General features: G+C 48.3%; 2 protein-coding genes and 1 pseudogene across 2 annotated transcripts; 2 read left to right on the top strand and 1 right to left on the bottom strand.

Annotated features, from left to right (window-relative positions):
* Positions 1-710: 710 nt before the first annotated feature.
* On the top strand, positions 711-2,313 carry LOC149334457 (uncharacterized; annotated as a pseudogene).
* A 42,325-nt stretch (positions 2,314-44,638) lies between these two features.
* LOC149334456 (xaa-Arg dipeptidase-like) lies at positions 44,639-55,571 on the bottom strand. Its single transcript, XM_089557933.1, has 4 exons — positions 55,499-55,571; positions 45,251-45,461; positions 45,037-45,068; positions 44,639-44,982 (listed from the first exon to the last, which is right to left on the bottom strand). Exons 1-4 carry the CDS (start codon positions 55,569-55,571, stop codon positions 44,639-44,641), a joined length of 660 nt encoding a protein of 219 aa, XP_089414059.1.
* On the top strand, positions 49,435-71,046 carry LOC149334455 (BTB/POZ domain-containing protein 6-like). Its single transcript, XM_089556248.1, has 5 exons — positions 49,435-49,547; positions 59,105-59,181; positions 60,787-60,851; positions 64,104-64,327; positions 70,111-71,046. The coding sequence occupies exons 3-5, from the start codon at positions 60,822-60,824 to the stop codon at positions 70,703-70,705; spliced, it is 849 nt and encodes a 282-aa protein (XP_089412374.1). The 5' UTR covers positions 49,435-49,547; positions 59,105-59,181; positions 60,787-60,821; the 3' UTR covers positions 70,706-71,046.
* Positions 71,047-71,533: the final 487 nt, after the last annotated feature.

The following is a 71,533-nucleotide window of genomic DNA, read 5'->3' as shown; positions in this document are numbered from 1 at the left end:
GCAAAGCTGGTTTGTTCGCGCTACCACGGATTCAAAATCCAGTTGCGGCAATATTTATTTAATTTCTCAAGGTTGGTCAATGTCACCCTCATTCGACGCCTCTTTTATTTATCGCCATTTTTCTTATCAAGTGACTAATTTCCGAGGCTTTACCACACACCGGTATTTGCCAGGTTATGCACCATTAGTTCTGTCGCACTATAAAATGAATAAACATGCAAACTATACTATTCGAAGTGACAACATTTGCATCCGGAACCGAGCTCGCATCCCACCAGCCCGCCAAACCTTGCTTTTTTCCTTATTGCCAAATAAGAAAAAGAGGAAATAGCAACATTCTGAAGACACATTTCAACACAAAACGTTACGCATCCTTCGGAGGGGAATTTAAATTTCGTTAAAGGCTTTAAAGCTTACATGCTTGAAAGCCATTCTGTTCGAGGTTGCTGCACCTTCAACATGTCAGTGACGTTGCTGATGGATTCCTCGTAATATGACTTTAAAGGCCCAGCACCCCCCTTTTCGTTTCCAGCTGCGTTGTTATTAACGCTATGAAGGGAAAGCAGCATTATTATATCTAGTGGTACGCCAACCACATCTTTCACTGGCAGAATCCTGAATCTATGGGCGTCTGTTAAGAAGTATTTTTTCAGTGTCCGATCAACACAGCACATGTCATGGTCCTTTCACCCCTACTATTCAATTTAGCAATGATGAAACTTGCAGCTCAGCTGGAAAGTGTCCAAGGCATACAGCACGCGCTCTATGCCGACGACATCACCATCTGGGCTAAGCACGGATCGGTAGGAGACATTGAAGCCAACCTGCAGCAAGCGGCGGAGATTGTGGACGCTTACGCCCGCCGCTGCGGCCTTGGATGTGCTTGGTGAACATTCGACCCTCGCCGAAGTCCACTACCAAACTCGAACTGTCCCTAGCGAGCGAACCAATCCCAGAACACACTGAGATCAGAGTACTGGGTCTCTTTATCAATAAACACCGCAGTGTCGACACAACACTGGCCAAACTGCGCAAGGTGGGGGACCAGGTGGGCCGCATGATCTGCCGGGTTTCCAATAATCGCGGGGGGTTACGGTGCAAAGATGCCTTGCGGCTGGCGCACGCATTGGTAACCAGTCGAGTCTTGTACTCGACTCCTTACCTCCACCTTCGCAAATGCGACGAGAAAGCCCTTAAGGTGTTTCACCGTAAGATTTACAACTGTGCTGTCTACCTCCCGGTCACCACGTCCGACCAGCGCCTCCTGGGTCTGGGGCTGGTCAACACCTTCGAGGAGCTCTGAGAAGCGCACATGACAAACCAGTACACAACACTCTCAAAGACGCCGTCAGGTCGCCGCCTGCTTGCCCGACTTCACATCCAACATCCAACACTGGCTGAAGAGCGCGTGCGCATTCCCCAAATCTGGAGATACGCCCTTCACGCACGCCCTCTTCCGGCCAACATGACACGAGATGACCACAATGGCCGCCTCCTCGCGCGGGCGGGAGTCTTGGCACGCTACTATAGAAACAAACGCGGAGTATTTTACGCGGACGCCACCGGCCCACACCATGGGGGTTGGTGCACGGCCGCAGTCGTCCACAAAAACACCGCAGTGAACAGCCTTACGTTCAAAGCACAAGACATTACTGATGCGGAAGAGGTGGCAACCGCGCTCGCCGCCGCCGATCAGGACTCGCTGGTCATCATTACCGACTCGCGAGGGGCCTGCAGGAACATCGAAAGGGAATTCATTCCTTATTTGGCATAACGAATACCTCAGAAAGCAATTATCTCGGGGCTTCCGAGTCCCGCACAATAGTATGAACTCCCGCGCACACGGGTCTCACGGGCAACGAAGCGGTCGACGCCGCTGCCCGCGCGCTCACTCTCCGGGCATCGCCCTCGCCTCCCCCCGATGCGGACTCCGATCCCAATCCGGCTTTTACCTTCAAGGAAATCGTCCAATATTACCAATCCGGCCATACAATCTTTTCTAAGCCCTGCAAGGGCCCTATGAAGGCGGAGGAACACTTACTCCTTCGCCTTTATACTAAAACACTGATGTGCCCGGCAGTCATCAAACATTTCGACCCTGCGTGCACAGGGGAGTGCCCGCACTTTAGAGAAAAGTCTTCGGACATTTACCACATGGTGTGGGTATGCTAATCAACTCCGCACCTTCCCTCTATCCCCAACCCTACCAGGGAGGACTGGGAGGCGGCCCTCCTCGGCTGCTCTGACCTTGCGAACCAAAAGGATCTGGATGGGTGCGCCCGAGCAGCAGCTACGGCCAATGGGCTCCTGTAATGAGCCGCCCGCCTAGCGTTTGTAAGGAACGGCCCCTTAAGGGCCGCTCCACTCGCTCCCTGTACATGTTATCACAGAAGCAGGTAGGCAGGTTTGTATTTGCCACAACGTCCAAGCGCCAGTGGAAACGGCCCGGCCGGCTAACCGACTAGCGAGCGAGCTCACGGGCGAAGAAGAGCGCGCGCCAGCCTCCTGAGCGCGACTACTAGGCGGCGCCAGTAATGCGTTGCGGCATTGCCTCTCCCGGTGGAAAAAAGAATCGTCCCGATGCTGCGTGGCGAGGTCAAGCAGAACCGTAGGCTTGACCTAGCGGGCGTGGAAGGGCTTCATCCGGACAACTTGTACGACTTCCGACTGTGTTTGCCGTCGGGACGTACGAACAGTTCCTTGCGGAGTCACTTCGTAGGTGACGTCGCTGAGTTTGCGGAGCACTTCGTACGGGCCGAAGTAGCGGCGCAGAAGCTTCTCGGAGCGACCCCGCTGGCGAACAGGAACCCACACCCAGACTTTATCCCCAGGGTTGTAAATTACCTCGCTGTGACGAAGGTTATAGCGTTGAGCGTCTTTAACCTGCTGCGTCCGGAGTATCGTTCGAGCAAGCTGACGGGCGGCCTCAGCGTGCTGGACGAATTGGGCAGCGCCGGCAACTGATGGCAGGGCGACATCGGGCAGTAACATTGCATCCAGCATGGTAACGGCTTCGCGACCGTACACCAAACGAAACGGGGTGAAGCGAATCGTTTCCTGGACTGCGGTATTATACGCAAATGTTGCATACGGTAGTACCTGTTCCCAGTTCTTATGGTCTTCGTCGACGTACATTGAAAGCATATCGGCGATGGTCTTATTGAGTCGCTCAGTAAAGCCATTCGTCTGAGGATGGTAAGCTGTTGTTCTGCGATGACAAGTGCCACTGAGCCGCATAACTTCCTGGGTGAGAGCTGAAGTAAATGCAGTGCCTCTGTCAGTTAAAACGACCGCAGGGGCACCATGACGGAGGACTAGGTTAAAGATGAAAAAGTTCGCAATATCAGTAGAAGTGCCGCTGGGAAGAGCTTTGGTTTCACAATAACCGGTGAGGTAATCAGTGGTGACTATAATGTAGCGGTTGCCCAAAGATGACGTAGGAAACGGCCCGAGCAAGTCCACACTGCAAAAAAAATTCCGTGAATGTTACGTACAAACTCTCCATAACAGAACAAATGCTTGCTCTGTTGCATATAAAATGGAGGGTCCATCCGTAACACATTCGTGAAAGTGGCTGGCCGTATTATGCATTTTCTGAAACGTATTACTCGCCGTAACTGTTGGCCCCCGGACTAGGCACCACATGACGTCCCATTTCTGATCTGTGTGGCTTACTCTTGTTCAACAATGTCCACAAACTAGCATGGCAAAAATGAGATTAACCCCATGTGCAAAGGTGAAGATCCGAGGGGGGGGGGTGATAATCAAATTAGACCCAAGTGACGCATAATGTTGCTTCAACGTTGAGGGATTGCTACAAATTGTGAGCAACATTAAATAACAAAGGACTTACTTTGCTATAACTTTAAAAGAAGAACGTTGACTTCATAAAAAAATATTTTCACCATGTTGCTAACCACATGACAGGGTAACAATTAATAAATGCATTTAATAAATAAATTTAGAAATGCAGCGTAATGAGGTCAAGAGTTAAAAAAACATTTGACACAGACAATGGTTAGACAACTTCGCTAAATTGAAACTGAACACCAGCTGAAAATACATTACAAACATGATGAAAGCGCACAAGGTGAAAGCCGAATTTCCGTCTGCCGTTTGATAAGGAAATGAACCACTGAGAAAGCCAAAAGCATGGGCAAACAAATTTGTGAATGCAGTGCAATGTAGCAGCCACATCTTTGCTACACAACCATCAATCATAAATGCTAACTCCTTCAGGGATAACAAAAGCACAGGCACAACAAAATATTGCTCATTGCAATGTTCAATTTATTAGGTACCTATAGCCGGCCATTCATGACTGGTCTTCCTGCGGATAAATGAAACGCTGCAAAAAAGCAGTGAGCAGCCATAATTGCTGTAGTGACAAGGAGGATGTGCACCGTCGGTGCTGCTCCCTCATCCTGAGTAGGAAATAATTGCTGTTTTTTCTGGAATGTACTCTGGAAGCATGAATTTCCTATCCACCTTTATTTAGCTTGCACTGACACGACCCATTATGAACTCTGCAGCTTTGAAAAACATGCGGGCCACTAGACAGCCACAGAAGACTGTAGAACCCTGCTAACTTGCAAAAAACCAGTGCTCAGAAAGAAAAATTATAAAAAAAATGAGGAGTTCCTTATACGCACTGTTTTATATGGTACTAAGAATGCGGCTAAGACATGGAATGAATATTGTTTTTTTCTGCTCAGTTACAAACTTTCTCGCCTGTGCTAACATATTACTGCAATGTAAATAATGAAACATGCCAGCATTGCACAACATGCTGTAAGTCTTACAAAATACACCCCCTGCAAGGCTACCATATGCCTCTTACATGTGGTAATGTTTATATCTACCAAACTATCTAGAATGAGACACCAAGCCTCTGACATCTGGAGATGTGTACCTCCCATGTAATTAGAGTGATTGGAGATGCTCCTCCTTGATTGCATTTCAGTTGCTAAGTGTGGAAGGACCGGATATGAAGGTGAACAACTAGACACCCACATTTTAAGCAACGTCACAATGAGCAATGTGCCTTGGCTTTTCTTCCATCCAAAAAGTTTTATGTTCCATGTTTACGTAACTGCTTGCATGTGCTCAATTCGGCTTGCTGAGAGGTTCTTTGCTTTGTTAAACTAGAGTCTTCTGCACCTTCTTAATTTTTTGCTAGTGTTCACCTTAAGTCATGTGCAAGCTCACGCAGATCTCTACTTTTCTACCTTTCCAACTGTCACATCTTCTCTGCCTTCGTCATGTCCATCACTGCATCCGACGCCTTCAAGTATGCTGTGTATAATCACCTTAACTAATCTGCCTATTACACATGTATTTTTGTTAGCCACCCACTCCTCTATCTGGCGCCGATAGGCCCTGAGAGTAAATAAATGAATTGTAGTCTAAGCTAAGTCTCAGCAAGCATGCATTATGTTCAGTTTATTTTACCATGTTGACCAGTAAAGAGTGGACAGAAAAAAGCTGCTAAGTGGAGCTTGACATGCCTCTCGCCCCTACACTGGAAAGCAGCAGGCAAGGCATACGTAACCACTAACGACAACGGAACATGACAAGTGTGAAGTAAATCAGTAATGTTCCTCGCATTTATCACAAGGCATCCTCTGCTCAGTAATTTATTACCCCCTTAGACATTCTGCAAGGAGTGCATACAATGATGTGTCACCACAATACAATGAGAATCATTAAACCTGTGCCAATACAACAGCAAAGAAATTTATGCCCAATAAATGCATTGCTTACATGCAACCAAGAGGCAAGAATGGGCCAACCTGGCACATATATGCAAAAAAAGCTCACAATAATAAAGAATTACATTGGAACAGCCGCTCATTCCCCCAACCCCTACCACAAAAAATATGAAAAAGGGTCCTCTTCACACGGCACGTTTCAAAGATGCGGCTGTAATATTTGCGAAAGTTCAACTACGTGTGAAATTCAGATATAAATAACGCCAACGCATGCGGTTGGAAGCGAGGCGCCAGGGCGCGGGCAAACAGTAATCGTCTTCAGGTATCGACTGGTTCCGCCTCCTGAGGGCCGCTGCTCGACGAATACCACTCATGGCCACGTTCACATCCAACAAGCTTGTAATGAACTTTAGACAGGTGTTTATCATGACGCAGCTCATCAGTGCTATTCGCCAGTGCTGAATTTTTTAGCTCGATAAACGCAATCATCCACCGAAACGCGTGTCGACTGTTCCTCGCCAGATTCTTGCAGTCCCACGAGGGTGAGCAGCTATTTCGCCGGCTTCAAGTCTCCTCTTTCGTGCAGGGCCACTGGCATTGTAACGCACATACGGCACGGTCGTTTTACTATGCATCGATGCCGCATGGGACAGCAAGCGGTTGCACACTCCAATGCAGCGTACGGGCCGCACACATACACACACCGTAACGACAATACAGCGCGCAGGACGCACGCAGCGAACACCGAAGAACAAAAACCGTTCTAAAGCACCTGTTCACTCAACACCACACATACTCCGCGCATGGTTCCGACTGCGGGCTTGGCTAGCGCTTCGACTCGTCACGGCCAAGCTGCATGCACTGCGCTCTTGTGGTAACAACGCTCATGAAACGAAAAGAAAATTTAAATATGTAAAACCATTCAAGTTGTCAGCTAAAAAAGCTACGGTAAAATTAAATACATCTGATATGTTTTCAAGGTGGTGCGCTTTTGCGGCGTCAGCGACATAAGCATGGACGCGAATACGAGAATGACGCTATGAATTTCCCGTGCAGCTCTGCTAGCTCTGCAAATGGCATCGTGCTCGGCGTTTTGCGCGGCTGACTTGCCCGCATAAATTTTACTTCCTCCGTGCACACATGCTTGGTGAGGTGAACGGTGGTCGGTGCGAACAGTTTGAAGTTTAATCGACTGAAAATTGCTCAAGGAAAGTCAGCGGCATTGCATTTTTATTGTTTCTGTGCATCGCGAGTGACTGGCGGCAGCCACACGGCATCGTCCCCGGTTTGGTGAACTTGTGAGAAGGTGAGCAATTTGTTCTCAGATTTTGAAAGCGATTTTTTGTTTCTATTGTAACCCTGTGTCTCGTCGCATGTTATGTTCACGGTAACATCAGCACAACGTTCATGCGCTTTCTATCTCTATTTGAAGTAACATTGGTCGATCTGCGTAAACTTTTGGATTCAAATAAGCACAGGCTGTCCATGTTGGTAGTGCGTGTCGAATGTGCTTTGAGATCATTCTGCGCTCGAGATGGTCTTCTGATAATTTATTTATTACCAGGTATAGACTAGAGATTTAGAACCGTTCATCCCACTGCAACAGAGCTGAAAAGCTGTTTTGTGTTCATGCATCTGCTGTTCTTAAACTTTTCGGTAATCATTCGCGTGGTTCCTTTGGATCTGGACAACCGGCTACTGTTGCTAGGGGCGCCTCGCAGCAGAGCCCTTGAGGACGCCCAGTGGGTCAGCTGTTTGTCCAGGTGCCAAGTTACCTAAGATACCATTCCAGACTTTTTTTTTTTCAGTCCATCAACCTCATATTCCTTGCAAAAATTACAGTATGTAATTAGGCACTAAAAAATTGGTAACTTATACACATTTCAGGATAGTTGAGAGAAATGAAATTAAAATTGGTTTTTGAGGAAAGGAAATGGGGCAGTAACTGTCTCTCGGTGGACTCCTGAAACTAAGGGATGGAATAAACGAGGGAGTCTAGAGAGAAATGCACATGCAGCATCAGTATTCTCTCTGTAGACTTTTCGAGACCTGGATTCATTCCTTCTAGAACAGTGCAAAGCAGTAGCTGAACTGCACACAAATTTATTTTCCTCTTGTGCAAAGTAAAGAGTGAAAATGTTCTAAGACAAGTCTCTAGTCTGTTTCATTCTCACTGCATTTGCTCAAAGCATAGTATGAAATGTTGTATTTCTTATACCCTGGTTTCCTTTACTTTGAGCAGTAGGTATTGACAATGAACATCAAGGCAACTCCACTCTCATTGCTTATTGCTGCTTTTAGGTTTCCTCCATGATTTTCTTTTTGCTCAGTTCTGCCCTTAACATATTTTCTTCTGCTGCTTAGCTTCTGCTGCTTAGCTTGGCTAGGTTACATGGTTCTGCTACTTCTATGTTCACTGTGAGGTTTGAGAGCTTGTTGCTTTGTTATTTTTTTATAAGCATCTTTGTCTTCTCGAGGCTGGTCGACAGTCCGGAACAGAGATCACATGCATTGTTTAAGTTAAGATGATGACATGATAGCATAACACATCGTATCGTTGCCATTCGAGCCCCCTGTGTACTTGCTTTGTTCCACTGCGAGCAAAAAAGTTTAGTGGAAGTCGCAATGAGGCGCACTTTTGTTTAGACTAGTGGCAAAGGTTTACTGTTGCTTCGCAGTAAAGTGCTCCCACCTGTTGCGCACGAGCATTGAGATGGCTGTTAAATACTACTACCAAGGATTTAGCCATTGTAATGTCGCAGGTCTGTTGTGTAGGATTTCAGATCATTGTCTTGCACTGTCCCCGAAGCCTGTTGTGTGTCAGTTATGCCACTATGCTGTTGTATTTCTCTCCAGTGTAAAAAATATTTTCTGTGATTATGCTACACGCACAGGTTCATGGGGAAGTAAATATTTTGTGTCGCTTCAACCGGCTAATGCTTCAGAATGAACACATGCAAACACACATGCTGTTAAAAGCGTTGGCTTGTGTGACCCAAATGTGAGGAGAATACTATTAGGGCAGGGATTCTTGAATTGCAACCTATTAAATTCCTTTTTTTGGGAACATTGTTCTTTGCGGACGCCCATTTAAGGATGCCACTCCACGCTGCCGCCACAAAACGAACATGCCAACACACAAGAGCATATTTTGAAGCACTTCGGGAGAACTAGTGCGCGCTTCAAGGCGGGTTAAAAACATGCGTGACACAATGTCCAAAAGGTGCGCGCAACTACAGACTCAAACATTGCGTGCTGCAAAGTTTCTAAAAGACCGCATTGCGGGCATCGGGCGGAGGTAGCCACGCCCTACGCCGCAAGGCGGTCTCTTGTGGGCAGGACCCGCCAGCCTCGCAGCCAGCCGAAGACCCTGACATCTGCAGGAAGCGCAGCTGAGGTCATTTGGCGCCAGCGTGCCCGTCTCGTTTTCTGGAGTTGTTCGCGGGTCAGCGCAGTGACCGTTAGTGCTTCACACATCCTGGAGGGCGGGGTTTCATCAACATCCAGATCGGGCACGCTGGCGGTCAACGACGCCAGTGCGCGACGCACATTAACGAAAAACGCCGGCGGCTGCTCGGCTCTAGGGCCAACCACGTGTTGTGTAAAAAACACGTTACGTGCTGTACCCAGAAAGTATGTGAGGAGTGTTCTCCCGGGATAGTCTGGGTTGCGTACAAGATCTCGTACTCCTCGCAAGGCGAGCACATTGCACATGGTGCGGATACAAGGTATACCAAACCCACCCATGTACGATGGAAGGCGCATGAACATTCGTGACTCAAGTTCGGTTCTGCCCGCCCAAACGAAAGAGCCACAGGCCGAGGGTAGCCTGGGAGCAAACGTGCGCGGTAGGTTTGCGACGCGGGCAACAAAAAAACATGCGGCTAGGATTGTGGACTTAACTATATAGCAGCGCTCTGCCATTGAAAGGCGGAAAGTTGACGCCACCGAGAGGCGTTTCTCAGCGTTCGTGCGGAGGTTAGTCCAGGTTTCGCGGGCTACTTCTCCGCTGGCGAGGAATACTACTCCCAGGACTTTCAGTCCCTGCACCCACTCCACCTCGCCCGCAAGGTTCGGTGTGAAGGAGCCAAACCTTAGTGTCTTGCTCTTTGACCTGTTCAATAGGGCCCCCGATCTCGCTGTACTCGAGAAACAGCCGCGAAAAAGCGGCGTAGCTATCCTCGTCCTTGAGGAAAAGCGACACATCATCGGCGTAGGCCGATACCTTGATTTGTCCCTGGCCAGGCAGAGAGAAGCCGCGTATGGATGGGCTGTCGTTAATGCGCCGGATGAGTGGATCCAGACATAACACGAAGAATGTTGGGGAGAGAGGGCATCCTTGCCTTATGCCCCTGGTGACTGAGAAGGGAGCGCTCTGGTGGCCGTTTACGGAGAGACGAGCATTCAGGTCTGCGTAAAGTAAGCGCAGCCTGCTGACAATTTGCGGAGGGAATCCGAAGGCTTCAAGGACTCCGATCAGATACGAGTGTTCCACCCGATCGAATGCTTTCGCCTGGTCAAGCGAAACAAAGCACCCGCTGAAGCCCGTCCTGCTGGCAAATGTGAACAGTCTCTAGTGAGTGCAAATGCATCAAACACAGAGCGGTCAGGCACGCTGCTGGTTTGAGCCCGGTGGATTAGGTGAGGTAGGATCGTCCGCATTCTTCTGTTCAGTAAAGATGTGACTATTTTGTAGTCTGCGTTTAAGAGGCTTATGGGCCGCCATGCTTGCGGGTCGGAGGGGTCACCGCCCGCTTTTGGAATGAGTATGATGCGACATTCGCGGAAAGAGTTTGGACGTAACCCATCCGCGAGGAAGCCGTTGACCATCTTCAGGAGCGCTCCTTGGATCTCGTGAAAAAACTTTGAATAAAAACTTGTTGGAATGCTGTCTGGACCGGGGGCACAGGCTGCATTCATACTCTGCAGGATGGCGTGCAGCTCTTGGCTTGTGGCTGGTGCGCAAAGGTTTTCATGCAACTCTCTAGCTACTCGTGGCAAGTTTCCAAAAAAACTTTGTAGAAGCCCGTCATAACCATCTTGAAGATGTAGCCAACTGTCCGTAGAAAACAGGTTCGAAAAGTGGCTTGCGAAGATCGTGCAGATATCGGCCGTGGTTTTGCTTTGGGTGCCGTCTGGGAGTGTCACGAAAGGCACAGTAGCGGGAGCGAATTCCTCTGCCGTGCCTGCGCGTACGTGTCGTAGCACAGCCGGGTCTGATATCGGCCGCCCGAGCAGGTGTGCACGACTAGCTGCCCGTGATGACTGGCAGAGCAACACGTGGTAACGTGCTTTAAGTAGACTCAGGTAATCGCTCATGGCAAAGGTTAAGGGTGCTCCCCTTTGCACTATACGGATGCGCTTGAGGGTGTCATTCAGTGCATGAGTTACCCGGCGTCTGCGGTCTTGACCGGCCGCCACCAGAGTTGCCTGCCAACGAGCCTTGAGTGTGTCCCATGAATCAGTCGCAACGAAGCTCTTGCACGATGCGGCCAACGCCGTACGCAGCGACGCCATGCTTTCCGGGTCCGCCAGTAGGCTCGTGTCCATGCGCCACGTAACAGTACGTGGGGTGTCCTCACCAAAGTCGAGCCTCACTGACAAGGGGTGGTGATCGGAAATCACCGGCGTGCCTGCAGGGAACGCGAGAACTTCGCAGCTAACGACAAAAGAAGCGAGGTCTGGTGGAAAATAGAATTTGTCTATCCGACTCGCTGACTGTGCTCTCTCGCACGTCGCTCCAAAGGCATCCCCGTGAAGCTGCACTCACGCGTCAGACAAGCGGAACTGAGTCACGAGATCGCGGAGCGCGGGGGCACCGCAATAACGGCGACCGTGACCCTGTCCGCGGACGTCACGGTCGATGTTAAGTACACAATTGAAGTCACCGACGATGAAAGTGGGGTAGGGATCAAGAAGGAATGAGTCGAGGCGCTAAAAAAAATCAGAACTACTAGTCAGCCGTGCTGGCGCATATACAACCAACGCACGTACCCGCCGCTGGTTAAGTTTGAAGTCGACCGCAAGAGTGCGGCCGTCCAGCCCGAAAGTTCAATGAGCACCCGCGCGCAGGCAGCGGTTTACAAAAATGACACCAACACCGCACATATGAGAATCAGTCAACGAAAAGTAAGCAAAAACAGAAAAACGCAGGGTGTCGAACCGGAACCGAACCCGAACCCTAAACCGGAACCGAACCCAAATTTTCGCCCGGAACCGGAACCGAACCGAACCCATATTTTTTCGCCATCTTGGAACTGAACCCGAACCGGAACGATTGAAAGGAACCGTTCCGAACCGGTTCGGTACCCCGTTCAGCCCCATTTTTTTTTGCATCTCGGCATACTTCTTGTTTCCGGACAAAATGAGATGATCTAACGCATATATTTAACCACCCGTAGCTGTCTGCGCTGGGAAGTGCGATAATGGTACCCATTATATGCGACAGCAAACTTACAGGTAGTCTGTGGCCTGGGAAGATGCCTAATTGACGCATTTGTAATGTACTACCGCCAATTCTTTGTACTTCATGTTTATGTGAAATCTTGAGCTATTATTCCTCCCCTTTTACATATTTGCGTAAATCTTTAATCAAATTGTTAGCACTGCTCTAACTCAATGAAGGACTATAGACACCAAATTTTTCCTTGCGTGCTTTCTTCTTTCAAACGATGCGTTAGAGATTGGTGTATACGGAGTAACCCGTGGTATTTCACCAACACATAATAAATAATTTATATTTGAATTTCTTCATGACCTTGTTTCGGTTTCACCAACATAACGATGGCTGTGACGTGTAGAGGAAATTAGGTCGCGTGAGGTGCAGTAAAATGGCAATGCAACTTCTGATACGTCGTTCGTTGTGATTATAGGTCTTGAAGCCAGCTGATTTAAGCGCTAGAGTGAGTCAAAACAACGCATCAGCGTTTGTATTAGTTCTCCCGTGCCTCACGTGACCTAATGTTGATTTATTTATTTATTTATTTATTTCAGAATACTGCAGGCCACTGCTTGGCCCAAGCAGGAGTGAACTTACATTGTTACATAACCAAAAGAATAAAATTATTCAATATTAGCAGCACACGGATACCAAAATAATAAAACCGAAAGAATAAACTTATACAATGTTAGCAGCGCACGGATACCAAAAGAATAAACTTATACAATATTAGCAGCACACGGATACAAAACATGCATATAAGCAATATTAGCAGGTAAGCAGACGATTTAACGCATCAGAAAATTTTTCCGAGGAAAAAACAGATTCCGGTACCGAATTCCAATCTTGCACTGTTCTAGGGAAAAAATTCTATTTAAAACTGTTCGTTTTGGTGAAAAGGGGAGTAAGTGAATGTTCATGAATGTTCCGAGTCCTTCTCACTAGAGGACGCTTAATGCACTCTGGAAGCTTCAGTTTATTTTTACCTGTTAAACTATTAAACAAGAATACCAATCACTAATCTTTTGGCGGATTTCTAGTGGAGGAATATTATTTGACATCATTAACTGCGAGGGAGAGTCTCCCCTTTTGTATTTTCCGTATATAAACCTAACCGCTTTCCTATTGACTTTTTCAAGGAACATTATGTCCTTTTTCGTGTACGGGTCCCACACAACTGAAGCATATTCAAGTAAAGACCGCACAGAAGTTTCGTAAGCCAATTTTTTCATGTGGGCTGGGGCAGTTTTTAGCTTTCTTCACATCACAGCCATCATTCCGTTGATGAAACGGGGACAGCATAGAAGAAAAAATTAGTTTCTAAATTATTTAGTGGCAGTAGGCGAATACCACACGGTGATCCATGTGTTCTCATATCTATGGCGTCATTTGAGAGGAGAAAACACATAATAAAACTGGGTGTCTGTAGTCATTTAAGCACCGATTGAGAATGCCTTAGTTTTATTTGCGTCATTTCTCACAAATAGATGAAATATTAGCGCGAGGATCCAACAACGTTGTGATGGTGGTTTTTGAGGAAAGGAAATGGCGCAGTACCTGTCTCATTTCTTGATGGACACCTCAACCGTGCCGTAAGAGAGGGAGGAAGGTGGGAATGAAAGAATAAAGAGAAACAGGTGCAGTAAGGGAGGCCTCCGGAATAATTTCTACCAGCTGGGTATCCTTAATAAAGAGCAACTGCATAGGTTTTAGAAATCGACGAGCTAAAAAGGGTCGAATGTGTGAAATTTCCAGGTAAAGTATGCGAAGTCCTTTTGGCCTAGCATTTCAAACGCTGACGTAATCACCAATTAAAATTGGAACGGCCTTCAAGCTTCTCCGCAGCGTACAACGCTAAGTGGGGGACACATGATGACGTCATCGAAGGTATCGGTACATTTCCAACGCATAAACGCCTGCTTTGAAGGAAAAAAACCAACGCCACCGAAGGCAAAGCCCGCCGAACGTTGTTTGGCCGCGTCCAACGAGGCACGGCAGGGCGTGGCTGACGGCAGCGATAATTCGAAATCATACCTTCCGTGACGTCACACTGAACTTCCCTGCGCTCCTCCATTGCTTTGAGAAGTGCAAAATTTAATCGTCGATTACGTCACTATTTTAAATGGTAGTGCAAAAAAACTTAGCATGTTTTACCTACAGCCTACATAGATTTGAATCCTTGAGTATCTCGATATTCTCTAAAAGTGGCGCAGTTGCCCTTTAACGTGCACTGACATCACGCAGCATACGGTGCCTTTTGCGCTTCGCCTCCGTCGAAACGTGTCCTCCGGGGCCGGGTTCGAACCCGGATGCACAGAATAAGTTCAAAAATAATGTTCAAAAATAAATAAAATAAATAAATAAATAACCAAGTGCCGTAACCACTGAGCCACCGAAGTGGGTAGTGCAACATATACTTCTGTGGGCGCTCATTGTCTAAGACAGCAGGTTCTAAATAAAACCCCTCACGATGTAGGGCAACAAAGAAAAAAAATGGCTCAATGGCTGTGGAGCTCGGCTGCTGATTCCAAAAATACAAAAACCAGCGTGGTCTGTCGCACGCCGAAAATCCCCAGCTGATCTCCGTTAATTTGGAGCCCTCCACTACACCGTCTATCCTATAGCCTCAATGTATACTCGACACGTTAAACCTGCGATATTACTACTAGTATTACCAAAAGAAGGATGTATAAATTGGTGCAGCTTCTTTTTTTTTTGGAATCCGCATATTCTTCTTTGCAGCGACGGAAATAAGCAACGAAAGGCGGGTTCTTGGAAACGGTGGATATGCACTAATAAGGAAAAAAATTAAATACCCGATAATCAAAAGGGCAATGCGGAAATATATGCGCTCGCTGGCATGCGTTAGTGATCACGCCCAGAAAGCATAGCTGCCAGAAAGGGGTTGTTTGTAGTTTTGAAGATATATGCCTGAAACAAGTTGGTGGACAAATGGTGCACGCCAGATTAACCACTCTTTATCACTCTATCAAGGGCGCAAAATATTCTGTTGACGCAAAGGTTCCCTTTGATAGCGCCCCAGGAAAAGTCTCAAACATTCAATGTAGTGCAAGTATATCTCCTTCCTCGAGCAATGCTGCACTTGCAAGAATGCTGCAGCTCAACGTCGCAACAAACATGTTGCCAATTTCTTTGGTTTGGTTTGGTTTGGTTTATTGGATTTTAACGTCCAAAAGCGACTCAGGCTATGAGAGACGCCGCAGTGAAGGGCTGCGGGAATTTCGACCACCTGGGGTTGTTTAACGTGCACTGACATCGCACAGTAGACAAGCCTCTAGAATTTCGCCTTCATCGAAATTCGTCCGCCGCGGCCGGGATTGAACCCACGTCTTTCGGGTCAGGAGCCGAGTGCCGTAACCACTGAGGCACCGCGGCGGGGCTGTTGACATTTTGTGTCCGTGCAAACACGAAGCGTTCTCAACCCATCCAAGCGTGCGTTTTTTATGATACTATTTTTATCAGAAGAGAGGAGGCTGACGTCATCATAATAAGTCAATGTCGTAATTTCTTACAGTACTATAGTGAGAAGCCACGATTAGCTGTGTTTTTGAAGATATTGAGCTATAGGGGTTCGGGATATATAACGTGAGTCATAGGTGATTTCAATAAAATATGTTTGGTAAATTCTGCAAGTTAGGGAAAACCTGTGCTCCCACGAGGTTCTCGCTTGGCGGCAGATGGGCGGTGGAGGGATTCTCGCACATTTTCTTACCATTTAGTAAAGGAGGGGGACTGGCAAGTCGGTTTCGAAGCGACGGAAAGGTGTCCGTCTGTATGTAGGTACCGATACATGGCAGTTTCTTTTCTGAGTAGTGCGCGGGAACGTAGAGGGCGCGTGCGGCGGCAATCTTGGGGCCCCGTAATTACACTGCGTACGAGAAAGTCCCAACTGACTCAAGCTTCAAAAGAGATGTATTAGTCGCGCAACGGGGTCTCCCAAATTGCTCAAGCAGGAGGGTCTTGTAAATTGAAAATCCACCGGCTTTTCGCCTTACACCTCATAAGGTGGATTATAGCGTATACATAGCCGATTTTCATCAATTTCGAGTTCATTTCATTTTACGGCTCTTGCCGTAAATTCGTCTTTGCTGCGTACAATAAGTAAAATGGGTAAAGTGAGAACATCGCATCAAACAATCTTTCATCCTTAATTAACGCAGTAAACACGACAAAAGGAAGACGGGAGACGACACGAGTGCTAACAGCTGGTTATTTTATTCTGGGAAAAGTATATAAAGGCGCAGGACTCAAGGAACAACCCTAAGAACAGAAGAACAAAGGTTAAAACTTAAAAACCATACTGCGCATGCACATCACAGTTGAGTCATGACGTCTTTTTCAACGAAATTCGAAGAGTATCTTCCATAATACACAGCAATCCGCTGTCTCCTGGACCTCACACGGTTTCCAAGAAAGCCTTACTCCTTATCTACCAAATTGATAGTAGCGAAGCAACACACTCATCAGCTTCTTTCCTGGTCATATAGGCCTCGATCAACTCCCTACTTATGCAAACAGGGTTATTAACACGGCACTTGTCTTATCTACGGGGTAAGCAATCGTTGCACTCGCTACAATGCAAAGCCAAGTTGTACGACACCGCTACTTTTTCACCCATCTCTGATGTTCGAACAAATGCTCATTGCTTACCCATTTAGAAAGACAAGTCTCCTGCTTATTCACCCCGATCGAATTTGTAGGGAGATGGTGAAGGCCTTTATGATCAGGAAGGAAGCAGATGGGCGTGTTGCTTCACCATCCGTCAATTTGTAGAGGAGTCAGGCTTTCTTGGAAACTGTGTGAGGTCCAGAAGATAGGGAATTGCTGTCTACTGTGGAATATAGTCTTTGTATTTCGTTGAAAAAGAAGTCATGACTCGACTATGCTGGGCATGCGCAGTATGGTTTTTTGTTTTAATATTTGTTCTTCTGTTTTTTGCATTGATCTCCGTGTCCTGCGCATTCATACACTTTTCCTAGAATGTAACAACCAGTTGTTAGTCAGCGTCCGTGTCGTCTCCAGTCTTCCTTTGTCCTGTTTATTGCGCTGCTTAAGCATGAACTCTTACCAGCTAGCCCAGTTTTATGTTCTCGTAAACAAATCTTTGCATTTTTATTTTGTATACCAATGTGCCGGAAAAATGAAAACGCATAGCAGGGTTGAGAAACCCATCTGCGTTCAATTTTTTTTGTCCTGAACCCGTTTGAACCCGTTTGAACCGGTCCGAACCGGTTCGAACCGGAACGAAATGGCCCTCTGGAGCCGAACCCGGAACTGAACCCGAAAGACGTGAACCCGAACCCGAACCGAACCCGAAAAAATGCCGGTTCGACACCCTGGAAAAACGGGTGGTGAAATTCAGCACATCAAGTGAAGTACGGAAGTTGCATTCCTGTAAACACAGGATGTCGACGCCCCTAGCCCTGGCAAAGTGCATCACCTCTCTCTGTCTATCTACGGATTGAAATCCCCGAATATTCAGGGAGAGGAGATGCACAACCGCCATGACTGCCAAGAGCACCGACGGCATAGCATACAACCTAAAGAGCGCTGCCATGGGCGGCGCTTGACGCGCGCGGCACTTTTTTGCTAGAACGTTCGTTAACAGCCCCTTCGGATTCCGATGATTGAGGGTGGGCACCTTTGTAGTCGGGTCTTGAGAAGTCCATATTTTCAGGGTCGTCGGTGCTTGTGGCCTCGCTCACCGGTTGCTGCGTGGTCTTGGCGACGCTCGCAGCTGAAGCCGATGCCAGGGTCGCCGATGGGAGGGAGTGGCTGGCTGGTGACGGGAAGCGCGCGTCGTCCGCACCTCGAGGAGTCGTCGGCCCTGACACCTGCCCGCACGTGAAGTCGCCTGTCAGGCGGAGCGGCGGTACTTTGTCCGGTACGTCCAACAGGTCGCCCGACGCCAAGCTCGACTCGTCGCTGCTGCTCACGGTGTCGTAGGTGTCTGTGCTAGGAAGCGGCGCCAAGGGCTCGGCGAAAACTGCAGCGAACGGCTCCACTTCGTTTGAAGGTGACCGCTCGTGGTGTTGCTCCTTCCCGGGCACCTCCGTCGCAGGGGTGGGCTCGGGCTCCCTCGGGCTGCTGGCCGTAGGGTCCGCGTGGGCAACAGGCGTCCGGACGGTTGGTGTGCTCCGCGTTTCTGCGACCACGTTGTCCTTGTTCGGCTCCATTCTCGAGACGGCGGCCGCCGCATAGGACCGTGGTCGCAGGCAGTCCGCTGTGGCGTGGCTTCCACCGCAGCGCCTGCAACCCGCTCCGCGTCCGGCCGTGTCGTGGCCGAACACCTCGTAGCGAGCGCACCGCGGCGTTCGACACGCCGCGCCGAAGTGGCCGTCCTGCCCGCAGCGGGAGCACACCTTCCGGACGCCTCGGTAGTCAAACATGACGCGGTGGCCCTGGACGGTCAAGGAGTTCGGCACCGCCTGCTTCATCTCGATCCGGACCACGCGCGTCCCGTTGCCGACGTGCCGACGGCCCTTGAGGACGGGATGGGTGATGTCAAGCACCTTGCCGTAGGAGCTCAGTGCCGCCGCCAGCGCCGCGTCTCCCACGAACAGCGGCACACGAAAAGCCGTCACGTGGACCACGGCAGGACCCACGCAGGCTACTGGGACGGAAGTGCCGTTCACGTTGAAGGCGCCTTCCACTAGCATCTTCTCTGCCGCCGCAGCCGAGGCCATGGCGACGCAGAACTTCATGCCTCCATGGTGCTGGAGGCTCTCTAGCCCTTTCGGCCCGACAACTGACTCGATGCCGTCGACGATGTCGTCAGCAGTCGCGTCGGAAGTAACTGAAAACTGGAAACAGTGCGCCTTTGGGGGCGGCGCAAGGAACACCGGAGGGGCAGCAGGTCCCGGGCCTCCCATGACGTCACGGGCGGCCGACTGGGCTGCTGCTTGAAGGTCTCGAAGTTGCCCGAGCACCGGCGAAGGCACGGCGCCTGGGCTGGGAGGCTGGTTGCGGAACCTCGGTGTCGCAGTGAATCCGAGGCCCGCCTGCACTTCTCAAAACTTCTCAGCAAGCCAGCGCCGAAAAATCTTCGCTGGGTCTGGACGAGCTCGGGCATAGAAAGAGAAGTTTATTTTTGTCGAAAGGAACAGAAATACGAAACAAAACAGTTGAACTGAAGTCTGATCTTTCAAGCAAATGGGCAGTGACGCGGCACTGAGCACGTCAGTATGGCAGTATGAAAGCCGACACTCGACCGCCGCGCAGGACGATAAAGTATGTCGACCATTTGCGCAAGAACTCAGCCTCGCTCATTGTCAGTGCGTCCACTCATGCTTGCTCAAAGAGGCGCGTGCGGAGGCACTGCAACATTGGAAACATTGCTCTTTGCGGACGCCCATTTAAGGAAGCCGCTCCACGCTGCCGCCACAAAACGAACATGCCGACACACAAGAGCATATTTGTAAACAGTTCGCGTGAACTAGTGCGCGCTTCGAGGCGGGTTACGGACATTCGTGACACTAGTACCCAAAAGGTGCGCGCCACTACACAGTCGAACATTGCGTGCCGCAATGTTTCTAAGAGACCGCACTGCGGGCATCGGGCGGAGGCCGCCACGCCCCACGCCGCAAGGCGGTCTCTTGTGGGCAGGACCCGCCAGCCTCGCAGCCAGCCGAAGTCCCTGACATCTGCAGGAAGCGCAGCTGAGGTCAGTTGGCGCCAGCGTGCCCGTCTCGTTTTCTGGAGTTGTTCGCGTGTCAGCTCAGCAACCGTTAGTGCTTCACACATCCTGGAGGGCGGGGTTTCATCAACATCCAGATCGGGCACGCTGGCAGACAACGACGCCAGTGTGCGACGCACGCTAACGAAAAATTCCGGCGGCCGCTCGGCTGTAGGGCCAACCACGCGTTGTGTAAAAAACACGTTACGCGCTGTACCCAGAAAGTATGTGAGGAGTGTTCTCCCGGGATAGTCTGGGTTGCGTACAAGATCTCGTACTCCTCGCAAGGCGAGCACATTGCACATGGTGCTGATACAAAGTATACCAAACCCACCCATGTACGATGGAAGGCGCATGAACATTCGTGACACAAGTTCGGTTTTGCCCGCCCAAACGAAAGAGCCACAGGCCGAGGTTAGCCTGCGAGCAAACGTGCGCGGTGGGTTTGCGACGCGGGCGACAAAAAAACATGCGGCTAGGATTGTGGACTTAACTAAATAGCAGCGCTCTGCCATTGAAACGCGGAAAGTTGACGCCACCGAGAGGCGTTTCTCAGCGTTCGTGCGGAGGTTAGTCCAGGTTTCGCGGGCTACTTCTCCGCTGGCAAGGAATACTACTCCCAGGACTTTCACTCCCTGCACCCACTCTACCTCGCCCGCAAGGGTCGGTGTGAAGGTGCCAAACCTTAGTGCCCTCCTTTTTCCGGTTCAATAGGGCCCCTGATATCTCGCTGTACTCGAGAAACAGCCGCGAAAAAGCGGCGTAGCTATCCACGTCCTTGAGGAAAAGCGACACGTCGTCGGCGTAGGCCGAAACTTTGATTTGGCCCTGGCCAGGCAGAGGGAAGCCGCGTATGTCGTTAATGCGCCGGATGAGTGGATCCAGGCATAACACGAAGAATGTTGGGGAGAGAGGGCATCCTTGCCTTATGCCCCGGGTGACTGAGAAGGGAGCGCTCTGGTGGCCGTTTACGGAGAGATGAGCGTTCAGGTCTGCGTAAAGTAGGCGCAGCCTGCTGACAATTTGCGGCGGGAATCCGAAGGCTTCGAGGACTCCGAACAAATACGCGTGTTCCACCCGATCGAATGCTTTTGCCTGATCGAGTGAAACAAAACAGCCGGTGAAGCCCGTCCTGCTGGCAAATGTGAACAGGTCTCTTGTGAGTGCCAATGCAGAAAGCACAGAGCGGTCAGGCACGCTGCTGGTTTGAGCACAGTGAATTAGGTGAGGCAGAATCGTCCGCATTCATTTGTTTAGTAAAGATGCGACGATTTTGTAGTCTGCGTTTAAGAGGCTTATGGGCCGCCATGCTTGCGGGTCGGAGGGGTCACCGCCCGCTTTCGGAATGAGTATGATGCGACATTCGCGGAAAGAGTTTGGACGTAACCCATCCGCGAGAAAGCCGTTGACCATCTTCAGTAGTGCTCCTTGGATATGGCAAAAAAACGTTGAATAAAAACTTGTTGGAATGCCGTCTGGACCGGGGGCAGAGGCTGCATTCATACTCTGCAGGATGGCGTGCAGCTCTTGGCTTGTGGCTGGTGCTCAAAGGTTTTCGTGCAGCTCTTCAGCTACTCGTGGCAAGTTTCCAAAAAACCTTTGTAGAAGCCCCTCATACCCATCTTGAAGATGTAGCCAATTGCCCGTCGAGAACAGGTCCGAGAAGTGGCTTGCGAAAATCGCGCAGATGTCGGACGTGATTCTGCTTTGTGTGCCGTCTGGGAGGGTCACGAAAGGCACAGTAGCGGGAGCGAATTTCTCTGCAGTGCCTGCGTGTACGTGTCGCAGCACAGCCGGGTCTGATATAGGCCGCCCGAGCTGGTGTGCGCGACTTGCTGCCCGTGATGACTGGCAGAGCAACACGTGATAACGTGCTTTAAGTAGGCTCAGGTAATCGCTCATGGCAAAGGTTAAGGGTGCTCCCCTTTGCATTATACGGATGCGCTTGAGGGTATCATTCAGTGCATGAGTCTCCCGGCGTCTGCGGTCTTGACCGGCCGCCACCAGAGTTGCCTGCCAACGAGTCTTGAGTGTGTCCCAAGAATCAGTCGCAACGAAGCTCTTGCACGATGCGGCCAACGCCGTACGCAGCGACGCCAGGCTTTCCGGGTCTGCCAGTAGGCTCGTGTCCATGCGCCACGTAACAGTACGTGGGGTGTCCTCACCAAAGTCGAGCCTGACTGACAAGGAGTGGTGATCGGAAATCACCGGCGTGCCTGCAGGGAACGCGAGAACTTCGCAGCTAACAACAAAAGAAGCGAGCTCTGGTGGAAAATAGAATTTGTCTATCCGACTCGCTGACTGTGCTCTCTCCCACGTCGCTCCAAAGGCATCCTCGTGAAGCTGCACCCACGCGTCAGACAAGCGGAACTGAGTCACGAGATCGCGGAGCGCGGGGGCACCGCAATAACGGCGACCCTGAGCCTGTCCGCGGACGTCACGGTCGATGTTAAGTACACAATTGAAGTCACCGACGATGAAATTGGGGTAGGGATCAAGGAGGAATGAGTCGAGGCGCTCAAAAAATCAGAACTACTAGTCTGCCGTGCTGGCGCATATACAACCAACGCACGTACCCGCCGCTGGTTTAGTTTGAAGTCGACGGCAAGAGTGCGGCCGTCCAGCCCGAAAGTGCAATGAGCACCCGCGCGCAGGCAGGGGTTTACAAAAACGACTCCAACACCGCACTTATGAAAATCAGTCAACGAAAAATAAGCAAAAACAGAAAACCGGGTGGTGAAATTCAGCACATCAAGTGAAGTACGGAAGTTGCATTCCTGTAAAAACAGGATGTCGACGCCCCTGGCCCTGGCAAAGTGCATCACCTCTCTTTGTCTGTCTACGGATTGAAATCCCCGAACATTCAGGGAGAGGAGCTGCACAACCGCCATGACTGTCAAGAGCACCGACGGCATAACATACAACCTAAAGAGCGCTGCCATGGGCGGCGCTTGACGCGCGCGGCACTTTTTTACTACAACGTTCGTTAACTGTCCCTTCAAATTCCGATGATTGGGGGTGGGCACGTTTGAAGTCTGGTCGGGAAAAGTCCATGTTTTCGGGGTCGTCGGCGCTTGTGGCCTCGCTCACCGGTTGCTGCGTGGTCTTGGCAACGCTCGCAGCTGAAGCCGATGCCTACGCCAGTGTCGCCTATGGGAGGGTGTGGCTGGCTGGTGACGGGAAGCGCGCGTCGTCCGCACCTCCAGTTGTCCTCGGTCCTGACACCTGGCCGCACGTCAAGTCGCCTGTCAGGCGAAGCGGCGTGACTTTGTCCGGTACGTCCACCAGGTCGCCCGACGCCACGCTCGACTCATCGCCGCTGCTGCTCTCGGTGTTGAAGGAAGCTGTGCGGAGTAGCGGCGGCAAGGGTTCCGCGAAAACAGCACCGAACGGCTCCACCTCGTTTGAAGGCGTCCCCTCGAGCTGCTCCTTCACGGGCACCTCTGTCGCGGGGGTGGGCTCGGGCTCCCTCGGGCTGCTGGTCGTAGGGTCCGAGTCGGCAACAGGCGTCCGGACGGTTGGTGTGCTCCGCGTTTCTGCGACCACGCTGTCCTTGCTCGGTTCCTTTCTCGAGGCGGCGGCCGCCGCATAGGACCGTGGTCGCAGGCAGTCCGCTGTGGCGTGGCTTCCACCGCAGCGCCTGCAACCCGCTCCGCATCCGGCAGTGTCGTGGCCGAACACCTCTTAGCGAGCGCACCGCGGCGTTCGACACGCCGCGCCGATGTGGCCGTCCTGCCCGCAGCGGGAACACACCTTCCGGACGCCTCGGTAGTCAAACATGACGCGGTGGCCCTGGACGGTCAAGAAGTTCGGCACCGCCTGCTTCATCTCGATCCGGACCACGCGCGTCCCGTTGCCGACGTGACGACGGCCCTTGAGGACGGGATGGGTGATGTCAAGCACCTTGCCGTAGAAGCTCAGTGCCGCTGCCAGCGCCGCGTCTCCCACGAACAGCGGCACACTAAAAGCCGTCACGTGGACCACGGCAGGACCCACGCAGGCTACTGGGACGGAAGTGCCGTTCACGTTGAAGGCGCCTTCCACTAGCATCTTCTCTGCCGCCGCAGCCGAGGCCATGGCGACGCAGAACTTCATGCCTCCATGGTGCTGGAGGCTCTCTAGCCCTTTCGGGCCGACAACTGACTCGATGCCGTCGACGATGTCGTCAGCAGTCGCGTCGGAAGTAACTGAAAACTGGAAACAGTGCGGCTTTGGGGGCGGCGCACGGAACACCGGAGGGGCAGCAGGTCCCGGGCCTCCCATGACGTCACGGGCGGCCGACTGGGCTGCTGCTTGAAGGTCTCGAAGTTGCCCGAGCACCGGCAAAGGCACGGCGCCAGGGCTGGGAGGCTGGTTGCGGAACCTCGGGGTCGCAGTGGATCCGAGGCCCGCCTGCACTTCTCAAAACTTCTCAGCAAGCCAGCGCCGAAAAATCTTCGCCGGGTCTGGACGAGCTCGGGCATAGAAAGAGAAGTTTATTTTTGTCGAAAGGAACAAAAATACGAAACAAAACAGTGGAACTGAAGTCTGATCTTTCAAGCAAATGGGCAGTGACGCAGCACTGAGCACGTCAGTATGGCAGTATGAAAGCCGACACTCGACCGCCGCGCAGGACGATAAAGTATGTCGACCATTTGCGCAAGAACTCAGCCTCGCTCATTGTCAGTGCGTCCACTCATGCTTGCTCAAAGAGGCGCGTGCGGAGGCGCTGCAACATTGGAAACATTGCTCTTTGCGGACGCCCATTTAAGGAAGCCGCTCCACGCTGCCGCCACAAAACGAACATGCCGACACACAAGAGCATATTTGTAAACAGTTCGCGTGAACTAGTGCGCGCTTCGAGGCGGGTTACGGACATTCGTGACACTAGTACCCAAAAGGTGCGCGCCACTACACAGTCGAACATTGCGTGTCGCAATGTTTCTAAGAGACCGCACTGCGGGCATCGGGCGGAGGCCGCCACGCCCCACGCCGCAAGGCGGTCTCTTGTGGGCAGGACCCGCCAGCCTCGCAGCCAGCCGAAGTCCCTGACATCTGCAGGAAGCGCAGCTGAGGTCAGTTGGCGCCAGCGTGCCCGTCTCGTTTTCTGGAGTTGTTCGCGTGTCAGCTCAGCAACCGTTAGTGCTTCACACATCCTGGAGGGCGGGGTTTCATCAACATCCAGATCGGGCACGCTGGCAGACAACGACGCCAGTGTGCGACGCACGCTAACGAAAAATTCCGGCGGCCGCTCGGCTGTAGGGCCAACCACGCGTTGTGTAAAAAACACGTTACGCGCTGTACCCAGAAAGTATGTGAGGAGTGTTCTCCCGGGATAGTCTGGGTTGCGTACAAGATCTCGTACTCCTCGCAAGGCGAGCACATTGCACATGGTGCTGATACAAAGTATACCAAACCCACCCATGTACGATGGAAGGCGCATGAACATTCGTGACACAAGTTCGGTTTTGCCCGCCCAAACGAAAGAGCCACAGGCCGAGGTTAGCCTGCGAGCAAACGTGCGCGGTGGGTTTGCGACGCGGGCGACAAAAAAACATGCGGCTAGGATTGTGGACTTAACTAAATAGCAGCGCTCTGCCATTGAAACGCGGAAAGTTGACGCCACCGAGAGGCGTTTCTCAGCGTTCGTGCGGAGGTTAGTCCAGGTTTCGCGGGCTACTTCTCCGCTGGCAAGGAATACTACTCCCAGGACTTTCACTCCCTGCACCCACTCTACCTCGCCCGCAAGGGTCGGTGTGAAGGTGCCAAACCTTAGTGCCCTCCTTTTTCGGTTCAATAGGGCCCCTGATATCTCGCTGTACTCGAGAAACAGCCGCGAAAAAGCGGCGTAGCTATCCACGTCCTTGAGGAAAAGCGACACGTCGTCGGCGTAGGCCGAAACTTTGATTTGGCCCTGGCCAGGCAGAGGGAAGCCGCGTATGTCGTTAATGCGCCGGATGAGTGGATCCAGGCATAACACGAAGAATGTTGGGGAGAGAGGGCATCCTTGCCTTATGCCCCGGGTGACTGAGAAGGGAGCGCTCTGGTGGCCGTTTACGGAGAGATGAGCGTTCAGGTCTGCGTAAAGTAGGCGCAGCCTGCTGACAATTTGCGGCGGGAATCCGAAGGCTTCGAGGACTCCGAACAAATACGCGTGTTCCACCCGATCGAATGCTTTTGCCTGATCGAGTGAAACAAAACAGCCGGTGAAGCCCGTCCTGCTGGCAAATGTGAACAGGTCTCTTGTGAGTGCCAATGCAGAAAGCACAGAGCGGTCAGGCACGCTGCTGGTTTGAGCACAGTGAATTAGGTGAGGCAGAATCGTCCGCATTCATTTGTTTAGTAAAGATACGACGATTTTGTAGTCTGCGTTTAAGAGGCTTATGGGCCGCCATGCTTGCGGGTCGGAGGGGTCACCGCCCGCTTTCGGAATGAGTATGATGCGACATTCGCGGAAAGAGTTTGGACGTAACCCATCCGCGAGAAAGCCGTTGACCATCTTCAGTAGTGCTCCTTGGATATGGCAAAAAAACGTTGAATAAAAACTTGTTGGAATGCCGTCTGGACCGGGGGCAGAGGCTGCATTCATACTCTGCAGGATGGCGTGCAGCTCTTGGCTTGTGGCTGGTGCTCAAAGGTTTTCGTGCAGCTCTTCAGCTACTCGTGGCAAGTTTCCAAAAAACCTTTGTAGAAGCCCCTCATACCCATCTTGAAGATGTAGCCAATTGCCCGTCGAGAACAGGTCCGAGAAGTGGCTTGCGAAAATCGCGCAGATGTCGGACGTGATTCTGCTTTGTGTGCCGTCTGGGAGGGTCACGAAAGGCACAGTAGCGGGAGCGAATTCCTCTGCAGTGCCTGCGTGTACGTGTCGCAGCACAGCCGGGTCTGATATAGGCCGCCCGAGCTGGTGTGCGCGACTTGCTGCCCGTGATGACTGGCAGAGCAACACGTGATAACGTGCTTTAAGTAGGCTCAGGTAATCGCTCATGGCAAAGGTTAAGGGTGCTCCCCTTTGCACTATACGGATGCGCTTGAGGGTATCATTCAGTGCATGAGTCTCCCGGCGTCTGCGGTCTTGACCGGCCGCCACCAGAGTTGCCTGCCAACGAGTCTTGAGTGTGTCCCAAGAATCAGTCGCAACGAAGCTCTTGCACGATGCGGCCAACGCCGTACGCAGCGACGCCAGGCTTTCCGGGTCTGCCAGTAGGCTCGTGTCCATGCGCCACGTAACAGTACGTGGGGTGTCCTCACCAAAGTCGAGCCTGACTGACAAGGAGTGGTGATCGGAAATCACCGGCGTGCCTGCAGGGAACGCGAGAACTTCGCAGCTAACAACAAAAGAAGCGAGCTCTGGTGGAAAATAGAATTTGTCTATCCGACTCGCTGACTGTGCTCTCTCCCACGTCGCTCCAAAGGCATCCTCGTGAAGCTGCACCCACGCGTCAGACAAGCGGAACTGAGTCACGAGATCGCGGAGCGCGGGGGCACCGCAATAACGGCGACCCTGAGCCTGTCCGCGGACGTCACGGTCGATGTTAAGTACACAATTGAAGTCACCGACGATGAAATTGGGGTAGGGATCAAGGAGGAATGAGTCGAGGCGCTCAAAAAATCAGAACTACTAGTCTGCCGTGCTGGCGCATATACAACCAACGCACGTACCCGCCGCTGGTTTAGTTTGAAGTCGACGGCAAGAGTGCGGCCGTCCAGCCCGAAAGTGCAATGAGCACCCGCGCGCAGGCAGGGGTTTACAAAAACGACTCCAACACCGCACTTATGAAAATCAGTCAACGAAAAATAAGCAAAAACAGAAAACCGGGTGGTGAAATTCAGCACATCAAGTGAAGTACGGAAGTTGCATTCCTGTAAAAACAGGATGTCGACGCCCCTGGCCCTGGCAAAGTGCATCACCTCTCTTTGTCTGTCTACGGATTGAAATCCCCGAACATTCAGGGAGAGGAGCTGCACAACCGCCATGACTGTCAAGAGCACCGACGGCATAACATACAACCTAAAGAGCGCTGCCATGGGCGGCGCTTGACGCGCGCGGCACTTTTTTACTACAACGTTCGTTAACTGTCCCTTCAGATTCCGATGATTGGGGGTGGGCACGTTTGAAGTCTGGTCGGGAAAAGTCCATGTTTTCGGGGTCGTCGGTGCTTGTGGCCTCGCTCACCGGTTGCTGCGTGGTCTTGGCAACGCTCGCAGCTGAAGCCGATGCCTACGCCAGGGTCGCCTATGGGAGGGTGTGGCTGGCTGGTGACGGGAAGCGCGCGTCGTCCGCACCTCCAGTTGTCCTCGGTCCTGACACCTGGCCGCACGTCAAGTCGCCTGTCAGGCGAAGCGGCGTGACTTTGTCCGGTACGTCCACCAGGTCGCCCGACGCCACGCTCGACTCATCGCCGCTGCTGCTCTCGGTGTTGAAGGAAGCTGTGCGGAGTAGCGGCGGCAAGGGTTCCGCGAAAACAGCACCGAACGGCTCCACCTCGTTTGAAGGCGTCCCCTCGAGCTGCTCCTTCACGGGCACCTCTGTCGCGGGGGTGGGCTCGGGCTCCCTCGGGCTGCTGGTCGTAGGGTCCGAGTCGGCAACAGGCGTCCGGACGGTTGGTGTGCTCCGCGTTTCTGCGACCACGCTGTCCTTGCTCGGTTCCTTTCTCGAGGCGGCGGCCGCCGCATAGGACCGTGGTCGCAGGCAGTCCGCTGTGGCGTGGCTTCCACCGCAGCGCCTGCAACCCGCTCCGCATCCGGCAGTGTCGTGGCCGAACACCTCTTAGCGAGCGCACCGCGGCGTTCGACACGCCGCGCCGATGTGGCCGTCCTGCCCGCAGCGGGAACACACCTTCCGGACGCCTCGGTAGTCAAACATGACGCGGTGGCCCTGGACGGTCAAGAAGTTCGGCACCGCCTGCTTCATCTCGATCCGGACCACGCGCGTCCCGTTGCCGACGTGACGACGGCCCTTGAGGACGGGATGGGTGATGTCAAGCACCTTGCCGTAGAAGCTCAGTGCCGCTGCCAGCGCCGCGTCTCCCACGAACAGCGGCACACTAAAAGCCGTTACGTGGACCACGGCAGGACCCACGCAGGCTACTGGGACGGAAGTGCCGTTCACGTTGAAGGCGCCTTCCACTAGCATCTTCTCTGCCGCCGCAGCCGAGGCCATGGCGACGCAGAACTTCATGCCTCCATGGTGCTGGAGGCTCTCTAGCCCTTTCGGGCCGACAACTGACTCGATGCCGTCGACGATGTCGTCAGCAGTCGCGTCGGAAGTAACTGAAAACTGGAAACAGTGCGGCTTTGGGGGCGGCGCACGGAACACCGGAGGGGCAGCAGGTCCCGGGCCTCCCATGACGTCACGGGCGGCCGACTGGGCTGCTGCTTGAAGGTCTCGAAGTTGCCCGAGCACCGGCAAAGGCACGGCGCCAGGGCTGGGAGGCTGGTTGCGGAACCTCGGGGTCGCAGTGGATCCGAGGCCCGCCTGCACTTCTCAAAACTTCTCAGCAAGCCAGCGCCGAAAAATCTTCGCCGGGTCTGGACGAGCTCGGGCATAGAAAGAGAAGTTTATTTTTGTCGAAAGGAACAAAAATACGAAACAAAACAGTGGAACTGAAGTCTGATCTTTCAAGCAAATGGGCAGTGACGCAGCACTGAGCACGTCAGTATGGCAGTATGAAAGCCGACACTCGACCGCCGCGCAGGACGATAAAGTATGTCGACCATTTGCGCAAGAACTCAGCCTCGCTCATTGTCAGTCATTGTCATTGTCAGCTCGGGCAGCAACAAGCGTGCTCGGCGGTTGTCGAACAGAATGCCCGCCGCTATCGGCCGTGCTCTTTAAAGCTGATAGCGAACCTTCGAGATAAGGGTTTAGAAGTTACTAGAACATTCTGGCGCAAACTAGAATGGGCTCCGTCTTGATGCGATCAATCGAGATAATTCTAGGCGCGTCTTGCGTCACAAACGAAGCGGCGTGCCGGCAACCTTGAAGCATGAACAAATAAACACAACAAACAAACGCTACAAAGATTCGCGGCAATGTTTTTGGATTTATGTGTTCCAATATCTTGTGTGAACAAGGTGTTAATGAAATAGGTCTGCATTTAAGAGCTCCTTGTTACCGGACTTAAATAATGGAAGTACCTTGGCCATCTTCCACGATGACAGTAATGTGATAGTGTTGATCCACTTGCAAAAGGTGACAGATATCGAGAAGTCCACAACGAATAAGGAATGAGAACGTAATTGGGTATCCCATCAGGACTAGTCACTTTTTCTGTGTCTAACATCAGTATTAGGTTAAGTACACTATGCTCACTAATTGTAATGTAAGTAACAGAAGTTGCTGCATTCGGAGCGACAAAGACTAGAACTCCACCGGTTTCAGATCAAAATACGTATTTAAAATAGGAATTAAACGCATTAGCTATATTTAACGGGTCATTAGTAGGGGTGTGCGAATATTCGAAATTTTCGAATATATATCGAATATTATATTTTTGGTATTCGAATTCGATTCGAAATCCAAGTATTCGTGTTGTTTCGAATATTTGACCCGACGCGAATATTCGTATCTAGCCGAATATTCATTGTGAGCACCGGCGTTCATTTCGGTCCGCAAGCCCTATCGACAGATACATAACAACATGGCGGCGCCTACACGGAAGGAAAATTCTTTCTTCATCCAAGGGCCATGCCGTACCAGCCCTTACGAAAATGGCAGATATGGGCCAGATATATTTTATATACGGCTGTATATACTCATATGTGGGATCATATACAGTTAAATAGGTCCATATATGGTCGTATATACGGCCAGATATGACCATGAGAAACCTGATATGCCGCAATATACTGCTATATATGGGCGTATAAGACCACAAATACGGGCAGATACGGCCATAAGGTGCCTTATATAGTGCCATATACTGCTATATATAGTCGTATTTGAGTCCTTATATAGATGCTCTTTCTTTATATGGGGACCTTGAAATCCTTATATTGAAACAATCTCGCAGATATGGAACATATCCTACCTCATATGTGGGGTGCTTGTGCCATATACTTCCGAACTTAAATAATTAACTTTGTGTCAAACATGATAATATTGGTTAATTAAGATGGTGAAACACACCGCACAACAAGGTACTAAGCTTTGTATGATTGAGGCTTCAATCAAGTTAGACTGCTATTACATAGCGGTGTTTAACTAAGGTGAATTAAAGTACAGTGCTATAAATCACATTTAAATGAACTAATACATGCATATACGCGCTTTCTATCTTGGGTGGACTTCGAACCTTCATGACGAACTGAACCTTCCTGACTGGGTCTACATAAGTGGATTACAAGTCCAGCGAGTTGGTTGCGATCGAAATCATAGTTTTTAGGATTATTGATAGATTATAGAGTCCCGAACGTACAACAAGCGCTTGGGGATCGAACTCAGCCCCTTCGCAAACGTGATGAATACTCAAACCATCAAGCCGGTGGTGCGGTGTACGACGTTCCTTCTCTGGGCGCTGTTCCCCAAAACTATGTCGTTCTGAAGGACTGGGAAACCTGTATTCTTTGCGGTAATGCCAGACAACAAAACGTTTGCAAAACCGCTGCAGCATACAGCCATTTCTTGTCCAGGAGCGTAAATAACACATCGCTCCTTGCGGCACAGTGATGAAGATTAAAACGCTCTAGTATAATTGTCAGAGAAAAAATACAAAATGTTTGGAAATTCCTTTATCTAGAGTTGCCAGCAAAACGTTTACAATGCAGAGGAGAAAACTCCACAGCTACACGAAATCTTTTACCCATCGCCTTTTCCGCGCCGCCGAGTCTCCGTGGTGTTACTGACCAAGCTCGCCATTCTACTCCGACTGTTGTGCCAAGCTGAACAGTTTGTAAAAATCTTCTGCAAATAGTTCTTGATACTATGCGCGTTGGTCTGTTTCTTTTCGCCTCAACTTTTTCTTCTCTTCATAATCCAACCTCCCCTGCCGGCCGATATTCAGATGCCAGTTCTGAGACCGGCCGCCACGGGGAAGCAAGACATCCTTTATTTGCGTATTAAATGAGTCGCCGCTGTGTCCACGGTCAGCCACCATATAGTGCCTAGATATAGCCACCACTCACGGCAAAATGTTCCTTACCCTACTGAGCGAGAGATGGCGTTGCTGAGGCGGTGTGAAAAAGCGGACCTTCGAGCCACCCCCCCCCCCCCCCCCCCCCCCCCCCCCCCCACCCCCCCCCCCCCCCCCCCCCCACAATAGCAGAAAAGCTCAGCAGATAGCTGGAGGGTGGATAGTCCAGGTCCGCGTCACTTTCCCCCTTTATTTCGCTCCGAAAGACACGCCGAGGGAACCAGAGCTTTGCAGAGGGGCGTTGCAAGCGCGAGTGAAAAGCACCTTAGCACCCTCTCCCGCGACTCCCCACAAGTGACCGGACAGACCTGTCACCCATACCATTGAGAAGTTGCGCCTAACGCCCTTTCTCTTGAAAAAAACCAGTTCCGCACATGCTTTGCACGTGTTGGACTGCCTGGAAATCTGTTTGCGCTGACGCTTGCTTTTTCCTTCGTGCTAGAACGCTGACGAGATTAAGAGGATTAGGAAAATGTACAAGGGCGATAGAAAATAATGTGAACAGCATGTTGCCTACGCACTGCGAAATTGGAATTCATGTCTGTAGCGTACTTGTGTTCGAATTAGGCGCTGCGCTGTTCGCATTTCTTTCTATCGCGACAGTACCCTCTCAGGTGCAGGTTCCATGAAAGAGTGGTCAGCGATTTTTTTTTCTGCGCCGAACCTGAAAAAAAAAAGATAACTGACAGTGCATCAGGTCCACTTCGTGGAGCAGATATTTGACGAAACCGCCGTCACCGTTGCGCCGACATGTATGTCGCAAGTAAATGGCAAGAGTTCATTTAAGACGTGGAATTCGAGCTTAATACCTTTTTTTTTATGGCACGGTCATTTTCGCAAAATACTTAATTTTGTTGAATAGCTGAGCACTTCGATGTATGCAACTTTTTTGGCCATATAGTTGGAATTTCTTTACGTTTTTCGCCGAATAAGAACGAGTATGTGTTTATTTGGACGTAAAATAAAGATAGGTGAGGCTGAAAACAAAAACGAAAATACGCGCGAAATGTGCTTACCAGCTGCTCGCTTACGGCTAAGAGAAAAAATGCTATAGTTTGGTCAGTCACTACTTAAAACCAATTTATTTGCAGAGCCATCTCTTATATTCAAATGCTCACTCATGTGCAAGCTAATATCTTTACTACTTTTACTTTTAGACATTTTTTATATCTAGCAAAATAACTTGGAAATTGAGCCGGGCGTCACACAAAGGAACAATGAGGCGATCACTGACCTTGCCTCACACGCGTCTGCCTAACGCAGCTGTTGATGTCAGCCTCCAAAATATTTGTTTGCGTTACCTGACCGGCGGAGGGCTTTACAGGAAAAAAAAATAGTTTCGTTAGCGTGAGCTCTACGACTAAACACTGCATGCTTAGTGAATTACAATGAAAATTCGTCAGAAATAATATACAAGCGCAACATACCAAACCAATTTAGCAAGAGAAAACCGCCTACTTCAGCTTGCGCCATCTCTCGTTCTCAATCATTTCACAGACAACAATTCCCTGGAAAACCATTTTTGAATGGGAAAAAGTGTATGAACGCATTTTTTTTATACACTGGAAGATTTCACTATACCAACCTCCCGTCGACATGCGTGCATGGTTGTTTTTTTTTGTCTTGCTATTAATGTTTTTGTTATCGCTCGATGCGAGCGATGGAAAAGTTCTGCAAGATTTTGCTACACATCGAAAAGATTCCCCATTACCTCGAAAATTTCCTCAGCAGTAGATTACAAATTTCAAATATTGATTTTTTTTTTTTCCAAGAATGTGGGACATATGTCCAGGAAATCTATAGAGTTACACTGGCTGCTCTTGGCTGTTGATGTTGTGAGAACTATTGTGGCAGCAAAGGACACAACAATACGTTTCTCCACTCTCTCAACGTCGCGGCATTCCAGTCATGACTGACAACGAGCGGCAACCCCTCTTTTGTGCACCCACGAGCAGGACGGCACGTGCTCACAATGAAAGAAAGAGTGTCAGCAGCGCGAGCAGCACAGGTACCAGTCGAGGCGTTGCTGAATCAATGCGCTCCGTCGGCGACGTGCCCCCACAGAAGTTCGGAAATGACCAGCAGGCATGAAAAAAGTGCAATATAATCGCTGTTTTACATTCTTTACACGTCCGGATAGTGAAGCTGGCTGACTAGCTCCAGCATTAGCTATTATATCGCAGTTTTTCATGCCTCACTCATTGACGTCCCACTCATAGTGAAGTTATTGAAATTTAAACAGCAAGACAAAAAATCGATAATAAATTATTTAGCGGTTCTAGGAACACCACGTGGTACTCCATGTATAATAATGCCTCACGCATCATTACAAAGAAGAAAACACGCACCCAAAAGTTAGATGTCCATACTCCTTTAATAGCCCTTACAGTTTGAAGAACAGGTGTCTAATTGACTCACATAATGAAATCAGCCGAATACCTAACATCCGCATACATAACATGGTCGGCTGGAATTGCGAAAAACGCATCGTTACTACACAAAGACAATGGTAGTGCTATATACTGCGTGTCTCAGGATGAACACTGCTTTTCTTTATGCACATGTATTCCGCTCAGAGAAGCATGGGTGTAAGTAAACAAAAAGACTAAGCATTTCTTGCTGAGTATGTTACAGGACTTTTGTGTTAGGTATTTCCTCAGGGAATTCATTTAATTAGGGACAGCAAAGGAATTTTGACGTGATGTATCGCATTGTGATGATAAACTTCAGGAAGGGTTTAGCGATGTGAAATGCAATAAATTACTTTACAAAATGTAATGCACTTTCTAGTTTTCTTTCTATTGATCCAGAAAAGGGTTTTAGATGGCGGGAATTCACCAATGGCAAGGAAAATACTAGTGATAACGTCCAGGGGAGCGATTAGAGTATTACAGAACAAAGTGGTGTCATCCATATCTTAGCACTAACAAAATGCGGAAAAAATGAGCTTAGGGTGGCCAAGTAACGAGCCGAACAAAGGTCGGCGTTTAGAGTGGCAGAGTGGACTCCAAGGGCAGCGAGTCACAGTCAAAGCTTATGGAATGTCTGATGTGCAGATGTGACAAAAAACAAGGGTAGCCTGACCCTGCCCGACTGAATTCAACAACAGCTAATCGGTGGTCGATGGTAGGGTTCTTTGTCTTGTAAAATTGATCACGGATGACGACGATGACGATCCCCGTCTTCAACTTTGGAGTGAAAAGCGACCCTCAGATCAGGCAATTCGGTTCTTATAGCCGTTGCAGCCTTCTGCTTCTCCTTAAAGAACTACAACATGTTGTTGTGTGCTGCAATGGAGTACAGCGCACACAAATCGCCCCCCCCCCCTCAAAAAAAAAAAAATTCCGACCCAATCCGTGCAATTATGCATGGAAAACAGTATATACCAGAGATCTAATTGTTCCAATGAAGTATGCTAACTGCTGTTCCCTGGAAGAAGGCATTTGTTGCTGAGTTTTGTGTGTTCATGACGACGAGCACTAGATGAAGCTGAAAAGTGTTTTGTTTCATTCTAGGCAAGAGAAATCGAAGAAACATCACGAGATGCACCTGGTCATCACACCAGGGAAAAGTTTGGCGCCCTTGGTCACTCTAGTCAGATCGTAATCACGTCGATTTAACCGGACATTGAAGATACCTCAGAACGCCGTCGTTTTTTGAAAAATTCAGGGAAAGATAACGCCCTAACACAATGACTGCCTGTGTTTTCACAAAAACAAGCACTTAAGCCTCAACAAGTAATTAGAATTTTAAGAGGTTTGTTAGGAAATTAACGGTGATAATTCCACCACACTATACGGCCGCTTGGCCGAATAACTTGCATACAGAAACCGTGCAAAAAACTCATGAAACCTATTTGTCCAAAACCGAAATTGCGGTTTGACTAGCTACATATTTGATAGAGAAGGCGCGCCGTTACCTTTGATAACCAGCTGAAACGTTCCCGTAATCCACCCTGTCCTAAAGCAACAAACATGTAAAATGACGTGATTATGTGCCACAACAAGAAGAGAAGACCGCTCACGCATGGGGTGCCGAATCTGCGGAACAAGCAGATGCTAAATCTGCGAGCGAATGAAAACGTCAAGCTGCGCATCGTATCAATCTCTAGGAAAGTCGATTTGGACCTTTGTGATGTATCTGACGTGATGTATGGTCGAATTCATTGCGCAGTGTCCAGCACAAGGAGCAGAGAGCTAGCGATTTTCGAAATTCGCTTTAACAATCACTTCGAATATAACAGGTCTCAATCAAGCCTCTCTTTGGTTTATGTAGATAGGACGAAATATTTATTCGGTTCAGTTTACATAATACGTTCTACAGAGTGATCCGAAAACACGACGCAGCAGGGGTAGCGTTAGTTATATTTATTTTGATAAAGATACACGCGATGTAAAGCCCCATCTCGATGGACACTTCCAAGGCATACACGCGAAGCGCCTGCGCGCCCAGCACGCGCCGCGACGGGCGTCGAAAAGTGGCATGAACCTCCATGCTCCTGGTGCTGGCTCGCTCCCCCTCGGGAGCCGACTGAAAAAAATGTCAAGCCGTGAACAGAGATGGTCTGGGAGCTGCAAGGATTCTAAGAAAATTTAGGGGAGGCTGAAAGAGCTTCAAGCCATGAAGAAAAAGAGTCCCCGAGAGCCCTCGCGGTCCTCCCATTGTTGTAAACCGGACCCTGCTTCTGAGGCGCGCGCGAGCGCCCGTGCGCAGGTGCCGATATCTGACATGCACATATATGCACAGATATCTGCTAAGGAAGGCATTGGTGGCGCCACCCTTGACTGTCGTCTGTTGCACAGAGCTAGAAGCCGGACTCTGCAGTGTGCTACGCACTTTCCTGCCGGGCGAGCAATTTCCGGTTATACCCGTTGTTGCATCCACTTGTTTTCCCTTTGAAATCATGGTACAGCGCCACACTTGTGCGTTTTGAGGAAGAAGACACTTTTGACGTCGTTAGAATGACCTGCGCCAAGCATGCATGGGATGATGAGCCATCGGAAGGATCCAGGGTGCAAGTGAGCGGGAAATACCAAAGTTTCTGTGAACCTGCAATCATCAATATTTCAGGTAAGCGTGAACAACCATTTACTGTTTTTCCCGTATTGCTTTGTTGTTTACCTTTGTCAATGCTGTCGGCAGTTTTTGATGATAGGGCTATAAATTAAGCTAAATGGTATCATAATGCATGATTTATTTGTAAGCTGGGCTATGTGCAGTCGAAGAGTAATCTCTCATTTTTCAGTAGCGAAATTTTTACCGCCACCGAGTTGCCTTCCTGCCAGCGGTAGTTCAAGTGCATGATATGAATTGTGTAACGCAAAAAACATAGACTAACCTCGCTAAGCACATTGCGGGGCTAGTTAGGGATGTATTTTCCAAGTAACGAGACGTAGACAACAACCTGTCATGGATTCCGTCATATGCACGTTTCAGGAACTGAACCCTTTTCATTGTCGTAAGTAATAGTGCTAATTTTATTTTAACACGGGATCAGCATTGCTGCGTTCTGCGTATCCAATTAGGTTACAATGGCCCCATTACATTTGCCACAAGGCTTGCGCTCTACAGCTAAGCAGGAGCAGTGGAATGAAGAGCTGGTACGCGTTTTATTTCGGGTGGTTAGTGCGAACGAACGTGTTTCAGAAACAATTGGCGTATACCTGTTTCCGTTCGCGGTTGTGCCAGGAAACTTTAATGGTAAAGCCCGAGAAAAAAAGCATGAGACTAAGCTTTTAAAGGGGCATCGCGATGATTTGCTCAGTACCAGTTAGTATCATTAAATAGATTCATCGTGCGTTCCAGAGACCAGCGCAAAAAGAATTATTGAAATCGGAGCATGCAAGCGAAAGTTATTCCACTCTGAAAATTCGAAATGAAAAGCTCAGACGAAACCGCATTTCACTCTCCCCATTTTACTCACCCAGTACCGAGATTGGGCGCTACCAATCAGAACCGCGCCTAGCGCACACGCAGCGGAAGCGTGTATGCAGTTGTTGCTTTGTCGGGGCTGTAGACAGCCGCGCATTTTGACGGTGTCTTCCCCCGTGTACGCGACGCCGTAGTCAGGGCGGGGGCGACTAACGACAAAGGAAGCTCCCCGAAGTTTTTTTTAGTCGGACTGTAAGGCTGTCAGCGGTAGCCACCCTCCCCCCCAAACTCGACTCCCGTCTCCTGTCCGGCCTTTCTCTTCACATTTTGGGCAAGGTGTGTCGACTGGCTTTTTTTTCGCTGTCGTCTAGGTATGGTCACGGTACTCGACGCGCGCGCTTTCTGGTCTGAGCCAACGTTATTTGAACAGCGCTGGCCGCCATGAAGGTTTGAAGCGGAATGGAAAGTCTCGCCCCTAGCTGTATTCTTGTTAGTTTTCGTTCGCTTTCCCTGCTTCTTTCCAGCTTTTGTGGCAAGCGAAAAAGCTTTCAGTACTCAGAGACAAAATATTTTGGATCCATTTCGCAAGTATGAAGGAACAATATGCAAACTCGACGCCCAACCAATGAGAAAGGCAGCGCCCTATCTAGATGCCACCTCATTTCCGCTGCCGCAAATGGCCGCCGCGTTGCGACACCATCGGCTCGAAACAAGCATTTCTAGCGAAGATTAAAATATCAAATATTATGATTTCGGTGATCTCATTGCGCGTTCGGGACTCACAATGTCCCTCCCTTACTCTGCATACAAAGATTAAAGAACCCATGCTTTATGTACGTCGCAGGGCACCTTTAATATCCCACAATGGATTTTACGGTAGGGTGTCTCGGATTCAGTGCATAATTCTTCGACTTATGCTACTGTGGCCATGTGCACAAGTTCTGCGCAGATTTATATCATGATCGCTCTAAATTATCTCCCACGCAGCCTACACAACGGCCCTGCCGACCAAGAAGGGGCGGGAGCTCTCTGGAAAGCTGCTGTTGCTGGCCGTGGGCCCTAAACTCAGCGAAATAAGGAGCGAGAAAGAAAAGCATCGACGATAAGAAGCATAGAGAACTATAGAACCACAAGAGCATTAAATGTACCCCAATAAAATTTCCTGCGCAATTCCTGTGTGGTAATTGTGTTACTTTGTGTTACTTGTGTTACCTATGCTATAAAATTATCAGGAGCTTTAGAGCAGCATAAAACCGAGTGGTTTTTCAATTTAAAGCAGCACTTAGAGATGTATTGGATCACATTTTTTAACGTTCACACATTTTTTTTTACAAAGTGCGAGAGATATGTCGGTTTGGTCAGTGACGGTGGACCGTACAGCAAGACGGGCATTATGTACGTAATAGAGCTCAATAATCTGAAAAATGATTAATTATATTTAACTAATCAGCTTTCATAATTTTGATTTTGGGGCGTAAGTCTGTATCGCGAAAATGAAGGCCGTCAGTAAAAAAAGATAACCTTAGCTTTTAAATTTTCGTAATCGTTAATGTGGTTCGAAATACTGAACATACACACTTGCAAGCTCAGTGAATTGCCTTGTCCGCTTCGCATATTCATAAACGCGTCGCTGCGCGTCGTATCGTCGCCGAATTCAAAGAAACTTTTTCTACATCATAAAATACACAAACTGTGTCCTTTGATGCACAAAAAAAGTGACCGACAGTTTTATGCATTTTCAATGCGGGTAAACCAACTCAGCGAGCTTTGAAATGCGCAAAATCTGGCGCTCGATATTTCAAACCCCTATAACAATTTAAAAAAAAGTTAGAAACTGGGCTCACCTTTTACGATGACGGCCTTTAATTTCGCAACATAATATTGCCCCTTAGAATCAAAATAAAATGTTCATTAGTTAATGTTAGTTAATTAATCGCCTATTAAATCAGGTTTATCGCTTACATAATGTTAACCATCCTGTATAACCCCCTACACAGCACCAACGTATCTCTCAAAGTTTTAAAATAAAAATCTGGGTCAAAAATTTAAGCTGTATTACATATCTGAAGTAGTAGCGGTAAGGACGACCTGCACAGTCGCTTACGTCTGCATGTGGCGATAACGGCATATGTATGACAGCATTCTGCAATGGTTGTAACTAATTTCATTACATCTTTTGCTTGGCCGCCCTCCATCACTGTTTGGAGACGCCATGCCCCAGGTTCACTCTTTATTGGCTAATGTGATAGAAGGCCACGGCGCTGTTGCAGGCAGTCACTGAGAGCGAGCAGTAAAGAACTCGAATGAGAATAGTTTTACTGGCTGTGATGCTGGTGGGGTTCTAAAGTAGCAGCCTGCAACATTCGAGAAGGGGAGCCTAGGTGCTTGCAGAGATTGCAGATGAAGCGCGCCGCAAATCGTTGGATTTCTTCAATTTTTTTTGTACCATCTCCTTCGGTAGATATCCCCGTATGAGGGCACATATACATTGGCTGCCATTTATTTTATATTTCCATATGAAACCTTATAAGGTTTTAATAAGGGAGTAATCACTCATTTTCATTCCGCCAAGCAGTCACACAGCTACAAAGGGACCCGACACAGCTTCCACAGAAACTTTTGTTCTTTCGTAAAAAGATTCGTCCTGGTCTGGGGACATGGTGTATGACTGTGCTTGGATGGATGCGAATAAGTAATTAATACCTTAATGGAAGTCTGCTCCACCTTAGGGGAAATTTCCCCTCAACATTTAACCAAAAGTATATAAGGTTATGGGCAGATCTGTCAGTATATGTTCGTATATAGGACTAGAGCCATATATAAGCTCCAGCCAAATATGGCCATATACAGATTTATCTATATTTGGCCATATATGGCCCATATAAGTATATTCATCCATATATGACTGTTCGCAGATATGGCTATATACGGATTTGGCTGTATCTGGGTATATAAAGACCATATATAGAAATCCCATATATGGGCTCCATCAGATATGGTCATATAAGGATAGGACATATCTGGCTATATAAGGACCATATATACATATATTTCCATATATAAGTTCAATCCATATATGAGTATATAGGGAATTGGGCATATCAGGCTATATATGCCAGATATATCCATATATGAGTCCAATCATGATATGGATATATAGGGAATGGGGCATATCAGGCCATATATGCCAGATATATCCTTATATGAGTTCAATCATGATATGAATATATAGGGAATTGGGCATATCAGGCCATATATGCCAGATATATTCATATATTGTCATATATGAGTTCAGTCATGATATGGATATATAGGGAATTGGGCATATCAGGACCTATACGACCATATATACATATATTTCCTTATATGAGTTCCATTCAGATAATGGTATATAGGGAATTGGGCATATCAGGCTATATATGCCCATATATTGATATAAGACCTTATATGCCCAATTCCCTATTTGTTCATATCTGGATTTTTTCATATCAAACCAGATATGACATTTCCGTACGGGAGACTGCGCTGGTGAGATTTTTTGTGGCTATACCTGTGAAGCTGGTACAGTCAGAGCTGTGCACGAAGTACCTCGCAAATACGTGCCAGGTTAGTGCCAAGTGAGAGGGCATTTTCTATAGCTGGAGGAGTCGTTTCAGTTAGAAGGGAACTACTTTTGCCTGACCATGTGGTGCAGCTGGTTTTCCTTCACGACAACCTTTTACGTCATCCCAGCAACGCGCTTTTGTGCTGATGGCAAGCTAGCCTTAATCAATGCTGTGTACTAGCCATCTTCTCTGATATTTCCACTCTTCTAAGACTTTTGTTCGAGACTTTGATAGTTTTTGTGCACCCCCACACACCATTTGTGTTCATTTCATCATCGATAGCTGAACTGTGATGTTCTTGAGTGCTCAAATAAATGTTTGTAGTAATTAAATGCGTCTTTCCTTGATTATTCAATATTCGATTCGATATTCGGAACTAAGTATTCGTATTCGATTCGTATTCGAAAAATTTGATATTCGCACACCCCTAGTCATTAGTTCTTTCATTACTGACGATGATAGACGAAGAAGCAGACTCTGGGTAATCCAGTCCAAATTTTTCGGAATTGGTTTCAAGAAGACTTTCCAGGCGTAGATTTAAAAATATATACTTAGCTGAGTTAGTTATCATTCAAAAATTTTCCTTTGTCTTATAAAACATGACAACATTGAGTGAATCCAATAAACCCTTTGGTGCCGTCGCGGTGGCTGAGCGGTTATGGTGCTCGGCTGCTGGCCCAAAAGACGCGGGTTCGATCCCGGCCGCGGCGGCTAGAATTTCTTTGGAGGAGAAATTCTAGAGGCCCGTGTACTGTGCGATGTCAGTGCACGTTAAAGAACCCCAGGTGGTCGAAATTTCCGGAGCCCTCCACTACGGCGTCTCTCATAGCCTTAGTCGCTTTGGGACGTTAAACCCCATAAATCAAATCAAAATCAAATCAAATCAATAAACCCTTTGAGCGCCTAAGGTGTGTAACGTGGTGTGATGCACGCAAAATGTCCCGAGTCATCTAAACAAGCCGAAAACTCCCTTCCAAGGGATGTAATCACAGGAGCAATGTGAGGCTGCTCTGCGCAGCTCACGCCCGAAGCTGCAGCTTCGCATCGTGGGCTGGGCCTTGAAGGTCGCCGCGGCCCAAGAGTGCCCGGTCATCTGGGGCGGCCCGAAGGCCGGGCGCCATCCTCTTCGACACCCATTCCCCTTATCCCACACTCACCTAATAAAGTTATTACCACCATCCAAGGGACGTTGATGTTTTTCTTTGTTTTTAGCCAACCAAGCGCTTTACTCGGTCACTAACAATGTTTTCAAACTAACTGACTTTGCAATTCATGTAACTCGAGTTGTTAACCACAAGAAATGGTTTAGAAGTGTCACCAAGACTGTCGGTGACAGTGACCTCATCACAGCAAGTGAATTCAAGAAAAGTAGTGAAGGCGGAAAGCGGTACAAAAACAGGACAGTTAAGAAAACAATCACCGCCTTGTGGTCCGAAACCCCATCCACAATTTCACATTCAAAACCCGGTTGGTAAATACTCGATCCCGCGACCAAATCAAGCAGTGAGTCATCTCTCGTAGCTCCTCGGCTGTTTAAGACCAAATAGCAGGAAAATATTCACCAGTTCACGACATATGCAAGATTCCCGACCACAGCAAGAAAGAGAAGGCCAGTGAATACCTGAAGCATTGAAGTCACCCATAAAAATTCGAGAGGTTGAACGCTTCTGTGTATATCTGCCCCGCCGCGGTGGCTCAGTGTTTACGGTGCCTGGCTGCTGACCCGAAAGACGCGGGTGCGATCCCGGCCGCGGCGGCCGAATTTCGATGAAGGCAAAATTCTAGAGGCCCGTGTGCTGTGCGATGTCAGTGCACGTTAAAGAACCCCAGGTGGTCGAAATTTCCGGAGCCCTTTACTACGGCGTCCCTCATAGTCTGAGTTGCTTCGGGACGTTAAACCGCAATAAACCAAACCAATAAACCTTTGGTGTACAAGTAATCATTAGGAATGTGCAAAATTTCGATGGATGAATTAGGTGGACTATAAAGAATACTGGGACAAATCTTAATATTAATGCAGTTCACATCCGAATGGGATGTCTCACAGCTTGGTCCGTCGATATGGCGTACGAGCCGACCAGCGCTATTTTAGCCACCAGAGCCGCTACCCGTGTGGCGCCATTGTGAATACTACCTATACACCTTACGGTGTGTTACTTATAAAGTGCTGAGTCATGATACGTTGCAGAATGATTCGTGACTTTCATAGGGCATAGTACATTACGTTTCCTCTTTCATGACTACATGTCGGCTTATTTCTGTTCTGACATCGTACACGAGCCTAGTGCATCATCCGAATTTCGTGCCTTAGATGGCGGCCGGGGTGCTCAGTCATGCTACCTTGCACAAAGATTATGACTGGGCGCCATGACTACGCATACTTTGTAGCAACTCTACACACCTTACATTACATTAATTGTAAAGTGCTTCGTCATGATACGCTGCAAAAAGACTTCGTCATGACGATGACTATGAGCCATGACTTTCAATGGATCTCAGGACGTAGGTTTCATTCATGACTATGTGTGTTCGCTTGCATGCGTCGTGACATCTTACACAGGCGTACTGCATCATCAGAATTCCATTCCATAGACGGCGACGGACGCCATCGTTTGCCTTAATGGGACACATAAGGTTTTCCCATAAAAATAAAGAGTGGCGCTAACTGTGTGCTCGACAACAACGCGGGCAGTTCAGGTTCGAGTGCCTGCTACGCTGTCCCTTTTCTTGATGCTCCAGCTGGACCCCATGACTCCTAACATCATCTTCCCCTTGTCTCCTGAACTTGGACAGGGAAATCCGTCTCTGTCCGCTTTTCCACCTGGCAACTGTGGAAGATCGAAATTTATTTTCTTTTAATTTCATTTTATTTATTTCGGTGAAAATGATAACGAACAAAAATACAGGTCATTTATATTTATTTACTCAGTAATTTAAGTTTTAATGCTTAAACTGTAGATTCCACTGCACAATGCAGGGCTAAACGGTTAAACCAAGCCTATAACAGCTTTCCTTTTCCACAAAAAAACACTTTCTCCCTTTACTGCGGTAATGCAACAGAAGACACAGCACCCCAAGTAACAACAGTGAGATCGCTCGGCGGCGACCTTTAATTTGCTTAAAGCGCCATGGCAACCAGCAACCTTCCTGTCATCGTGGAACGCTTCTTCGAAACTGCTTCGTGCCCCCTTCGCAAAGATGCATCAGCATCGCTGAGACATCACTGCCTGCACTTCTGCGTTGGGTGGCAACCGTAAGGCTATGAACTCCTCGCGTGCTTCTTGCATCAGCTGGGCGTCGGTGAGCAGGTCGAGCACAGTGAGTGCCAGTATCTTGGCGGTTCTCAGCGTGGGCGGCTGGGACACAGCGGCGTTGGCCAGGACGGCGAACTCGCGGGTGTGATTGGCCGCGCAAGCAGCCCTCCGCTTCCCTTCGACAATGCCGAAGATGGCGTGCAGTGTGGGTACGCGGTCCGACACGTTGCCGCAGTCCGTTGAAGCGCCGAAAAATGGCAGCTCTTTCACGAAGTCTTCGGCGAAGGACACTCCTGAGCGAGTACAAAAAGAGAATATTAATATAGTTCAAAAGCCTTTGAAAGTACCTTCCCTAGGTGGCTGATTAGCGTAGTTTAGCCTGAAGCAAGACAGAGTCACAGGAAAAGGAACAGGACACAGGTGGCACCACGTCTTGCTACTTTCTCAGTGGCCGTTTCAGGAAGCATTGACACGTGGTAGTGACGACACGGCGTGCAAGCAAGTGGTTGAGTGAACTGGAGCACATGTATTGAGAGCTTTGTAACATAAGGCGCATTATACGGAATGGCGTTGTTGTGGATGACGTGCATGTACGGCACCTCTCCTTCAATGGCCACTGTGCAGCCCGTAGCGCTGGCAGCCGCGCGGAAACAGGCCTCCGCTCTGCCCCGCAGCTCCAGCAGCTCCGCGCTAGTCTCGGCGCGGACGACGTAGTGCAGCACGGTTTCCTCGGGAATTACGTTGGCGTACTTCCCACCTTGCGTGATGACACCTGCGGTTAGGTCAGTCCTTGATTTCAACATGAACTACCAGCGTCATTCACTCTCCGCTATTTCAGAGTAGCATCGTTTCAAAATTCTGCTGAAGTAGACGCCGCAACCAGAACTTATCACAGAACAAAATTTGCGTCACAAATGTAATCATATGAGTGCTCAAATGTAATCAGAGTGAGTGCGCAATGCTCGGAGGCGTTTTCAGCGAACCGTCCGTTGAAGGATCGTGCTGCTTCTCGTGTTGCATTGGATCGCGGATGCGCTGAGCCCTATAGCTCCCTGTGAGAGAGGAGAGAAATCGGAGGGAGGGAATTGGGAGAGAGCAAGCCTATAGACGCTTTACAGCGGCGTATCATGGGGGCTGCCGTCTTTCATGACGTGATCCCGCCGCCATTACTCGCCTCCTGACCGCTCGGCGCGACGGCTGCTGCGTCTGATGTTTCGGTTTTGACAGGCAGTGTTTCGGCTGATGCGGTTGTAAAGGAGTGGGAAGACGACACTGGTTGGTCCGAAGCTTCGAAGGACATGTGAAAACCCTGATTTGTTCATTTTAGGCGTGAAAACGATTGGGCTTCACGTCGCGAAGAGCCGCTGAGCTCTCCGCCTGTTCGAGGAAACGGGTGGATCGCCTGAATGCCGCTGAAGGCTTTGCTTAATATTTTTTTATTGTTATTATCTAAACAGCAAGGTTTAATGACCCTGCGGCTGCGCAGGTCGTTGCTGTATTATGTACATGCATGCGGAGACTGCTCTAAAACGCACGCATGCACATCGTACTCACTAGTTTACAACTTGTTAAAGGGGTGGAGACACCAAATTTTGAAGCTCTAAAAAGCCTGCTTTGGGATTCCTATGTATGCAAGGGCACTCAAAGCCAGGTGTTGGACACAAGAAACGTTTAAAAAATATTTTATTTCGGTTCCAGAGATTACCTGAATGCGCACTCTCACGATCTAGACCCATCGCTAGCGCCCTCAACGCTGACGTCACAAGGTCGCTAGAAAAATCTAAGTTTTAATGACGTCATACCAAAATACAGTCACTTACGATGAGCGGGCCACAGCCACGTGAGCACAGTTGACGCACCAGCGAGCCGCATTTGCTGATGTGCGAAAAGTGAGCGCGATCTGCGGCGCGCCGTTGCGAACAGCGTCGCAATGTCCGATCGCAGCTCGTCGCCTGCGTCCGGCCTGCTATAGATGTCAACGGCAGGCCGCTCGCGGCGAACGCAACGACGGGAAGCGGCAGCCAATGCGAGCGCGGAGCGCGGCAGCGTCAGGATGACATAGGGCGCACTCTCCTTGGAGCCGGGCGGCCTGTCAGTCTCCGTGCCGACCGCCGGCATCTGAAAAACGCGATAGCATTGTTTGTTCACGTTCTAGCCCTGGGATATATGAATATCAAAAATGCATCGTTTCTGACGATCGTTGGCAAATGCCGAGTTCCTGGTGGAAGTGACGACTGCGATGCAAGCAAATTTCATCCCATAGCCGCTTTTGTGCTGCTGCTATGTGGTGCGGTTTTGGTTTGCCTGCCGTCTGCTAGCTCCGTTGCTGAAGGCGTCGTGGAAATCGAACATATCTTTTATTATGGGACGAGTTCACAGTAAAGGGGTGCCGAGCGGAGCACATTTCTGAGCGAGGGCCCGTCCCGAAGCGCCCTCAGCTTCGGTGTCGATGCGAAACCAGCTAGGCCTAGCGACGACTAGGGCAGTCTGGGACCAGCGCGCAGGTAGTCGCCCGGCGTTGCCGCAGGCAGTGTCGTTGCCGAAAGATCCACTTTTCGCACAGTCATGCTGTTGTAGCTCGAATCAAGGAAGCATACTCTGGTAGCATGGCTGTTTTGTATTTTCTTGTGCGGACGTGAAGAACGCCGGGCCTGCCGGCCGGTCGGCCAACCTGGATCCCGTCTGCCGACGTCGTAAAAGCGAGCTAAGGAATGTTCTTGACGTAAATAATAAACCCTGGGACAAGAAATCTGCAAAAGGTGTCATTTTTGAGGATCGCTGACCAATACTGAGCTGCTGGTAGAGGTAACAACTGCGATATGAGCAAATTTCTTGCCACAACCGCCTCGGAGCTGCCGCTGGCGAGACGTGGGGTCCGGATCGCCTGGCGCCCGCTAGCTTCGCTGCTGAAGGCGTCGAGGAGATTGACCGTACTATTATTTTATTGTGCGATGATGTTGTTGACACTAAAGCTATATGTGAAAAGTAGGCCTTTTATTATAGCGCAGGCGACTTCCGAAGCGCCGGCCGCTTGCGAAACAGGCTATAGGCCTAGCGACGACCACGGCAGCCAGGCAGCAGCAGTGCTCGTCGCCCGGAGCGCCCGCGAGCGGTGCCGTTGCCGAAAGCTCCCAACATAAGCAGGCATGCTTGTCGCTGCTCGAGTATAGCTCGCTGTCTTTCTGATAGCAAGGATATCTTGCGTTTTCGTGTGATATTTGTACACCATCCCAAGCAGCGCCCAGGCACCGCTGCACGGCGGCGAAGTGTGACACCGGTTCCGGGCGCAGCTTGGGTAGAGCGGCGCAGCGATGCTTACTGGCATTTTGCAAAGTGCTTCGCATCCTCACGCGAACCCGCGAAGGTGATATTAGCGTGCGATCAAAAAGAAGTCGATGTCCTCACTCATTGGAATCAGATCCGTGATAATCCGAGCTGCTGGGGCTAGCCATGCCGTTTGTTTTCATGCGCTGGTCAGCACGTGTGTAAGAAAGCAGACGATGCAGCAGTAGGTGCGTCACAACTTTTGTGGGCCCACGTGACCAAGAGAAGTAGTTGATCTTGCCCCTCTGTGACGTCACTGTCCAACTCGGCGTTCCGAAACCTAAACCGAAAATCGTTCACCTAAAAATGCGATAATAAATTATTCACTCTGAATATATGAATCTTTGAGTGTGTATCATGCTTCCTGGAGCCATAAGAAACGTTTGAAACTAAGAACGCGCCAACCACAAATTTGGTGTCTCCACCCCTTTAAAGGTGCTTAGGAAGCCTAAAATATTTTCTGTTGGTTTGCTAAACAAAGGAAGGCGACAAAAATAAATGAACACACAAATGTTACCCAATCATGTAAGCAGTACCATGCATCAAGCAGCCTTCACAAGTTTGCATGCAATCGTTTGCAAGGATTCAGCGATATAACGCGCGCATGGCAGAGCGTTCCCTACACGAAGTTTACAATTATGTCAGCCTCACATAGTACAAAATTGTGGTACGCTCCATGCTCGATATGCGGACATGAAAATGCTCGAGGTCTCGCTGGTTGTAAGTAATCAGCCGGAGTCACTTCTAGTGAGGAAGTGACAACCGCAGAGCACAGCAGCCGTAACACAAATGCTTTATTCCGATTGTGGTCCACAAAAACCGCGCTACTTGGAGCGAAGTTCAGCAGTAGCAGCAAGACGATGTGTAATACACGAACTGACGGTAAGCGTTGTCCGCTCGCACGGCTATGCACTAGCAATATAGGAGCGTAAGTCGTTTTTTTTTTGTGACGTTTCGGTGGAGGGACAGCTTGTTCATGCGGCTATGTTGCGCACTTACCCTCGCAGACTTTTAAAGATCGAGACCTTTCCTTCTATATTCGCTGTCTAGCGCTGGCGAACGTGTGTGTTGCGTTCGCCCGTTCGAAAAGCGTGGATGTCCAACGGGCGCGAACAGGGGCAGTACGCGAACTGCACAAGGACGCGTACTTGTGCAGTTCGGTTCCGTGAAGCTCGCAAACGATCGCATCCCGCCCCTTTAACTGCTTGTCGCACTTTTTGCAATCCACAACAGAGCATGTATTTTCTCTTTCCACATTTCCACTGCTGCGTCGAGGTATACACGCCGGCGACTTACGAAGCAAGTAATGACGCCGCGTTCCGAGAGCACCCGTGGCGCCATCTGGTCTCAAACGGAAGAACTGCGCGCTGTAAACGGTATATAGCAGTCGCGCACTCTGCCACTCCTCATCTCGTTGGTGGCTCGCCTCAACGCGAGAAGTTTCGTTTTTGCGGCAGTGCGCCTCATATCGCTCGCTTCTGTGGGGGTCTCGTTGAGCTCTGCGTCAAGTTTCCTACGCACTGAAAGATGACTTGTGAGTACGGCAGCAGCGTTCATTCCTACGTTTTGCTAGCAAGTAACCGCAGTTTCAGTGCCCTTGTAGCTGTCGAATTCACCCGTAGCTCCGAACGCCGTGGGGCAGTATTTTTGGCTGCCAATCGGACGCGAAGCTCGAGTGTCTCGCTCCGTGTTGCACAGCGAAATGCGAGATATCTTACCGGCCCCCGCTACTATATTTCGGCTTCAGTGAATACTGTCAGCCTTGGTGCACATGACTGCCACGACCAATAGCCGATATGCGAAATTGCTTGGCGGTCTGGCAACACCGCGCCCACAACTTCCGGTTTCCATCTTGGCTCGGTCGAGATCTCCGAGCTGGTGAATCGTTTGCTATGCGTACTTTCTTCTTGCGAGTGGAATTTCAACAGGCAAGCTTCAGCTGCTGCGTTGTTTTCACAGCTGATCTTCGACCAAATGTAGGTGCTTTCAATAAGTGCCAGCTTACTCCTACCGCGTCCTCAGCTTCGCTTGAAGTCTAGCGCTGATGATCGCAATAATCGGCACTCGAAAGTGGGTTGGAAAGTCGAACCGTGACCGTGTGCTGTTGTCGTTTTAATGCTCGCATTAAAGCACCAGTTCAGGCATCGCGCATTATCATGGCTATTTTATCCCCAGGTGGACGCGAATTCATCTGGTAGGGTAGCGAGCGGTTATTTTGCGGTGAGTGCGCACGTGTGTTGACAAACTTCTGTGACAGTGCGAATTTTCGTTCGCGCAGACGCCAGGAGCTTCGTGCATTGCAGTATAATCACACAAGACCCTCGACCAACTGCGTAATTCGATTCCTTTACTGTAATGTGCAATGCGCATCCGCGGTTTTCAACGTCACCGTTTCAGAGCCCGGCGTCGGTTGATTTTCGCCACGTTTCGTTGAAACCGCGTCGTGCTTAAGAAGCAGTCAGTCGACATTAACAAGAGGAAAGTAGGCATGCACATATAATTCAAAATATTGTAAGCAAAGACGCAGCTTTTTTTTCCAGATAAGCACTGAGCCACCGCGGCGGCTTGATTAGAGAAAGATGATACAGCTGTAGGTGCATGAACGGACTCGATACGCTGGTCAAGCTGTGTGCGCAGGGGCGAAATTAGCATGTTCGGTTGCTTCCGAAACTTAATTAGCTTACTCCCAAACTTGGACAAATGGCTTTGTTGCGAAGCAAGCTGTTGGAGCTTGCCACAACGATAATAAAATCTGATGGCCTGAAGCGTTTTCAGAACACTGTTGCACGTACTTTCTAGCTTTGCCATGCGTCCCTCCTTCATAATAAAGTAGCTATATTATTCGCTTCTATTTTTTTAGATTTTCGTCGCCGCAGATATCGAAGGTGTAGGAATCCTCAAGAAATAAAGCATTCGCACCTCAGTTTTTATACGTACGGTGTATTGCTTCACAAAGACTCCTTAACGCGCATAACATGCGTATGGCCCAGAGAGTTTTCTCGCCCTTCTAAAACTAATTGAACACGGGAAAAACTTAACTGAACACGTAGCAAACTAAGCAGTTATCGGCACATGGTTCTTCGAGTGAACTTATTTCGCCACGGCACAAGCTATTGGCCCGCTCAAAAAAATTACCTTCTCTATTACGTTGTTCAAGTATGCGTCTATTCACGCCCGACCGGAGAGTTGATAAATGCACGAAATCGGCTTCTAATTTTGATCAGAGGCAACACAGGCTGTGGTCCTTATCTTAATTTAAACGCAAATCACCTCGAGAGATTTGTCAAAAATCAGCGCAGAAAGCGAAAGCTTCGCACTGATCCGCGTGCTGACACATGATACCTCGCATGGCGTTTTGTGTTACTAAAACGTTGGGACGGAGTAAAAAAATAGAAAAGCGAAAAGCTGGAACGCACCTAGTCCTGGCACGCATCGTAGTGTCTTTTCACAGTGGAGAGGGTAGCGCAACACTGCATCGGCATTTTACTTTTCAAACGAAGCGCAGCCGTTTTAATTCAACGCTGGGCAGCGGTTTCGTTTTCTGTACCGTACCAACATGGAGGACTTAGTTCTCGGAGCGCCGAGAGATGGCGCTGCGCATTTCGCATATCGTCTATTCTTCGAAGAACAGTATTTAATGAAGGATTAACTGGATTACATGACTGTCTCGACGACTGCGTCGTTGCGGCCTGAACGCTCTGCTCGCTCTCCCCCGCCTCCCCTCGGAGACGATGCCAGGGTGAGGACGCTTGCTTCTTCCGCTTGGCGATAGATGGTGCCCGTTTCTGTACCAACACAAGCTAAAACGGCCGGGTCTTCAATTTATTGCGTCCTCGCAATAGGAGTTTAATTTGTAGCCAGCGTGGCGCTCTTCTTTGACGTGGCCGATGACCCGCGATTTGGAAAGGTGCCAAGTTCTCTCCGCTCGGTTGCATTTCGGCGTGTCTGTAGCTTTGCGCTTGGGCAGGTTGGTTTGGCTCGCTGGAGTCCGTGCTTGTAACATCAGCTGCGGCTTGCGTCCATGGTTGAAAAACAGCGCACAAAAGACTAGACACAAGAGTAAAGGCGACGACAGGACAAGCGCTGAACTCACAACTAAGGCTTTATTGCGAAAACCTGGGTATATAAGGAAGGCAAAATCATGAAAACAAAATTGAACAAACAAAACTATGACAATGATAAAACTAGTGTGCGCCCGAAGCCCACAATCTGCCAAGAAACGTGATCTCGTTATCACTTAAAGCAACCGAAGGTTTGCTAACGCAGCCCCGTTGCTCCGTTGCGATGAAGTATGCTTCTGCTACTTCTCGCGTGGTTTGATCTCTGTGAGAATACAACACCTTTGCTTGGCTTAACAAAGCAGTGCACTTTTTCTTCTTGCTTTTCATCACTGCGCACCCCTTACAGTGGGTAACAAGATAAGATTGGTCATTGCCTTTATCTAAATTGTTGTTGTGTTCTTGCAAACGCTTATTCAAGCAACGGCCGGTCTGTCCGATGTAGCGGGCTCCGCAGGAAAGGGGAAAGCTGCAAGAACACAACAACAATTTAGATAAAGGCAATGACCAATCTTATCTTGTTACCCACTGTAAGGGGTGCGCAGTGATGAAAAGCAAGAAGAAAAAGTGCACTGCTTTGTTAAGCCAAGCAAAGGTGTTGTATTCTCACAGAGATCAAACCACGCGAGAAGTAGCAGAAGCATACTTCATCGCAACGGAGCAACGGGGCTGCGTTAGCAAACCTTCGGTTGCTTTAAGTGATAACGAGATCACGTTTCTTGGCAGATTGTGGGCTTCGGGCGCACACTAGTTTTATCATTGTCATAGTTTTGTTTGTTCAATTTTGTTTTCATGATTTTGCCTTCCTTATATACCCAGGTTTTCGCAATACAGCCTTAGTTGTGAGTTCAGCGCTTGTCCTGTCGTCGCCTTTACTCTTGTGTCTAGTCTTTTGTGCGCTGTTTTTCAACCATGAACCTATACCAACTCGCCCAACTTAACGTTCTACTAAATGCGGCTTGCGACTGCGTCTCGTTGAAGTCGGGTTGCTCGTGAATATTTTTCAGTTGTTTGGCGGTAGCGAGCTTTGTTTCTTCTGTTCCGTTCTTCGCGATGGTGTACGTTTCTTTCTCCACCTGTGTGATCGTGTAGGGTCCTTCATGAATTGGGCCTAATTTTGTTGGTCGTGAACCTTTACGATACCAAACTTCATCTCCCACGTTCAGGGATGGTGGGCTATGTTTGGAATCGTACTTGCGTTTGATGCCGTGCAAGTAGTCGGTAAGTGTAGCGCGTGCTTCCTCACGTTTAGCTTCTGCTTGGGTTGGCGCTGTTGTTGGTGCCGATAGCTCGTTGTCGATGGATCGGCGAGGCACGTAATTATACAGCAGTTCGAATGGTAATATCTGCAAACCCACGTGCGGCTGGTTGTTTACCTGGATCGTTTTTTTCTTTTAGGTGCTTGCTCCTGTTCTCCATGTTTCCTTTGAGGTTCTTCCTGAGCACTGATAGGACTTTCGCATTTGCACGCTCGACTAGACCGTTTGTCTCGGGTGCATAGGGTACTGATAACCTATGATGGATGCTCTTCTCGGCGCAGTAGCATGTTGGAGATCTGGACTTGAACACTCCGTCGTTGTCTGTCACCACCGTTTTTGGTGTCCCAAAAGTGAATAGAACGTCCTCTTCAAGGAAACGCAGCACGTGTTCAGTTGACTTGTCTGGTACAGCACGTGTGATTATGAACGTCGTCGTGACGTCAGGTGCGGTTATAAAGTACTTGTTGGTGTTCTCAGTGTAGATTAGTCGAACGTTGTCCATGGCAATGGTATCGAATGGTGCTTGTTTAGGCATGCATGGGTTGAACGAACCGTGTTGCACGCCTCTACTCGCGTTGTACTGTTGACACGCTTGACATCCGCGTACGTAGTTATTCACGTCTCAGCTCATGTTCTCTCAGAAGTATCTTTGCCGGATTTTTGCAAGCTTCCTTGTACCATCGCCATGCCCGTCCTTGTCACGGTATGACGCGAGAACAGACTGCTTCAGGCTTCCTGGTACCACAATACGCTGTGTCTCTCGTTCTTCGTCGATGGTCACATGTACAAGCCTGTCTTGCACGAGCCTGTACGGTGTTGCTTCCGTTCCATTTTTCCGTGCTTGGTCAATGACCGGGGCAAGTGAAGGGTCCTCTCGTTGCGCTTTGCGAAGTCGGTTGTCTTCAGCTTTGAGGACGAAAACGTTGTGTGTCCTTTTTAGGACTCTTGATAGTGCATCAGTGATGACGTTCGTCTTGCCCGATATATGCCGGATCGTGAATTTGTATGCCATCAAGTCGAGCACTATGCGGGCGAATGGCCGCTGCGGATTCTTCTTGGACATGATGTGCGCCACCGCCCAGTTTTCGGTGCAGACTTTGAAGTGTTGCAAGCCTTGCAGGTAGGGGTGGAACCTGTCTATCACAGCCCACTGCTCCGCGATTGCCTCCAAATCTGTCGAGTGCTTGTGCCTATCCAAGTCGGGCACTTCTTACTTGCGTATTCCGCTACACGTACTTCGTCCCCGTGTTTCTGTGAAACGACGGTGCCAAACGCAGTGTATGAGGCATCAACGTGAACTTGTGTTGGAAGTGCTGGGTCGAAGTTGGCTAATATCGCTGCCTCTGCTAGTCGATGCTTCAGCGTATCCATAAATGTTTGGCATTCGGCAGTCCATGTCAGTAGTGCATCCTTTTTCGTATGTTGGTTCCATGGTTGAGCTAATTTCGCGTAATCTTTGATGTACTTCCTGTAGTGAGACATCAGCCCTAGGAATGATCGCCCTTTCGTTTTTGAATGCGGTTGCCCAAAGTCCTTTATGGCAATTGTGCGTCGTGGGTCTAGAGCTACTCCGTTTCTCGAAATGACGTAGCCCAACAGAGCCGGCGGCGAAAGTACACTTTCTAAAAACCACTCATAGGTTGAGGTCTCTCAGTCTCTTCAAAACATAGTTCACTGTGCGTATGGACTCTTTGACGTCGTTCGTGAAGATGCATAAGTCGTCATGTACACAATGATGTTTCCGCTGTCAATGAGTGGTTGAAGCCCTTCGTCCATGATGGTTTGCATGGTTGCCGGTGCTGTGCATAAGCTGAAAATCATGTGCGTTGGCTGATAGTGTCCGTCTTCGGTCACGAAGGCTGCGTGCTCTCCACAGAAGTGATCCATTCGTCTAGGCTTTCGCTGTCCGTTCCGGAGAACGTTGGGAGACTTGCTGTGGTATCGGGCATTGTCATGACTTGGATCGCAGTGCTTTCGTTGACCCGTCGTGTGGTGTTGTCGCTGTCTGCCGCGTTAATCGGATGGCCGGTTGATCCAATTTGCCGTTCCAGTAGTCGTGCCATCATTTGCATTGTAGTCGCAAGCATCATTAGCTCCGTTGCGCCGTTCGCCATTTCAGTTCGTATGGTCATGGACGTTTCGCCAAAAAAGCATGTTTGGTTGCTGACCCCGGTGTAGGTCTTCTTCACTCTCGTACTCGTCGTTGAATGTTGAGTGCTTCGCTTCTCCTTGTTTAGCCATGCCGGTTGTTCACTCGTAACGCACGTCACGCTTTGTCGTCGGGAGTGGGACGTCATTCTCTGACACCGTGGAGGCCGGGAACTTTCCGATACGATTTCTTCCTGCGTCGTTGACCTCGTTCAGCGTTTTCCTCAGTCCGTCTGAACTCGCTGCATCTTCATGGTCGTACAGCCTGTGGCGTTGCCATATCAGCCGTTGAGTCACGGTATTTTCCAGTTGCCTCTCCGCGCTGGCTTCCTATTAATGGATCCTCGTCACCATGTCATCCTTGGTGCACATGATTGACACGACTAATTCTGCAAACAACAAGATTTAATGAAGGATTAACTATATCTTAGTTAATGGCTATGACTCGCTTCTTATTTCTGTAACTTCTCGAGTACGTCAAAGATCTGTGTTAGGTCCCCTCTTGTTTCTTATTTATATTAATGATCTTCCTAACAATGTTTCTTCCCACATTAAACTTTTTGCAGATGATGTGTGCTGTATTGTATAATTAGTAATCCCTGTGGTGAGGCGTGTTTGCAGACGGACCTGGATACAATTTCTTCATGGTGCAGTGACTGGCTTATGAAACTTAACACTACTAATTGCAAACACATGTGTGTTTCTAACCAAACTTATAACACCACTCTCTATCTTAATAACACTCCATTGTCTCCTGTTTCCCCGTACAAATATCTCGGTGTTCACATAACTCACAATCTCTCTTGGAAAATGCACGTGAACTACATATCTAACGAAGCTAACTGCACACTCGGTTTCTTACGCCGCCATTTCACAGCTCCAGACAGTTCCGTTAAGCTTCATTTGTACAGGACATTAACAAGACTGAAACTAGAATACGCATGTTCTATTTGGGATCCTAGTCAAATATCTGTAATTAACACTCTAGAGTCCATTCAGAACCGCGCCGCTTTCCTTAGTGTTTCAAGCTACCCACGAACAGCAAGCGTATCTGCAATAAAGTCAATTCTTAGTCTTCCAGCTCTTCCTTTGCGCCGTAAATATTTTTGCTTATGTCTTTTCCAGTGGGTTTATTATACTAACCCTATTCTCAAAAATCAGTTACTGATTCCTCCATCTTATATATTCTCATGCACTGATCGGAGTTTTACGGTAAGAATCCCACACTGCAGAACCACCCTTTGCATGAATTCATATATATTCTTTGAACTGCAAATGACTGGAACCACCTCCCGGCCTTCATCGCTGCCATCACCGATGTCGGACATTTCAAGAAAATTAGTTCTTGTTTTGTATGGCCCTCCTCTCTGTAATGTCTCCGGGCCTTCAAAGTATTGAAAATAATAAGAGTAATCTAAGTTTCTCAAAACCTTATTCGTCACTACGTCTGGCCCGGCCGCTGACGTGGTGCGATCCTACGCGATGGCAAGTTCAACTTCCACCAGCGTAAAATCGGCGTCTAGTTCCGGGTCCTTCATCACCCTGTAGTCGGGTAGCTTACCTTCTGTCGAACTATTAATGTACCAACCCTTGAGCTCCTCCACGAAATCAACCATGGATACTTCGTATTGATGTAATATACTTGCCATCCGGTTTCTCTGCACCGATTTGATGTGTGTCGAATCAAGAAGATGCCGCATAAGTTGCCACACCCTCTTACACTCCATTCATGCTACCGCAAATTTGTCCCTACTGTTTATCCTGGAACGCAAGTGTATGCGCCTCAATCTTCTCTAGTTTAGCGATTCACCGTTAAACAAATTAATTCCACCTCATGGGGCATGAGCCCACTAGCGACATCTCCCACATGCGAGGTCGATGCTCAAATCGCTGCGGGTTACCAGGTGTTTGATGGCACCCGTTTGGGGACATTTTGTCCTACTTCGAAAATGGAGACATTTTTGCCGGGGACATCTTTTCTGGGGGGACGTATGTTACAGGGACGTTTCTTCTGGAACCCAGCAGACGCATATCTCATCGCCACATCGCGTACCCGTTTGTCGTTACACTTGATCGGTGGTGTTGCACCCGAATGGTGGCTTTACACCGGGTCGAGTTGGATTACCTTAACGGAACTATTGCAACTTGATGAGACTAATGCACTCATGTGGTTTGAGTTGTTTGTTTGCTTTTTAGTGTTTATTTATGTTTTATGCACCGGTGCATGTTGGGCTTGAAGTCTTATGAGCATGAGTCTTTCCGAATAAAAATGCAGCCGATAGTCAGCCCTTCGTTTGTGTGTGCGTTTCTTGCTTAGTCCTCGTTTTTTCGTGCTGTTCAAAAAGCCATCGCAGAGCACTGTCAAAGCTGTATGACTGGACCATTTTGTTAGTTTTTAAGTCTAGATATTACAAACTGAAAATGTTGCGAGACTGCGGTCTCATGCAAAAATTTATTGATTTCACCAGTTTTATGTTATAATCTGGCTCAGCATCATGTGGCAGCTGTCTTGATATGACAATGACATCTGCGAATTGAACAGTTATGCACTGAAAGTCCTTAGACTTGCAAAGTCTCAACGAGTGTGTGGTCATGCGGCACCTTGACTATTCCTGCGCTGGACTGTATGATTACAGGCGTCAGCGAAACGAACTGCTACAAAATTCTTCGTGATGATGATGATCGTGAATTTTTATTTCGCAAGGGTATCAGGGCCAAAGAGCGCCGTGGCTCAAGGTGTTTTCGTCTTTTCAAGGTGGGTCGAAAGACCCATTTCTGAAGCATTTCACCCTAAAAAAGCCAATCACCAGGCCAGGGGAAAGCCTGTACCCATTGTATCACCGGTGGGCACCCGGGGGCACTGGGGATCGAACCCTGCAGTTCCCGCATACGAGGCGGGTGCCCGAACCACTAGGCCACCGTTGCGATGCCAAAGTGCTTTGTGGGGGCCCGGTTAGGAAGATGTGACCTTGTCTACTGTCACCCTTTGTTGTAAGCAATATGGTGCGAAAGTTTCGTGTTGCTCGTGTGCATTCAGTTCCTGTGGCGTTGCCCAACAGCTATGGAGCTCAGTCACAAAATTCTAAAATGATAGGAGAAGTGAAATTCATGCAATTTGTTTAGTTTATTAAAAGTACACGAAAAGAGCGCAAACTTCACGAAGGACACACGAAGTTTGCGCTGTTTTCGTGTGATGGAAAACCAACTAGCTCGTGATATGTTCATCTTATTAAAAGTAGGTTGTTTAGCTATGGTGATGTTTTTTTCACCGAGGAAAAGGCGAACCGATTGCAGAAAAAAATTGGCAGTGGCTTTGCTCTGCTATGCCAGGATATATGTAGCGTGAGGTATTGGTATATCTAGGTAAAGCTTGTTTTCGAGGAGAGGCTTCAGGTGAAGGTAGGCAATATATGTGATTGGGGACCTTAGTGGTAGCGTAGTATAAAATTTTCAGACCGCTTGACGCAGCTTAAGAGGGCTACACAATAACTGTGTGTTTCGGATCCATTGACCACTATTGAAAGTTGATAAGACAAGGATGTCCAGTGCGCAGCGCGAGAGTGTGGCAATTAAACACGAGGCATGTTTGCTCGCATGGTGATAGCACAGTACATACGCTCATGCAGTGGCCAGCGGAGCTTTCCTGTTCCTGCCGCCGGTGGTTCGAAACTCGGGCTTGACCCAGTCACGGCAGTATTTGAAGGTGAAAGCCTTTAATGCCGCACACTGTCGCTAGCAGCCGTGTCGGCAGATTTGTCCGCGTTTCGGCGTCACTGCTTAAAAAAAACTGCGTCGAGGCTGAGAATCGAACCAGTGCCTTTGGCATTTGAAGCGGAAACGCTACCACTCCGCCACGAAGGCGCGAGGTTTGACCATGAATAAAGGCGCATCTAGTGAATGCATGGGTTTCATAAATAAAATAAAAGGAATAAAAATAAGAAAATAAAAATAAAAACCAATAGAAATAAGAAAAGAGACAAATAAAAATACAATTGAAAATAAAACATTCAAAATGAAAAACTAAAGATAAGAAAAGAAACCGAAATGAAGTATAAAACAAAAACAATAAATGTGAAAAATAAAAAAACGACAAACAGTGCGCCAGGAAACGCTTTCGCCTTGCAGCACTTTAGAGAGCCAAAGTGCCCCCTGAATTTTTTCTATTTTTCTTCTGGCTGTCTAGCTGGTTTCAGACAAAGAGTGGGTTTTCTCGAGATTGGAATAGTGCCAGTGCACAAGAATGGAACTTTCGACCCCGCCACATTAACCGAAACTGTGACGTCGAAATTGAGCAAGGCTCTGGTCTCCGCTTACTAGTGAATCGCATTGTAGCCTGGCTTCAGGCTACTGCGCGCAGAAATATTATCTCAGTGTCATCGTAGTCTGCTTGTGGATACAGTAGATGGTGGCTACAGCTGTGTTAACTTTTGTTTCCTATAAATCTCTATTTTCAGCACAAGTGGCCTCCGTTTCCTTAGAAAGCGAGTGTGTAGAACGCGAGAGCAACTTCAGGTTGTTCCCAGTGTCCCTTGAAATTGCAGCAGCGATTCCTTGCAGCAAAAAAAGACCAGAATTGAGCATCATTTCACATTTTTGGTGCCTGGTCATAAATAGTATAATGTAAAGCATCATAGGAAAGAGGCCTTGAAGTGACAAGGCAGCGGTTGCTCTTAGCCAAGTTTCACTTTTGCTGGCTGCACAGCCTAGCGCCTGCACTTGAAATTTAAGACGTAAAAATTAATGGGGCGCAGCCCAAGGAACCTCAGATCACCTAGGTACGGATTCCCCTGGAGCCAGCAGACAGGCGCTATGCGGCTGTGTGCACGTTCACTAAAAACACCACGATTCAAGCCATGGCTTGTAGTCTAGTAACTATCAAATATGAAATTCCCAAGATTCATTGTGCAAAAGGGCCCTCGGCGAGAGAAGGCAACAGCGTCATAGGTGGATGGTCATATCTCGAGAGGAGTGGGAAAAAAATGAAGTGGTGACTTCAGTGCAAATTAAATACTTTTTGATTGCTCGGATTGATGCTAAACATTTCTGCAGGGCCTCTGTGTCATGATGCTTACATTTTTTGGGACTATTACAGATACCACAATCTATTACGAGGGTTTCTTCTATTCCCTTAGCGCATTTCCGAGCTTTTTTGTCAGTCGCGTGCTACAAGCAACAAATTACGTTTCTGCAAGATCACAGACAAGTAGTTCTTCGCATGTCAGTTGATGTGTCCTTTGGTGTTAATTGAAAGCACTTTTCGACAGTTAGTTCGTGCTGTGTATGCCTGATAACATGTTTCCTTTTCCAGGCTGTCAGAGCTGCCGAGCAAGAGAACTGGTGCACATGTTGCAGGAAGTACAGACAGAGCATGCCGTGAGTGTCGTCAATCGAGCTCTTACATGCGATTTGGATTAATACAGTTGTTTATTATGGGCACAGCCTACAATGTTCAGGGAAAAGTTGAACGTTTCTTATGGTTCTCCTTTAACACTTCACAGCTATTCATATGGATGCTGCAAAATGTGTCATTGCCACTATAACGTTCACTTACCTCCATATGACTGCATGCAACTAGCACTTGCTGAGCATCTTCATGCAATGTGGTATCAGTGTGGAATACCTAGAACCGATAACCATGTTTTCATTTTTTTTGTGTTTGCCACAACTGGGCGCAATTATAGTTCCTATCACATACGCTGCACAGGTGAAGTTCTGAGTACATTCATTCTGGTAGCCGCAGATAAGGGATTAATAATTCCTGATTCAAGATTTTGATGTCTTATTACCGCAGTAATTGGAGTGTTACAAGGCTCCAAGAACATTTCAATTCCTGCGATAATAACTCGACAAAATCGTCCATTGACCTGGCCAGCACTGTGGTGTTCTCATGTGTTCATGTGTAGCTTTTTCCATGTTGTGTGTTGGCAACCTGTTGAACTCAGTTCTGTGCAACTAACATCGTGCGCCCCCTAGCTGAGGGTATATAAGCCGCTTTCCGCAAATAAACTCTCTCTTTTGTTTTTTCGCCGTTACTGGAGGTTGGGCTTGTGCCCGGTGTCTTCTTATTTTCGCGCCCTTTTCCCTCGGTCTGCGATGCAACAGGCACCCTCGTTCGTGTGTTTGCACCCCGATTTTTTCTGCCACAGCCATTCTGTTTAGGCATAAGGACAATTGGCTAGACAAATAATGGGAGCGTATTACATGCATAATTCTGGAGACACTTGCGTCAGTCGGCCATCAGTATTGGTTTCACAAAATGAACTATATTTCATTAACAGTGCCTATCTCGATTGATAGCAATGTACTTTGATTTAACATAAGACTTGTGCTTTATCATACGCTTTTTTTGTCTATTGTGCGATACTCTTTTCTCGTGTGGAGAAACCGTATGTGTACTAATGCTATAAAAATTAGTCATCCTCAAAGTAAGAACTCTCTAAAACTCACCTCCTCAATGTTCAACCTGTACACTGATTAAACAACTGAACTTAGCAAACATGGAACACTATTACGATTTCTGTCTGAGCAAAGCCCTAATAAAAAGGTAAAATGCAAAACAACTTCCTATCACAGTTGGCTAACAGGCAAAAACTATCACCCATATCATACGCGGCACAAAGAACACTGGGAGGTTCCTTCATCAAGAAGAAACTGCGGATTGCAAATGCTGTAGAGTATAATTTTAACATTTTTAAACAACCTTCCTACTAATGATGCAATGCATGAGTATATTAGAAATGTCAGCATGTGGTACACTTCATTTGTATTATCTCATATGCATTCATATGCACGTACGTTTGGTTGTATAAGCCCATAATATTGGTGTTTTGTACATTTCTAAAATCTTTCTCTGAACATCTCAGTGAAGGGCATAGCAACTTTTTTTGCTTCAGAAATTTTGTATATTATTGTATTTACGTCTATCAATATGAAATGATTTTTTCCTCAGGAAGTTATGTTCACAAATTGTGCTGTTTCTGTTTTATGTACTGCTTGTACTGTCGGCCTTGCCCTTATTTATTCAGTGGCACGAGCTTGTCAAGGTTTTGGTTTGGTTTTGTGGGGTTTAACGTCCCAAAGCGACTAAGGCTATGAGAGACGCCGTAGTGAAGGGCTCCGGAAATTTCGACCACCTGGGGTTCTTTAACGTGCACTGACATCGCACAGTACACGGGCATCTAGAATTTCTCCTCCAAAGAAATTCTAGCCGCCGCGGCCGGGATCGAACCCGCGTCTTTCGGGTCACCAGCCGAGCACCATAGCCACTGAGCCACCGCGGCGGCAGCTTGTCAAGGTGTAAAAAAAACAGCTTTTTTCTCTTGCCCCCTCATGTACTTCAGTGCATGGAATAAATGAAATGAAATGAATAAGGAGGCATCCAAGGCTATCTTCCTCTAGTTTGTGACAATTTAGTTTTTGTTTATTTTTTAAGATTCGTGATTTATATATTCTTCCCTTCCCGTAATCAATTTCAGTTGAAGTCAGTGCTTGTTTTGACTAGACTCCCTATTGTTCGTGTTTACTGCGCTTTTGGGAATCATCACAGGATCGAATCTCGGACGCGGCGACCATGTTTTGATGGCGGCGAAATGCAAAAAAAAAAATGTCCCTGTCGTGTGGAATGTCACGCCCATTAAAGAACCCCAATTGGTCGAACTTCGGAGCCATCCTCTACTGCGTTCTTTATAGGCTATGTATCGCATTTCGATGTCATATCCCAGATGATTTTCTTTTAAGATCTGCCACCAACATTGCCGATGCAGCCGATGCAGTGCGCAGCGAGCATGCACGGAATGCTGGTTGTCGTGCATAAAGGCTTCAGAGACCAAAAAAGTTCTTTAGTTGAGAAAACACGGCCCACTCTTCGTTCGAAACGTCTTTGTTGGCTATGCGGAGCTAATAGTAAGGAAAAAAAATCGTCCTGAGACAGCGGCGTACCAACGCTTATGCACCCAACGTCTGTAGTGCAGGGACACTATCAGACCTATTCACGCCTGCTGTAGTTATGCATTGATGTCGAGGTTTTGTTTCGTGATTTTGGGAGAAATGTAAGCATTGTTAGGGTGTGAAAAAGTGGCTTACAAAGGCAATTGGAACTGCTTGCTGTGTCTACCTTGCTGTTGAAGAATAAGTGGCGTTGGCCGCTGAACTTTCGCTGTCTGCGTTTTGTGACCATTGTAAACAAAGTTGTAAACAAAATACAGAACAATTTGCTAGGACTTGATAAAATGGTAATGCTGCGGCCTTTGGCTCAGACCGAGCTGACGTAAAGCATGACTCTTCGAAGCGCGAGAAACATCGTTTGTATGTATTTAGTCAGTAGGAGTGTGAGCTGTGAATGTGGCATCATTTCCTATCGCTGATCCCCGTCGCCTACTGCAGAGTCGAATGTATTCAGACTGTTTTGTATGTCGCATGGTAAATAAGTTGCAAGTCCAATATTTTTGTTGTGGCGGTTGTTTTCTTTCTGTTATGAGCACACAGTTCCACATCCTACCGTCGACATAGATATAGCCAAGCCGGGTTAATACACATTCCTCCGTCTGCTGTGTATATCAGTACCATAGATAGTAGCAAGTTCCTAATGCCACACAGCTGCAAATGTGAATGCCATTTTCTTGACAGTTCAGCGTGGAGGCTTTCCTGGACAGTGGCGAGTTCACTGACTTTGAGTTCGTGGTCCGTCCTGAAGATGATCCCGATGTACCGGAGCGGAAGTTCCGTGCACACAAGTTGTTCCTGGCTATGAGGAACGAGGTTTTCTACGCAATGTTCTACGGCGACCTCGCTGAAAAAGATCAGGTGGTCATCACGGACATCCATCCGGACGGCTTTGATATACTTCTCAGGTGTGGGCAATTCTTCCTAGTCATGCTCTTTATTTGCTAACTGTGCTAGGGAAGTTCGTTTTGTATAGTTAGTTCTTAAAGTCGCATGGTAAAAGTATTATACTAAAACCTTTCCTCAATACTCAATGCTTGATTGAGCTTGTCGCATGATAGCCTTAGATGCTTCTACGCCACTTGACCAAACACAACAATACTAGCTTGAATAACATTATGGCCGAGTCTTTATGTTGTAACGGCAACGTACGAGAGACAGTGTGCCTAAAACCTCTCCTCAGGAAGGAAGGCCACATATTGACTAATGATAGGATTTTTTTTTCGTGGGTGAAATGTGTATACGTGGAACTTTAGCTTTACAATCCTTCATTGATAAGCACAGGTTAACATTTTTTGGCAGGGCGAGAAACACAGGACGCAGTATAACAGTACAAACTTGGCTTGTGGTCAAAGCACAGTCTACCTCATGACATCATAGTAACTGAATACATTAGAACCGTGTTAGTACGTACCTGTTTCTAAAGTAGTTTCAGTAGAATTTATGATTATTCCTGTGAAGTTCACTTGATTTGGCGGAGGACGCGCATCACCCAACCATGAGATCACAACTGGTGAGTGACACAAGAGGAACGGTTAAATTCAATTTTTTAGAAACGCTTGCTACAGACCACAAACATACAAATTCAACAGTCAGGGACTCAGCTGCCAATGCTGACTGCGGAGGGCGGCACGCAAAAAATCGCACCTAGGTAGTATTATTGACTCAAAGAAGCTTTACCAAAACCTAGTCACATCATGCAAGCTTTATTACGCAGCATGATTTTTCGGTTTTCATTTTTGAAGCCTTGAGGAATATGACAACGAAGTGAATGTTTGTTACTTAGTTGTAGCGCCTCCAGATTAGAGAAGAGGGTGAGAAGGCGTCGACGAGCAGCATGAATTAACATAGTTTAGGAACATAGAGCAATATAAAACAGCCTTTACACTTGCTAAACTAGAGAGGAAAGCATACTGAATAGTCAGTCGTACAAAGGTCCACGCACTTTTTCTTGGACAGAAGTCACTGGGAGCATCATGCTTAAAATAATGGAAAGTTGGGCTAGTTGGTGTTGCATATACATGGTATCGCAAGACAGCAAAGACAGCAGACTCGTCCTGTGTTCTTCGTGTCCGGTGCCAGTAAGTATAAGCATCATGCTGGTGGCTACTGTCACTCTGAAAATCCTCTTTTCCCACTTAAATAACGTTCATAGTCACTTTGCAGACACATTGATTGATCTAAAGGCAGCTTATCAGGACCATCTGCATGTGCATCTCTCTCAATATTTATTATGTTTGTATCTTTTCTTTATCACAAATGTACAGTCTGTATTACATGTGTATTCGTTGCCAAGTGGAGAATGTAGTGTTCCATGTTGATCTGTTCGCCAGCCATGCCAAGACGGGCAGCAGCTTCGTCAAGCTACTATGCCAATAGCTTTCTGTTCCTGTCCCCAATACGAGGTCTGTTAGAAAAGTATCCGACTTTATTTTTTTTTGCGAATACCTGATTGATATGAAACAAGAGCGCTTGCATCCGCCGACCTTGAACCTTCGTGCGCATGCATGAATTTTTTCCCGCCTGCTGATATCGTCAGTCGCTGGGACGTAGCGTTTGAGTGAGGCATTGCGCAGTGCTCTCGTCGGTTTTTTTTATTGCAAGGAAAATGGCGGAGACACAGGAGCAACGCTACTGCATCACATTTTGCCATAAACTGGGCGACAGCCAAGTGGAAACCATTCGGAATATTCAGACGACTTTTGGTGACGGTGCTATGAGCAGCACACAGATTAAGCAGTGGTACAATTGGTTTAAAGATGGCCACACATCGGTGGAGAGCGAGCCATGCTCCGATCGGGCATCAACATGCCACAATGACCAGGTCAGTGCCAATGTGAACGCTGTAGTGATGCGGGGCCGTCGTGTGACTATCTGAGAAATTGCGGAAGAGGTGGACATGAGCAATTTTTCTGCACATTACATTATCACAGAAGATTTGGCCATGGAGAGAGCTGCGGCGAAATTCGTGCCGAAGCTGCTCACGGTGGAGCAAAAGCAGCTTCGTGTTGAAGTCTCACAGGACATGCTGGATTCCACGGACAGTGACCCCGACTTCATCAACACCATAATCACTGGTGACGAGTCTTGGGTGTACGGGTACGACCCGGAAACCAGATCCCAATCGTCACAGTGGAAGCATTCCACGTCACCAAGACCAAAGAAGGCCCGCTAAGTGCGCAGCAATGTGAAAGTGATGCTGACTGCTTTCTTTGGCTCCCTCTGTGTGGCACACCACAAGTACGCACCCCACAGGGTCAAACAATGACCAAAGAGTACTGCAGGGATGTCCTCCTTCGACTACATGATGCTGTGCGGCGCAAGAAACCGGAGTTGAGGTGAACAGGAAAGTGGCGCATCCATCACGACAATGCTCCTGCACATTCCTCGCACTTGACTCGGGCTTTTTTGGCGAAAAACCAAACTCCTGTAGTTCAACAGGCTATTTACTCATCTGATATGGCCCCCTGCGACTTCTGGCTGTTTCCCAAAATCAAGAGGCCACTGAAAGAAGCGTGATTTCAGAAAAGATTGGACATTATAGCTGCAACGACAGCTGAGCTAAACTCCTTTCCGAAAGGGGCCTTTTCGGAATACTTCCAACGATGGCAACACCACTGGAAGAAGTGTGTGGAGTCCCAAGTAGACTACTTTGAAGGTGACTAGGTTTGCAACGCTCCAGTTATGCCATATTTTTTTCTTCGGCCAAAGGTCAGATACTTTTATTACAGCTAGACCTCGTATATTTTCTCCTCTAGCTTGTAGGAGAGAGAAGATACTAAATAAAGATGCTCTGATCTGGTTTGAAGCATGTACCTTGGATTAACTTAGCGGAAAATTAAGAGTTCGCCGTTCGCTACCCATAGATAGAGCGCTGTTAAAGACGTATTAAGCTTCTAGTTAAAAGGGCTCTCTAATATAGTTGCCGTATGCCCGTGATGTTAAAGGACACCGCTTAACTGGTATCTTCCAGCAAAATTTTTTTGGTGCGCTTTGTCGAAGCTGAATTACCTCCAGTCAAAATTCGAATTTCCGCGCCTTCGTGCCTTTTTCTCTCCTCGCATTCCTTTTGGCTCGCTGAAAAGTCGCCACTCCATCGCCAGCCCAACCACCCGCGGCAGAGCTTCCTGACCCGCCTGAGCTACAGCGCTTATTGGCCGCGGCCATGGTAGCTGCCTTACAGCTGAAATGATCTAACCAATAGCCATCTCTGAACTGGTATACGCAGGAGCGGTGCAAGGGAGGAGAATACGAGCACCAAAAATTTGCTGGAAAGAGCTCGCCAACTTTTTCGCATGATTGTGGATTCTCTGCTGTATGTAGAAGAGTATTATTTGGCTCAGGCATTCATGACAACACAGTGCAGCGAATGAGCAAGTTGATATGCTCTCATTAATGTGTGTTTCACAGCCCCTTTTAAAGTGGCATTCCTTGCTGTTTACAGGGCCGCAAAGCTGGCTTTCCCGCCGACAGCAAGCGTCCAGAAGGGGCAGGGCAACATTTGGCACCTGGTCTCCCTTTGAAGTTAATTGCATGCAGCAGCTGGCAGCAGCAGAACACTCAGCAAGCTAAGATTACCAACCCGTGCCCTTTGTATACTTAACGAACAGATGCGGCAGGGTCACTAAATGCGTTTCGCGCCCCAGATTGAGTGCACCCCGCATTCCTTCATTTGCTTCAAGAATCGAAGCCCCTCTCGCTGTTCGTTCAGGAAATAGTGAACTTCCTCTGTGCAGAAAATTTTGAAAGCCCACTTCGGAGCATATGTTGGTGTATCCTCTCTGAATGGGCTCGTAACAGAAAACACCAGAGTTCCTGTCCAAAGACGCCACGAAGGACAGCCATTTGGCACTAAATATTAATATCCCAATTTGACAGAAATGCTTGTGGTAGGCCATTATCGAAGCTCTTCTTGTTTATTGACCACTGGTGAGGATGCCGACACCAGCTATTCCTAGAGGATGGACATGAGTTTTCGCATTAATTGCTGTACGCAACATACGGTTCGTTTCATTGTTCTTGCTTAAATTTGTGCCAGTTGAAATTCTTAGAAGGGGATCAGCGAAACATGCTGTTTATTTCATACATTCCGATTTTGTTATTAAATTCACAAAATGTTGCTGTACTCTAGGTTCACACAACATCTAGGACGAACTGGAAAATCGTAGTGAAGCAGCTTGCTATATTCCACTACTGCTTTTTCCCACAAGTGGAGTGCTGACTGCAAATATAAGGCTGAAACGATAAGTGCCTGCCATGAGTTCATGGGCAGAACGAAGAAATCTTAGTATTAACAATGTATCGTAGTTTTATCCCAACGGCAATAATTTTTAGTTTGAGATATAACGAAACCACAACTTTTGATCCCTTAAATAAACTCTGATGTCTTTTATGCTCGAAAGCAGATATGTATTGGCTGCAAGGAAATAGTACTACGTGATATACTGCAAAAATGCGGTTTGACATATGACTGTCAGCCAAGAGGTTGTCTTAACACAAGACATAGGAAGCACAACTTCTTGAAAAGTACAGCCTTTGTAGAAAGTTTACAGCCCATAATTTTGTTTGTAAGCCGTATTGAAGAGCTCCTGTATATTCCTGGAAGTAACACCCATTGGAGGGGGCAAGACTATATATCTTCTTGCCTTCAGGAGATTTGAAACGATGGGGATATAATACGAGCCACAAAGTGCGCTCAGAAGCAAACCCCTGGGCTCCAAACTTTTGACAAAGGCAGTACATCTTCCTCTCACTCAACAGCACATTGCCATGAGCACTATTGGGCACCACTGCTGAACCACACTGTCACGTTGTTGTGTAAGAGCTGATGAAGAAATCCGCAGAAGGACATTATATGAGAAAAACAGCAGCTTAGTGTATCAATCAGCCATTCACAGTTGCGCATGATGTAGTTCTAGCTCTTCAATAGCCACAATTTTGTGACCACAGACTAGATTTTATTTCTGAGTGTCTACATATGGGACCATTTCTTTCTTTGCATGCATTGAAGTTATCACTTGGCGTTCGTTTCAAGCTCTTCTTTGTTCTGCTTTGCACTACCACTGTGCCTCTACCTTTTATTCTCTGTGGGATCACTTCATATTGAAAAAACGAGCAATAACAGTAATAGAACAATTGAAAAAGAGGCTTTCTTAGAAAGCCAGCTGAAGAGGCAGGATACAGTTTTGTCTCTTCTAGCTTTTCCGAGCAGTTTAATCATGACACCTGGATGAAAGAGAAAAATTTCCCCTAAAAGCTGCATCTCCTTAAGCGAGACCAGTTGAGGGCGGCTGTTGCTCTCTTTAATTCCTGTTTGCAGATCTTAGGAGGATTGTGGTGCAAGAAATCTTTTCCGTGAATTTATAGTAGACTGCTAGTGTGGCGCAGTATATTTTCTTTGTACAGTTTGCACCCCTTTGAGTAGAGCACTCGAGCAAAGCTAAGCAGAGAAGTGCTGAAATTATACAGGACCCCATATTTGCTGACTAAAGTAGAATTGCCTCCTGGCTTCTCCGTGCAAGAGGCTGAATGTGCTCGCATGCGTTGTCTTATGAACGGAGCAGCAGCTTTGAGGTGCCGCATTGTTTAATATCAGGGTGCTGCTACATTGCTCTACACAAGCGTGACGTAGACTGAACCTGAAAGAAAGCGCCGTTTTGAATGCATTTTTCGTTTGTTAACTATGACACAGGTACCTCTACTCCGGAAAGCTGAAGCTGAAGACCATCAGCGACGCACTGCACGCCAGGTTTGCCGCCAAAAAATACCTCGTCCCTGAGGTGGTACTAGCCTGCAGCGCATACATTAAGAAGAACCTCAAGGCTGAAACACTGTGCTCCTTCATAGACTACTACATGCGGAGCCGCGAAGCAGACATGGACAGCGTTGTACAAACTCTTCTGACATCATACTGTTCGGCAGTTGTCTTGATCTCAAAGGAATTCAACAACGCTCTGGAGGACACTGTTCACTATATTGTGGACAATATCAGGAATGTCTCTGAACACAGGCTCTCGAGTGCGGTGTTTGGCTGGGCTCAAGAACAGTGTGCCAGGAGTCTGGCCTCGGATACTCAACTTGAGTTGAAGACAGTGATGCGTTCTTTCTTTCCAAAACTTCGATTTCTGACCATGACACCGGAGGAGTTTGTGATGGGACCAGGGTCTTGGGGTGTGCTGGAAGACTCTGAGAACCTTTCGCTGCTGCAAAACATCGTGAAATACGGATCACAGCCCTTGCCTGAGGGGTTCTGCATTGTGAGAGATGATCGCATGTTGCGTGTGTGAAGCGACGTCAAGAATATTTGGGGTTGCGTTTGTGCACTAGTTAAACTATCTACCTTTAATTTCTTTTTACAATGCATCAAATTTGGGATCAGTGTTTGGGCAAAGTGCAGTTTAAGTTTAGCGTGACTAGGTTGCAGTAGGCGACATTCATACAGAAGCCATTTTCATGTCAGTAATGGGTAGCCTGAAGTTATCAGGCGCCTAAAATAAAGGGCGTTGTTTCCAAGACGAAACAAGGCATGCACGTTTTTAGTGAGTATAGAGACAAGTTTTAAGCAAGTGCCTCAAAATGTAAATAGAAAAAATGGTAAATAATAAAAAGAAATAAAAGCGTACAGATTTCAGCACACACTGTTGTCTCCGGTACTGCGTGAACGAGTAACACAAATCATTCCAAAAGCAGCCCATAAACAGTTTGCTATTTCTCCAAAGTTATGTTGAAGAAATATATAGTATTCACCTTCATTGCATGTAATAAGATTTTTGACAATTTGTGAACATAACGAATATCTTTGGTACCAATATTCAGTTTCTGATTTTGTGTAGTTTTTGATACTGCTGTTTTTTCTTCAAGAGGTGTCTCAAATCGCAAGAAAAACAGCAAGGGAATCAGACTTCCTCGGTTGACACGGCCGTATATATTTCCTCAATACCTCCTGTAGAACTGACGTTAGTAGCTCAACGCCTGGGTCAACATTCTTGATCTCAAAAAATCGAGACCAGTCATAGTTCTGAAGCATTATTGTGCACCCCAATGTAATCACTATCTGCTAAATGTTGCATATCCATAGCGTGCCCGCAGAGCGCCGAACGAGGGAAGCAGCCGCA

The sequence above is a fragment of the Amblyomma mixtum genome, chromosome 8, assembly GCF_055824585.1.
Source record: "Amblyomma mixtum isolate Tamu chromosome 8, ASM5582458v1, whole genome shotgun sequence".
NCBI lineage: Eukaryota > Metazoa > Arthropoda > Arachnida > Ixodida > Ixodidae > Amblyomma > Amblyomma mixtum.
This window is presented reverse-complemented; position numbering and strand designations above follow the sequence as displayed.

Excerpts from the sequence above, each read along its gene's own strand:
- LOC149334455 (XM_089556248.1), top strand. The coding sequence starts at position 60,822 with ATGTTGCAGGAAGTACAGACAGAGCATGCC. Across the intron at positions 60,852-64,103 it reads AAGTACAGACAGAGCATGCC|TTCAGCGTGGAGGCTTTCCT; the intron begins GTGAGTGTCGTC and ends TTTTCTTGACAG. Across the intron at positions 64,328-70,110 it reads GGCTTTGATATACTTCTCAG|GTACCTCTACTCCGGAAAGC; the intron begins GTGTGGGCAATT and ends ACTATGACACAG.
- LOC149334456 (XM_089557933.1), bottom strand. The coding sequence starts at position 55,571 with ATGGCTAAACAAGGAGAAGCGAAGCACTCAACATTCAACGACGAGTAC. Across the intron at positions 45,069-45,250 it reads ATCCACAACAACGCCATTCC|GCTAAACTACGCTAATCAGC; the intron begins GTATAATGCGCC and ends GTCTTGCTTCAG. Across the intron at positions 44,983-45,036 it reads TAATCAGCCACCTAGGGAAG|GAGTGTCCTTCGCCGAAGAC; the intron begins GTACTTTCAAAG and ends GTACTCGCTCAG.